Source organism: Callithrix jacchus, chromosome 7, assembly GCF_049354715.1.
Source record: "Callithrix jacchus isolate 240 chromosome 7, calJac240_pri, whole genome shotgun sequence".
Taxonomy (NCBI): Eukaryota; Metazoa; Chordata; class Mammalia; order Primates; family Cebidae; genus Callithrix; species Callithrix jacchus.
In genome coordinates, this window is record NC_133508.1 from 93,502,876 (window position 1) to 93,563,823 (window position 60,948).

Consider the following 60,948-nt stretch of genomic DNA (forward strand, 5'->3'; position numbering starts at 1 on the left):
CAATTCCTTTAAAACAACAATAATAAACCTGTTACATGTTAATCTAAACAATATATTTAATAAAAAATCAGTAAGAAGAATGCCATTGTTTCACATGTTTGCAATATCTTTAATGTCTGACTTATTAGCATACAAAGTAGATTCACATATCTTTTGCATTCAGCCTATTGTCATGTGTTATTTGATTGACGTATATGAAGAAACCTGCCTCGTACGGTCACGAAGTTGGAAAAGGGAGAAGTATTTTAATAATCTGTTCAGATAACTGTGGACATTCCTCTTTGATAGTACACCAAACCTTGACAAGCAGTGGGTTCTTAAAAGCTCCCTGCCATGTGGAATCTGAAACCAGCTCACAGTGAAGAATACAAGTTTTCCAAAATCTGTTTTTCATTTGCATGCTCAAGTTTTATCATTGCCAGTACATACTGTCATTTGTTTTCCTTGAAGTAACAGCCCTGACTTCATCCTTTAAATATGTATATTTAAGTGTGTGTGGGGGTGGGGGTGCTTGTGGGGGTGTGTGTGCAGGTGTGTGTGTCTGCCAACTACCCATGGCTGAATAACTGCCATGTGCCTGTCAATTGTTCTTTCCAGGAAAATGGTTTTCCAGAAGGAAAATGGTTTTCCATGGAGAAAATTGCTACTTCCACTCCCATCTCACTCACTCACTCCAGTGCTTTTCCTTGAGACCACCACTGTGCTTTTGTAGGCAAGAGAAAAGCTTTACCTACACTTCCTATCTCATCACACAATCATTTAAAATCAAACAAAAAAAAGACCAGGTACTCAAAGGTTGAAGTTTAATAAATCTGATCATTTTTATTGCTTCATCAAGGACATTGTGTGAAACTGACTTTTTTCTTCCTCCCATGCACATACGGTGAATAATACAATGAGAACTACTGCAGTTTGCTACCACTACCTGGATCCAAACTAAAGCACCAGCCATTTACCGCTGCTGCTTTTACACCATCCATTTAAACATCAGCCAGTGAAAAGGGAACATTACATCTTAGCAGCATTATAAAAATAGTTTTGATCTCATGAACCTCTGAAAGTACCTCAGGTTCCTCTAGGGTCCTCAGGCCACGCTGAGAACCATGACTCTATACTATATAATCTGGGATAAACCTGGGGCTCTATCAGCTTCTTCACTGATCAAAGTTGAGATTAAAGCCCAACCCTGAGCCCAGAGGCTTTAGGATGTGGACAAACTTTTTTTTTTTTTTTTTTTTTTTTTTTGAGTCTTGCTCTGTCACCCAGGCTGAAGGGCAGTGGAGCAATCTCAGCTCACTGCAACATTTACCTCCCAGGTTCAAGCGATATTCCTGCCTCAGCCTCCCAGGTAGCTGGGACTACAGGCCCATATACCCACACTCAACTAATTCTTGTATTTTTGGTAGAGATGGGGTTTCACCATGTTAGCCAGGATGGTCTTAAGCTCCCGATCTCGTGATCCTCCCGCCTTGGTCTTCCAAAGTGCTGGAATTACAGGCATGAGCTACCATGTCCAACCACCCCTTGTCCCTCATCTCTCAGAGCCAGGCCAAGTCTCTGGAACTCCAAGCTCTAGCTTAGATTCTCACTGAAGACCATCTATCCCTGAAGTCAGACCAACCATAGGCTGGACAAAACCTCAGTTCACGTCACCCTTAAGACAGGGATTAGACTTCTAGCCACTCACAAAAAGAGAAAAGGGAGTGGAACTCCCATCTGGAACCCTTATGGTATGCCAGGCATGACATTCTTTAATGCAACTCTCATCACCCCCACTCCGCTAGCAAAGAAACTGAGGCTTAGGGAAGCAGGGTGCCCACGCAGATCTGTCTGACATGAAAGCTAAGCCATTGTGCCGCCTTCTGGTCAATTCCCACAGTCTCATTCCTGGCCCCATCTGGACTTCCTCCCCTTCATATCTGCCAGCTGGTAAGGTTCCAGCATGCCTCACAACCAAAATTTCCTGAAATGAGAAAATTCCCAGCACCGGCGGTTTTAATCATCCAGTGTCTGAATTCCTAATAGTCGCAAATCACTCGGATCTTGGAAACTATGAAACACACCACTCCCAGGAATAGATCATTGATAAAGTCTGAGCTGGATTCACTTCTGCCTTTGTTAGAGACCAGGAGGTGCAGGCTCCCTTTGGGGAGTATTTCCACCCATGCCAATGGTTTGTCATCTCTGTCTGTGTCCTGCACACGGGAGTTGACCTCCTCTGGCCCCTGCCTCTTCCTCAGCACCAGGGGCTCCCTGGAAGAGCCAGGACCCATTCAAAAAAGTCACAAAACAACTCCCCAGGATATGACCAGGATAAGAATCACATCCTAAGATTCAGCTTCAGGAAAGTTTATCCCAAAATAAACGCAACACTGAAGTAAATAAAGCATTAGGAATATTTTGGGAGAGCAATTTCACAGAACTACAAAAAGGATAAAAAAGTTACTATTGTCAACTGCCTTTGTTCAGACATTCTGTATTTCTGGCACATCTTGTTAAGTGGCGGTGTTGTATCTGACATTCATGCAAGGGGGAAATGACCCATGTTTATGAAAATTATACCATTTCTTCCAAGGGTAAGAGTGTCCTTTAAGCACTGGTTTGAGATAGGGCAAAGAGTTTGATGAGGATTCAAGGTTGTGATGATTAAAGCCAGGGTAGGAGGAACATGTAATTTGTGCAAAAGAACCCGGACAACAACAGCTAAGGAAGAACTCTGTTGAATATGTACAGAGGGGAAGCTGCTTTGCAGTCTTACTTCCCTGGGAGGAAGAGGGACCACAAACAGAAAGTTTTTATGATTTCACAGAACAAGAGAAGCCTCAATACTTGGCATAAAAATGGGCAAAGTGTTTGGGATAATCACCACCAACTAAGCCTTATCTCCACTTGCACATTAGACCAAAACAAACAGATTCTATTAGTATCAACTTCACTAATGTGATGGCATTCACCCATTCATCCCATATTTAACAAATACTGTGTATTACACCCACTAAGCACTGGGAATGTCACAGTGATGAAAACATAGGCTGTGCCCTTGAGAAGCTTCTGAAACAGTGAGAAAAACAGATCTGTGAAGAGGCAATGGTGAGAAGTTAATGAGTGCTCTAAATTTTAATGGGGGCTGGGCGTGGTGGCTCACACCTGTAATCCTAGCACTTTGGGAGGCTGAGGCAGGTGGATCACCTGAGGTTAGTAGTTTGAGACCAGACTGGCTAACATAGCAAAACTGGGTCGTTACTAAAAATATTTAATAAAATAAAATTAAAAATTAGCCTGCGTGGTGGCACACACCTGTAGTCCCAGCTACTCAGGAGGCTGAGGCACAAGAATTGCTTGAACCTGGAAGGCAGAGGCTTTAGTGAGCTGAGATTGCACCATGCACTCCAGCCTGGGCGACAGAGGATGACTCTGTCTCAAAAATAAATAAATAAATAAAATAATAAAATAAATTTTAATGGGGAAATAGGAATCCAGGGAGGCTTCCTAGTGATGATGACAGATGACCTCTTAGAGAGAGGCTAGGCACAGTGGCTCACACCTGTAATCCCAGCACTTTGGGAGGCTGAGGCAGAAGAATCACCTGAACCTGGAAGGCAGAGGTTGTAGTGAGCAAAGATGGTACCATTGCACTCCAGCCTGGGTGACAGAGCGAGACTTCATCTCAAAAAAAAAAAAAAAAAAAAAAACATTCTAAAGAGGATGGTGCCTGGGGTTTTGATAGAAGGAGATGGATGTGATGGTAATTCCAAAGGTATCAATCAACAACTTTCTTCAGTCTTTTATCTACAGTGCACTTATCACTCCACTTAAATTTTCCAGAATTGGTAAAACTTCTATGGTTCTTAATCTAAATATGATAAGCAATAACTTGTTACATTTGACTTAGGAAAACTGCATGATCCAGTGGTGAATAACCACAGGTCTGACGACAGACCTGGGTTTGAATTCTGCCACTGCCATTTGCCAGCTGTGGACACGTCACACACACTGTCAAGTCCATGCCCAGCTCACAGGGATGTTACAAGAAATAAAATGAAGCAATTGAAACACCTGGTGTCTAATATTCTGTTCTTTCCCTAAGATGCTGTGGCTACATCCCAAACATCCCCCAGTTCCATGAGTGACTGTTTCGCATAAACCCACAGCCTTCCTTCATCCCGGTTGCCACCATCTCTCACCTACACTATATGACAGCCTCTGCACTTTTTTCCCCACTTCCTGCCTTGGTCCCCCTTGGGCTGTTTTTCACAGAGCAGCCAAAAATGCTTAAAAAGTCATGGTGCTCATGCCTTTCCTCCACTTCACACCCACTCATGGTTCTCCCTTGACCTCTGATAAAGTCAAAACTTTAGAACGGCTTTCAGGGCCTTCATTGTTCAGCCCCTGGTCCCCTTTCAGCCTGATCTGCCTCCCACTACCCCATTCCACATCATGCTCACGTTTGCTCCAGACTTCTGCCTGGAACACTGTCTTTGCTGCATACCTCTTCTCCTCCTGCATGCTAATGCCTCTCCCTTCTAATGCTATGCTTTGATGCTTCTTCCAGGGAGTAACCCATGATTTCTGACCACCACAGCCACCCCAAGCAACACTGGATTCCATGCTCCCTCTCCGTCTTCCCTATTTCCATTTCTTCCCCATTTAGACTATAGAAATTTAGACCGTTTCTTCCCCATTAGACTGTAATAGACTAGAAGTAGTCTATTACAATCTACTTCTCCATATCCATCACTAGATAGTCATTTCTTAGGAATAGGTTTTTATCCCTTAGCTGGCCTATCTGAATGAATGAACAATCTCACAACTAATGAATGGCAGGGAAGAGATTAAAACTCAGGTCAATCTCATCCCCAGACTTAAGGGTTCCCATCATCCCAGTTGAAACCTAACTAAAAACTGAAGTAGTGCCATCTGCCACCACTGTCCCGAGCCCCCAGTGGGTCTGCTCCCACAAGCACCCCACCCTGCCCCCCACCACACACACACCTAGTTTAGAGTTCCTCTATTTGGCATGGACTCACTGTCTGCCAGGAATGCATATCTCCCTTAGAGGCTGAGGCACTATATGAACTGTACTAAATTATTATTCCCAGGGAAAACAACCCACTGATTCTGGTAAAATCATTTTGGAGTGACAGGGAGAGGCAGGGGCTTTCCTGGGCCCAGGACTCAGGCTGGGGAGTGGCAAAAGCCACACTGCAACTCCGTTCAGGAGAAAATGCCTGGAAATTTGAACCAGCTGTTTTTTTCTTACTCACCAAAGTGCATTGAGCCAACCCTTGTTCTTTTGTCAATTATTTGCAGACTGAAAACATGACAAACTACCCCCTGTGTCGCTCAGAGTGTAGACATTGACGGATGGCACCAGGTACAAAATCCCCTGGGACAAAACAGACATTTCATAACTGGCTGTAGAATAATTGTTTTTGCCTTTTGGAAGCTTCTACCTTGTGATGGGAAGAGCACTGTCAACCAAACACAGATCTGCCGCCTGGAGTCACGTGGGTCCAGACGCGAAGGGACTTGAATGTCATGCTACGGAGTTTGGGTAATAACAATTGTAACATGTTACTTATTGAGGTAGACATGTTTAATGTATCTCCTTTAATCCTGAAGGCTAAGAATTTGTACTGCCATATTACAGATTTGGAAAACGATGTGAAGAGAAACTAAGAGGTTTGCCATTGCCACTCTGCTGCCAAGGGTCAGAGACAAGATTCAAGTCTATCCTTTTTGTTCCAGCACCCCTGCCTCCCCCTCGGCCCAGCCACCATTGCCTCTCCCTGGGAGAGCTCCAAATTGTTCTCCTCTTCCTTTTCTTCCGCAGTTCCCTTTCATCTGAATCATGCGGCTTTCCTATTGAAACTCATCTACATAGATGCTAAAAGTATTAGCCATCTCCTCTCTCCAATGTATCTCCAGCCAATGTGATCTTCAACAATATAAACCCAGTTATCTGATTCCTTCCACCATAATGGGCATTACTTCTACATCTCAGCATCCACCCTCCAGCCACGGTCCGACAATGTGGACAGGATTCATCCCCGCTTGGGAGGTGAGTCCACCAGCAGGGCTTTGCATCTCCTTGGCCACGGACATCGGGCGATGTGAAAAAAGGCCATCAGCTAGACACTGGAGATTGAATCTGAGCTAGCGGGGTGATGCTCTTGCTCTCATCCCTGTCTGCAGGTAGCCATCCTGTGACCCTGGAAGAAACCAGCCCAAGGAAGGTGCTGACCTACAGAAGAAGGACATGGTCAGGGTAATCACAGAGACCCTGTGATTTACAGTTAGAGTTAGAGCCCTGACTGCACCACACCTGAAGCCTCCCCACCTTTCGACCTCTTGGTGGTGGTGAAACTAATGAACGCTTTTTATTGTTCAAGCCAGTGTGAGTTAGGTTCTCTATAACTTGCTGCAGAAAGTCTCCTGAGTGATTCAAATGCCTGTTGGTGCTCCTGGAATTGCATCCAGATGCCCTACCTTGGTATTAATGTCTCACTTAACTCTAAGATCAATGAGTGGCAAGAGTGAGGGCTACATTTTCACTGACCCTGGTATTGCCAGCCCCTGCTAGACATCAATCTAGCACAGAGCAGACACTGTTCAGTTTTTTTCTTCCTTGAAGGAGTAAACCCAGGTCTCTCTCCAGTATCTTATCAGCCTCCCAAAGGCGGGGAGTCCCACTGGGCTCCCTGATCACCTACCAGAGCCGCCTCGCTGCAGTCGGCTGCATTTTGCTAGACATCAACCTTGTTGTCCACCTTCCCCATCAGCGTCCTCATGGAGACCACCATGAGGGAGAGGCCAGCAGGTCAGAACGTGAGGCAGTGTCCAGCAGTGTGTCTGAGCTCCAGGTAACCAGGAGGGGGCCATGGCCAAGTGATGCCCAGGGCACAGGATGGTGCAAGCAAGATGCAAACAAGATGGTATAAGGAGAGCCTCCAAAACAGGCTGGAATTCACACAAGTAAATGGGAGGGTCCTCAGAGCCATGAATGAGTGTGACCAGCAGGGTGATCAGTGGACCATGAGAAACATCCACGTGTGGGTCCAAAGAACATTGCATTCCTTTGTTTATCTAACCCACATCCTCCTTCCTGTCTTAGGGCCTTTGCACTGCCCTTTCCTCTGACTGATTACCCAGTTACTCTACCTCATGACCAACCACTGTCTTAAATCTCCACAGAGTGCTTATCAATGGTTTTGCATTTCTTTGCTTTTGTTTCTCTGTCTTGAGAGCAAGGACCTTGATTGTCTTGCTCTTCTTCACTACTTCTATCATATCAAAAATCCCTCCTTAGTCCTGGGTCAGCAGCTCACGCCTATAATCCCAACACTTTGGGAAGCTGGGAAGGGAAGATCCCTTGAGGCTAGGAGTTTGGGACCAGCAACATAGCAAGACCCCATTAAAATAAAAATAATAAAAAAATAGCTAGGCGAGGTGATGTGTGCCTGTAGTCCCAGCTACTGGCGGGGCTGGGGTGAGAAAACCGCTTGAGCCTGGGAGGTTGAGGCAGCAGTAAGCCCAGCTCACAATGCTACATTCCAGCCTGATGACAAAGCGAGACCCTATCTCAAAAAAGAAAAACAGAAAAACAAAAAACCCTCCCTCCATAAGCACACATTAAATAAAGGAACAATTTTCCCGCCCTCTCCTACTCATAGGCCCGCTCCCTTCAATGTCAAACTTGGTCCCATAAGTCAAGTACCATTCAGATGTGACCTTCACACAGGGGCCTCCACCTCCCTCATCCTAATGCCTCTTCCCCCACCTCACTTATTTCTTTCATACCCTTTATCACAATATAAAATTATCTCATGTATTTGTGTTTACTTGTTTGTTATCTGCTTTCTCCAGTGAATGTAAACTATCCCTTTCCCTGTTTTCAGGGAAGATCACTTCCGGACTTTAAGTAGGTGCTCAATAAACTTTTGTGGCCGGAATGAACAGCAAGGGAGGAAATGAATCTCCAGGGTTCTGGAACCAGGAGACATAAGAAGATAAGGAAGAAATCTAAGTTGATCTCAGAGTAATTCTGTGCAGTAAACATGGTGGTTTTTTCTACCATGGCTGTTTAGAGACGAGGAAAGCAAAGTTTACAATGTTGTGACCTCATCAAAATAGCTTGTCTGGTGAAGTCCATATTTGAACTTGGGTCCGACTCCTTTTCCAGTTCCCTTTCTTCTGAATCATGCAACTTTCCTCTTGAAACTCATCTACATAGATGCTAAAAGTATCAGCAATCTCTCTGCAGATCGCCCCAAATTCCCCCAAGGTGGAGCCCGGCTGTTTGAGAAGCCATCACTGAATCTCCTGATGTGTTTGTCTTCACAATGCTGCAGTTACCTCGCATTCAGGAGGCCCCAGCAATCAATAGCAGCCTGGCATTGTAAAAGTTTCTCTGAGCCTTCATCCCACAGCCAGGCCTCTGGCTTCCCTCTCTCAATTATTACCTTAACCATGCCCTGGAGACCTAAGAAGCAGGTTTATTTTGACTGGGAGATTGTTAAACTGCAGGAGGCAAACCAGAGATACTGGCAGGCTGTGATTTCCATTGCTCCACGTGGCTACGGGGTGCTGAGAATAGCCAAGGCCACTTCCTGCTGGAGGAGGAAATGGCAGTTTCCTCAACTCCCGGAAACCTTGCTTCCTCTCTGGTGCCTAGCTCCGTGTTAACCAATTAGACAGCCTCTTCCCACCCCAGACCTGAGACCTGGCCCAAGTCTGAAGAAGACATCCTGTTTCCCCTGAGGAAGCGGCCCAGATTGAAGGAGCCACTAGGGTATTTGACGGGAGTGGGGCAGGAAGGGCTGACAAGTAGTAATAACAGTGTCATCTAGTGTCGGCTACAAACTGCACCCCCACTGTCACCCCGACTCCTTTGTCCTGACCCTCAGAGATTTCAATACACTTGGCAAACTCTTACTGGCCTTTGTAGTCCAGTGTCTTCCCATGATCTTGTCTCATCCTCAGGCTGGCTCCTCCATCCACCGTCTTTCTTCCATATACCATCCCAGTCCAAAAAACAATGCCAGCCTTTTCTCGGTGTCTACAGAAAACAGGCTTACACCACACATTCCAGGAGTTTAGAAATGCTGCTGAGCACCGAGTGGGCACCAGACACCATCACATTGCCTGGCAAATAGCCTCATGGACACAGCTCTGGAGCCAAACTTCCTTCCTGAATTCAAATCCTGCTTCAAACCCTCTGTCCCAGCTAGCTATACCTCGTTGGGTGGGTCATTTAACTTCTCCAGGTCTCAGTTTTTCCTCTATTTCCCTCTATCTGTAGTAACGGGCCCTTCAGGATTAGAGGAAGATGCAATGAACCAAAGCATTGGGCTTGTAGCTCAGTACTCAGTGGCGTTCATTATTGTTTTACTCTGCTTCCTCCTCCATTTCAGAAGGAGGGGGAAAAATCCACAAAACCCTTTCCTTGTCTCTTGAAGAATAATAGCACCCCTTCCCTGAAACCGTGGCACTAGCCAGTATCCATAGTTTGGAATTTCAGTTTCTACAGGAACCATGAGTGCTCTACTTGTGTGTGGGATTTGATTGAATAAAAACTTCTCAATCTCATTATCATTTATTACCATTTAATATCAACCACTTACCAAATAATTTATTAACTTGTTTTTTTAAACAAACTTCATATTTTTGAATAGTTTTAGACTCCCAGGAAAAATTACAGAGGTAACAGAGAATTCCCAGATTCACTTCACATCCAGTTTCCCCAAATCTTAACATCGCATGTAAATGTGGTACATTTGTTACAATTAACGAACCGATATTAATATGCTATAATTAACTAAAGTCCGTGGTTCCTCCTTAGGTTTTACCTAGTGAACTTTTTCTTTCTTCTTTTTATTTGAGGAGGGATGGAGTCTCATTCTGTCACACACACTGGAATGAAGTGGTGATCTCGGCTCACTGCAACCTCTGCCTCCCAGGTTCACACAATTCTCCTGGCTCAGCCTCCCAAGTAGTTGGGATTGCAGGTGCCCACCACCATGCCTTGCTAATTTTGTGTATTTCTAGTAGAGATGGGGTTTCACCATGTTGATCAGGCTGGTGTCAAACTCCTGACCTCAGGTGATCCACCCTCCTTGGCCTCCCAAAGCGCTGAGATTACAGGGGTGCGCCACCAGGCCTGGCCCCTAGTGTCCTTTTTCTGTTCCTGGATCCCTTCCAAGACATCACATTACATTTATTGTCAAGTCTCTTCGGGATCCTCTGGCCTGTGACAGTTCCTTGTTTCTATGACCTTGACAGTTTTGTAGAGTATTGGCCAGAATACAGTATCATGAAGAGTGTCTCTCGATTAGTCTTTGTCTCATGTTTTTCTTTTGACTAGATAGACTGGGGGTCTGGGGCTGAGAGGAAGAACACCACAGAGGTGACATTTTGGTACATGCTAGACATGACTTATCATTGCTTATGTTGAACTGATCACCTTGCTTAGGTCATGTTTGCCAGGTTTCTCCACTAATGTTACTTTTTTTTTTCCCTCCATCTACAGTGTATTCTTTGGAAGGAGGTCACTATGCACAGCACACATTTAAGGAGTAGGGAGTTATATACCCCACCTCCCACAGGGTGGAATATCTATATAAATGATTTGAAATTCTGCTGCACAAAAAAATTGCATATTCTCCCTTGTCCATTTATTTATTTAATTATTTACGTCAGTATGGACTCATGGGTATTTATTTCATACTTTGTATTTTAATCCTATATTATTATTATTATTATTATTATTTTGAGACCAGGTCTCACTCTGCAGCCCAGGCTAGAGTGCAGTGGTGCGATCTCAGATCACTGCAATCTCTGCTTCCTGGACTCAAGTGATCCTCCATCTCAGCCCTGCCAAGTAGCTGGAGCTACAGGCATACATCACCATGCTCAGCTAATTTTTCAGTTTTTGTAGAGACAAGGTCTCCCTATATTGCCCAGGCTGGTCTCGATCTCCTGGGTTCAAGCAATCCTCCTGCCTTGGCCTCCTAAAGTGCTGGGATTACAAGCATGAGCCACCATGCTCAGGTCCCTTATTTATTTTGTTGTTCAAATGTTCCAGCTTTGGCTATTGAGAGCTCTTTCAATTGGTTCCTCCCTCATTTTGATACACCCATATCATTGGTTTAGTTTTGCTTTGTTTTAGAGAAATTTCTTACTTTCTGGTGCTAGGCGATACTCTAGTATCATCTTTTTTTTTTTTTTTTTTTTAGTGTTTTTGTTTTTATTTTTTTTTTATTGCATTTTAGGTTTTGGGGTACATGTAAAGACCATGCAAGATCGTTTCATAGGTACACACATGGCAGTGTGATTTGCTGCCTTCCTCCCCTTCATCTATATCTGGCATTTCTCCCCATGCTATCTCTCCCCAACTCCCCACCCCCCGCTGTCCCTCCCCTATTCCCCCCCAACAGACCTCAGTGTGTAGTACTCCCCTCCCTGTGTCCATGTGCTCTCATTGTTCAACACCTGGTATCATCTTATAAATGTCCTGCCCCAGTCATAGATTCAGCCATTTCTCCAAGGATTGCTGGTTCTTTGTTCTATACAATAATACTGAAAACCAAAATGTGGACTCTAGGTATGCTTGTAGCTACTGAGATGTCACTGCTTCTAGGCTCTCTCAGCTGACAGAGCAGAAAACATGCATGTGTGTACACTAACCTGTGTATATATCCATGTCTATACATTTCCTTTATATAAACATCTGTCTCTATATTAAGCTAAACATGGTTTACACTGATATCTCCAACTCAAATCCATTATCATGTAGATCATTCTAGCTTCCTCCTCTATCTTACCTATGCAGTCCCCTCCAATAGTAAAAAACTGGCTTCCCCCAATAGCCATCCTTTTATTTATTTGTTCAATCCCAGCATACTGTATAGCAGTATCATAATTGTTAACCCATATCTCACAGGAAACAACTTTTCAACTAAAGTGCAGTATTTATATATAGTCTCTTTTGCCTTTAATTTTATGGACTCCATTCATTTCCAAAGTTACTTAGGTCTACAACAATTTCCTCCACCCCATTGCTGTGGTTGTTTTATACATTTGTGATACAATTAGATTGTTTTACTACTTTATGCATCTGATCCTGGGTTCCCTTTACATCCTAAATGCTTTTTTTTTTTAATTCATTTAAGTACAAAGGTTCCCTGTGTGCTGTGAAGTTCTATCATAAATGCTTACTGTCATATGTCATCCACAATTGCAGTATTATGCGTAATGGTCTCACCACTCTAAAAATCCCCTGAAGCTCATCTGTTCAGTGCTCCCCAGAATCCCTAACAACCACTTATCTTCTGCCTTTTCTAGAATGGCACATACTTGGAATCCTACAGTACACAGACTTGTCAGTCCCTTTCTTCATCTAGCAATACACATCGAAGATTCATTCATAGCCTCCCACAGCTTGATAGCATTCTTATTTTTTAAATCATAAATAGTATTCTAGGGTGTATAAGTATCACAGTACGTCCACCAATTCACTTATTGAAGGAGACTGTGGGTTTTTTCTTTCAGTTTTTGGCAATTATGAAAATAAAGCTGCTATAAATAATAGTGTGTAGGTTTCTGTTTGAACATTCATTTTCAAATCAGTTGGATCAATACCTAGGAGTATATTGCTGGATCATAGAGTAAGATTAGATTTAGTTTTGTAAGAAACTGCCACACTCTTTTCTCCAGTGGCTATACCATTGCTCCACATCCTCATCGGCATTTAGCATTGTCAGTGTTTTGGATTTTGGCCATTCTAATAGGTGTGTAGTGGTATCTCGTGGTTGTTTTAACTTGCAATTCCCTAACGACAAATTATGTTGATCAACTTTTCACTTGATTATTTCTCTTCCGTATCTCTTACTTAGTGAGGTGTCTGATTGCACCTTTAGCTCACTTTTTAATTGGATTGTTTGTTTTCTTGTTGTTGGGTTGATGTGTCTTTTGTATATCAGTCCTCTGTCAGACATGTTTTGCAAACATTTTCCCCCATTCTGTGGCTTGCCTTTTGACTCTCTCAATAGTGTCTTTCACAAAGCAGAAGTTTTTAACGTTAACAAAGTCCAAGTGACCAGCTTTTTCTCCCATGCCCTGTAGCTTTGCTGTTGTAGCTAATAGCTTATCACCAAACCTTGAATGATTTCAAAGATGCTAGCTTGTGGAATTGTTATGCCACTGCTCTTAGGCAGGGGATGTCATTTCCATTTCATAGAAGAAACAGCTTTCTGTCCCACTGATCTCTGCAGGACCTTGAAACAGGAAAAAAGAGAGAATGAGTATGCACCAAGAGAGAACATATAGGCAAAGGGAGGCCAAGATAAACATTAAAAGGCTTCAAAGCTCCCTGTTCAGCCATAAAATTCACGAGCATTTGACTATCTCTTCCACTGAAAAGCTGTATTTGTTTTAATATGAATATTATATCATTATTGCCAGGGTACACACACACACAAACACACACACACACACACAAACACACCGTCACCACCACCACCACCAGCAATGTTTTGATAAAACTGGTGCTTCATTAGCAAACACCATGTGTAGGGATTGAGTGACTATATTCTCCAGCAGTGACACACTTCTCCTAGGAATACTTGTACCTCAGTTTAGGAAGCAAACTAGACTGAAGGAAAGGGCGAGGTTGAGCACCTTGTCAAATGTCACACAGCTAGCATGTGGTAGACCCAAGATTTGAGTCCTGAGCAGACCTCAAAGACAGTGCTCCCAAGGAGCTTTGGGGGTGCAGTATGTCTGCCAGCTTACAGTATATGTGTCCTTGACCAGACACAGCCTGACTCAGGAAGGCTGACATCATCCCCATTTCAAAGAGGCACGCTTCTCCCTTCACCATTGACCTGATCTTCCTCTGGCCTTCACAGCCCCTAGAGTCATACCCTATCATATAGGATTCCCTCTCCCTTCAAAGCATGTATTAGGAAAAGGGGGAAGCAACTCCAGGATGCGTCTGTCATTAATGTGGGAAAAAAACAGCCTTAGGGGGATAATAAAGAACTTGAAAAAAATTTTTTTTCTTTATAATAAAAAACTTTTTATACCCAAACAATTTTTTGCTGAAACAACAATGCACATAATAAAACCTGTTGAGGGAACATATAATTATGCCAAATTAAACTGTGTAGAAGTGTCTCTCTGGCCGTGAGAACCATTTATTTCTTGTGTTCAATGGCTGGGGCTGGAGTAGCCACTGTTCTAAAAGAAGGAGCTTCTTGAGCGAAAGGGGTCATTCTCTCAGAGGAATAGCCTTTGCCCTCCTAAGCTGGGATCTGACTGGTTCCTAGAAAAAGTGGGAGCTGCAGGAACATCTCTGTGAGAGCTGACCACACAGCTCAGCACTGGACCAAGCAGTCTCTTTGCTCCCACCCGTCTCATCTGGATTGTATGCATTCAGCAAACATGCCCTTGTATTAGGCATGCAACCCCCAACTCTCCCCTCTTCCTAAGGACTCAGTGGCCTTAGAAGCATTCCCTTTATCCCACATGCTGTCCTGGAGTCAGGTCTCTTCTGACTAATTCTGTGATCTTGCTTGACCTCTCTGTACCGCTTTCCTCCCATCTGTGAAAGGCGAGTGAGAGGCCTCCAGGTGGGCAGGGAGCAGGATGCTTTCACCCACGTCATCTGAAGGAGATTGCTATTCTAGCAGGAAAAAATGGCGAGGAAGTGACTATATCATCAAGACTGGCCTTTGAAGCTTACTGCAAAATCTTCGTGTCCTTTGGTGGCGAATGTTTCCTCTCAAATGTATGTAAAACACTTAGCACGGGGTGCTAACTCAGTCAGTGTGGATGCCCTTTCCTTCCCTTTTATTTGCAACTGCTTCAGAGAACCCCACCCACTTCTGTATGCCTCACTGCCTGGGACAAGGCAGCTTTGCCCTGGGCCCCACTTAGCCCTGAACCTCAATGCATCTTCAGGGAAAGCTTCAGAGTGACTGCTGCCATTCACTTTTCAAAGACCCCCAAAATGGGGCTCCAAGCCTCACTCCAAGCAGCATAACTAAGGAAGGAGCTGAAACAACAGAGAGTGTGGGAGGTTAACCAGGTCTCCCACTGAGAGGCCAGGCAACCTGTGTTACTAAATCCTTCTATTGGATTAATCCAGAGCCCACAGATCACTCACAGGCTTGAACACATGTGACACAACGGGACACTTTCCGGGCCTTGGTCCAATGAAGGAGCTAAAAGTAGATGGTGCATGGGCACATGGCACTTGTCATTCTCTCCCTCGTAGAGGCAGTGGGCTGTCTCAGAAAGAACAGGAGGCAAAAGACCTGGGTTGGCCCAGGTTGGCCATGTGCCAGCTGTGTGGCCTTGAGTCAATTCACTGCTCTGGGCCTCCATTCCTTCAACAAAAAAATGGAACTCATTATATGGATTGTGCAGGGTTGTGAAGGATTCTGAAATAATCAAACCAAATTTTATTTCTTAAAGGAGCCTCAAAATGAATACTAATGGGATCATTCCTGTAGGGATAAAGGCCTAGCTCAAAGGACGAATCACGTCTGTGGCCTCCCTGACTCCTCCTTCCTTGGTGCTCCTTGGTGCTTTGCACATGCTTCCCCTGTAACATTCTGCTTCAGGAGTTCCTCGCCTCTAACTCAGCTTCTTGGACACGGGGGTTCTGCAATATTTACCTCTGCTTTCCCACTCCTGGCCACACATGGGTTCCTAAATACGTATATATTTAAAAGCACTTTGTAAATGATGCAACCCTTTAATCATTATCTACAGTCTAGGAAGGGAAATGGAACATATCGCTAGATATTAACATGTCTATCGATATTAACATATCAATGAACATATCTACCAAAACGTATCATTTCCCCTCCTAGACTGTAGATATTTTGAGGGCAGGGATCAGACCTACTTCATCCACGTATCTACCATGGCGCCAAACTAGACACACGGTGAGTGTTCAGTGGTATATGTGGAAAGCTAGGAGAAAGATGGGAAGGAGAGAGAAAGAAATAGAAACTCCCCCTCCCCAGCAGCAGCAGCTAACCCAGCCAGTTCTCCTACCCACTCAGCCACTGGGCAGACCCACACTCTCACTCCTCTTCCTGAGTCCAGAATCGAGATCGCTTTTCAGTCTTCCTGGCCCAAAACTACAAAATGGGGACCAGGTATAATTTTTCTTTCCACCAAGATTTTCCTGTGTGATGTCTAAAGATTCAACCAGTCACTCAAAGGTTCTGATTGCAATGGATTGTCAGGGTTTCAGATCCCCTGCTGAATTTCTCCACCAAGATGGGTGAGAAAAAATCACCTTCCATTTGTTTTCCCTCGACACAATGCTGTTTTCAGTGCTGGTTTCTTTGTCCATGCTGTCCCCTTTTGTCTAAAAATGCCCTTTTCCAACCTCTGAACCATATCGTCACGTTCTGCAGTTCCTACCACAATCATGCTGACAACAGCCTCCGGCTGACTCATAGTTATCCTTCATGATGTAACTGAAGTAGAACCTCAAGCAAAGGAGGTGGTCTGCACAGAGGGCATACAGAATGGTTGCTAGGAGCCAGGACATAAGAGTCCAATCTCAACACTAGCACATGTAAGCTCTATGACCTTGGGAAAGTCACTGCCCATTTCTGAGTCTCAGTTTGCCCATCTATAAAACAGACAGGACAGCAAGCACCTTCTTCATAGGGTTGTTATGAGGAGTAAATTGGAAAAATGAATGTGAAGAGCTTGGCACAGTACCTGACACGTAGAAAGCTCTGAATAAATGCACCTGTAGGTGTGTATGAAATATTCCTTGTCCCCCAGATTGGATTAGGCACCCCTCCTCCCTACCTCCATGGCACCCTGTGCTTACTCCTGTAGTGGCCATTGATCTCACTGTTTTCATATCTGCTTATATTTGTGGCCCTACTAAGCTATGGAGAACTCACAGGCAGGAACCCTCTGTCTTGTTATCCCCGTGGTCCAGTACTAGGGTTGTTTGTTGCATGAGTGAATGAATTAGTGGAATGAATGCATGAATAAAGACAGTAGATGAATACATGTTTAGGCTACATGGAGAGCAGTGCTTACTCTAAGCTCCACCGGGGCCAGTGATGAGGCTGCCAGAGTGGCTCAGGTCCATGCCTAGGATGCCACAGTAAGCCCATGAGGCCATAGACCAGTGGGGACAGTGAGACTCAAAGGTAAATTGTTACTGCTGAGCCTGCCCCTGTCACCCTATCCCCAGGCCTGCTAGGTGGCTAACTATCAATGAGTATTTGTTTGGAATTCAGAGATTCATTCGTTCATCCAGCTAACATGTATTGAGCCAGACAGTATTCCAGGAAATAGGGCACACCTGTGGATAAGATGGGTGTAGTTCCAGGAGAGGTAAAAGTATGACTCCCTTTTGGATTATATGATGAGAAGTAACATAGGCCAATATCACCTATGGCCATGGAAGCTGGAAAAGAGGAGCAACAGACAGGGAGTTAGGACATCCAGATTCTTATTTTCGCTGTCAGCAAAGTCATCTCGACTAAGTCACTTGGCCACTCTCTGTCCCTGGGACACATGACTTATACAGGGATGAGCTACCTGCCCCACCCACCACAAGGTCAGATATTCATACTGGGGACGGTGGTAGAAAATGCTTTGGAGTCATGGAAAGAGGACAACTTGTTGGCTCGGTGAACTCAGATACATCATTCATGTCTCCAGAGCACTACTTATTCATCCATTAGATGAGGATAGCCATACTCACTTGGTCTACCTTGCAGCATCATTGGGGGTCTTAACCTAGACCTTAGAGAAAAGGCTTTGTAAGCAGTAAAGAGCACTGACAGTATAACTCGCTGGTGTAGACCTGCAGTTAATCTACTCACCCCTCAATTTTAAAGCCTAGCTTTTCCTTGGGGGTTCACTTAGCCTCTCCGATCCTCAGAGTCCTCATCTGAAAAATGGGGATAATGATCCTTGCCTGGCACACTCTGTAGTGTTGTGAGAATTGCATGAAATGATAGATCTGGAAACCTCTGTCAATGTTGCCATGCTAGATAAAGTAAATTTGAGGGGTGATGTGGTTTGGGTCTGTGTTTCCTCCCAAGGTTCATGTCGAAATGTAATCCCCAATGCTGGAGGTGGGGTCTCGTGGAAGGTCATTGGATCACGGCAGCAGATTCTCATGATTCAACCCATCTCCCCTCACCTCCCCCCACCCACCCGTGCTGTTGTTTTAAAGTGTGTGGCACTCCCCCAGTTCACCGTCTTCCTCACGCTCCAGCCATGTAAGATGCCGTCTCCCGCTTTGCCTTCCACCATGACTGGAAGCTTCCTGAGGCCTCCTCAGAAGCAGAAGCCACTACATTTCCTGTGCAGCCTGCAGAAACATGAGCCAATTACACTTCTTAACTTTTTTGTTATTTTTTTCAGATGGAGTTTTGCTCTGTCGCAAAACCCCATCTGAAAAAAATAATTAAAAAGAAAAAAAAACCCATCTTCGCCCAGGCTGAAGTGTAGCCTCCACCTCCCAGGTTCAAGCAATTCTCCCACCACAGTCTCCTGAGTAGGTGGGATTATAGACACCTACCACCATTCCCGGCTAATTTTTCATTTTTAGTAAAGACGGGGTTTTACCATGTTGGCCAGACTGGTCTCGAACTCCTGACCTCAGGTGATCCACCTGCTGTGGCCTCCCAAAGTGCTGAGATTACAGGTGTGAGCCACTGATCCTGGCATAAATCTCTTCTTCTTTTTTTTGAGACAGAGTCTTACTCTGTCACCAGGCGCCAGGCTGGAGTGCAATGGCACAATCTAGGCTCACTGCAATCTCCACCTCCTGGGTTCAAGCAATTCTCCTGCCTCAGCCTCCCAAGTAGCTGGGACTATAGGCATGCACCACCATGCCCAGCTAATTTTTGTATTTTTTAGTAGAGATGGGGTTTCACCATGTTGACCAGGATGGTCTCTATCTCTTGACCTTGTGATTCACCCACCTCGGTCTCCCAAAGACACTTCTTTTCTTTAGAAGTTACCCAGTCTTGGCCTGGCGTGGTGGCTCATGCCTGTAATCCAAGCACTTTGGAGGCCAAGGCGGGTGAATCACCTGAGGTCGGGAGTGCAAGACCAGCCTGATCAACATGATGAAATCTCGTCTTTATAAAAAAATTAAAAAAAGAAGTTACCCAGTCTCAGATATCTCTTTATAGCAAGTGAGAATGGATAGGAGTGATTATTGTTTGTGTCATCTTGAAGAATTATGCTCACCATAGCAGATTTGGACTGAAATTCATGTCTCTGACTCTCATCTAGAAAGAAAGGTGTTGTGGTCTGAGTGCTTCTGCGCCCCCAGATTTCAATGTTGAAACTTTCTCCCCATTACAGTGGTGTTGGCAAATGGGACATCTGAGAGGTAATTAGGTCATGAGGGAGGAGCCCCCATCAGTGGGATTAGTGGCCATAAAAAAGAGGCCTGAGAGAGCTTGTTTGCCCTTCTATCATGTGGGGATTCACGAAGAAGCCGCCATCTAAGAAAAACAGGCCTTCACCAGACACCAAATCTATGTGTGCTCTGGTGTTAGATTTCCCAGCTTCCAGACTGTAAGCAATAAACTTCCGTTGTTTATAAATTGCCAAGTCTAAGGTATTTTGTTATAGCAGCCTAAATGTAGTGAGGCAAAAGGAAAGAACAATTAACATGGTCTCCATTTATCCCAAATCCATGTGGAATCCCACTTTATTCTTGAGATGACCCATGTATTAAGCAGGAAACAAATTTCTTTCACCATGAGAGGAAGATAGGATAAAAGGATTCTAGGCTGACACTGTCATACCCACAGTGTGACCTTGGGCAATTTGCTTTTTCTCTCTGAACCTGCTTCTTCCCATATGTCAAATAAGGAGTTTAGATTCGAGGTGTGTTAGGCTGCTTATGGCTGCAAAAATAAATAAATAATAATCAATGATAATATCTATTATTTCACATAGCAAGTAGTCCAGATAGACGGGGCCCAGGTTGGGTATTATAGTGTCTACACCTACAAAGGTGTTAGGGTCACATACCACTCTCTGTGTGATTCTTTGAGGGTGTCAAGATGGCTCCTAGGGCTCCAGACTTCACACCCCCACAGTAATGCCCAAAGGCAAGAGGAGGGAAGTGTTGGTCTTGGACTTCTCCTTAAGAAAAGAATAAGGAAAACTTTCCCAGATGTGCCCCTGGTATTTCATGGTGGTGGGGGAGGGCCTGAGGCAAGAAAGACCACAAGCTTCTGTCTAAACAACTCAGAGAAAGAGAAAAGGAATTAACCACAAAGAGCAGCAGAATCAGTCTTCTGATAAGCAAGAATGTGGAGATAGCTTTTGAGTAGACAATTCTCAGTGTCTAACACAGACTCCATCTGGGTTCTCTAAAATCCACTCAAGCCTCGAAGTGCAACGAGCTAAGATCAGCCGAAAAAGTCATAGACCGTCATGAAAGGAACTGAAACACGAATCCCTTCCTCCCACACCCACAGTGTCCAAGTCCAACCCTGTTTCTATTGGATGGAGCAGGGTCTTAGGTGGTGCTGATGAATGATCCAGGAGCTCCACAGCTGTGAATCATTCTCTGACCTGCAGGACACCCACTCAGCCAGGCTCTGCTGCTGGCAGCTTTCTGGATTGTATTTCTAAAACTAGCTTCAGGCCAATAACACTTTGGGAGGCCAAGGTGGAGGATCGCTTGAGGCCAGAAATTCCAAACCAGCCTGGGCAACATAGCAGACCCCATCTCTAATTACACAATTCACTGGGTGTGGTGGTATGCCCCTATAGACTCAGCTCCTTAGGAGGTTAAGGAGGGAAAATCGCTCATAGCCCAGGAGTTGGAGGCTGTGGTAAGCTATGATCATGCCACTGCCCTCTAGTCTGAGTCACAGAATGAGAGTTGGTCTCTTTAAAAACAAAAACAAAAGTGTCTAGAAGTGAGCAGTTCAGGCCTCCATGGTCTTTAAGAAACCAAGTTCTGTCTTTCAGTTCCTCCATCCTCAGCACAGGTCCACCTTCAAAGGTGACCTCATGATCCAAGATTACTTCTGTGACTTTATCATCGTGCCGTGTTCTAAAAGGAGACAATCTTTCTATCTCTTTTTTTTTTTTTTTTGAGACCAAGTTTTGCTGTTGTTACCCAGACTGGAGTACAAAGGCACAATCTCAGCTCACCGCAACCTCTGCCTCCTGGGTTCAAGCAATTCTCCTGCTTCAGCCTCCTGAGTAGCTGGGACTACAGGCGTGCACCAACATGCCCAGCTAATTTTTGTATTTTTAGTAGAGATGGGGTTTCACCTTGTTGACCAGGATGGTCTCGATCTCTTGACCTCGTGATCCACCCACCTCGGCCTCCCAAAGTGCTGGGATTATAGGCGTGAGCCACCACGCCCAGCCTTCTTTCTTTCTTTCTTCTTTCTCTCTCTTTTTCTCTTTCTTTCTTCTCTCTCTCTCCTCCCTCCCTCCCTCTCTCACTCCCTTCCTTCCTTTCTTCCCTCCTTCCTTTTCTTTTCCCTCTTTTTTTTAAAATATGGCAGTCACCCAGGGTCCCGTGGGCAAAAGGCTACAGCAGGAGCTGGACCCTCATGATGTCTGGTGATAAAGGCATTTCTGCCTTCCCTGAATCAGACAACCTTTTCAAATGGATAAGGACCCTCCGTGGAGCAGCTGGAACAGTATATGAAGACCTGAGGTATAAGCTCTCACTAGAGTTCCCCAGTGGCCACCCTTACGATTCACCCACAGTGAAGTTCCTCACACCCTGCTACCACCCCAATGTGACACCCAGAGAATAACATATGCCTGGACATCCTGAAGGACAAGTGGTCTGCCCTATATGACACCAGGACCATTCTGCTCTCCATCCAGAACCTGCTAGAAGAACCTAACATTGATAGTCCCTTGAACTATCCATGCTGCCGAGCTCTGGTAAAACCCCACAGCTTTGAAGAAGTACCTGCAAGAAATCGACTCAAAGCAGACCAAGAGTCAGGAGTCCTGAGCCAGGCTGCCCAGCCTGTCCTTGTGTCATCTTTTTAATTTTTCCTTAGATGGTTTGTTCTTTTTCTGATTTCTGTATAGAACTCTATATCTCGAGCTATGGTATTAATTTTGCTTTGTTTTCGTCTTTTACATTAAGCCTTGGCTGAGCCCTTGTGATGTATATTAAATGCATGTATTTTGATCATTTTAAAAAGAAAAGAAAAAGAAAGGAAAGAAGGAAGGAGTAGTTGCTGTATCTGCCATCTCCCTCACACCCTCCTCCTCAAGGTGGTTTTACAAATATTCCACCCCAAAACTTCTTATATCTCATTGGCCAGAACTCAATCACAGTACCACACCTTGCTGCTAAGGAGGCTAGGAAATGTGCTTCTTAAGCTGAGCACACTGCAAGCCCCAATTCATTTACATTAGTAAGCAAGAAGAAGAGAATGAATATTGGCAGGCAGCTAACCAATCTCTGCTACAGTTCCAGGACTGATAGAGAACAACATGAGTCCGGGATGTAAGATCTGGGTATTTGAGCATTACAAAGTGTTGGGGGACAGCGGGCATTAGTTGCTGTTGTTGCTTATTCTGTTTCATTTTGGCAGGCTTTTTTCCGGCTCCTTTTGAGACTTTGCTCATGTCGCTTCACCTCTATGTATTTCATCAGGCTAATATGGAGGATGAGACTACTAGATCCACTGTGGTAAAAAGAATCCGAGGACAAGATACACTCTTTCACTTGTCCAGTCATTTATTCAACAAGAGTCTACTGAGGCACCTTCTGTATGCCAAGTACTGTCACAGGCAGAGAATTCAGAGATTCATACAAACCCTGCTTCTGGGAGTTTGTACTCCATGGAAGCAATCCTGGGAAAACGTCCATTATAAGAGGTGGTACTAAATTATACAGTTAAGGATTAGCACAAAGAAATTGAGGTTGGTAAAAGGTGAACAGGAGCTTGTGGGTAGAGGAGATTGGGAAATGCAAGGAGATCGGCGTGTGAATAGGGATGAACCCATGAAAGAGCCTATCATGTTCCGGAAATATTCTCCACCCAACACTGATCCTCAGGTAGAAGATCTGGTTTCTGAGGTTTTTCTACTAACTTGCATTGTTTATTCTGTTCTTGTAAAATCAAGCAGATGTGGGATTGGATCCACCACCTAACAATGTGAACTTAGGCAAAGGGCTTCATCCCTCTGAGCTTCAGTGACTTTGTCTATAAATACTCTCAGTCATTGGCGGTAATGACTAAATGGAACCTCATGTATCAACATGCCTAGCATGATCCTAACACACCAGGAGCTCTCAGTGCTCCCTCCCTCCCCCAGTGGCTGCCCAGAAAGCCTAATTCCTCTCAGGGAATCAGAGAGAGGAGACACGCAGGTAAAGGGCTTAAGGAGGGCAAGAGTGATTTCTGTGTTGGTGTTGTTTTTAAATGCTCACTAGAACAGAAAAAAAAAAAAAAAAAAAAATCAGGTGAGAGAGAAACCACAACGCCTGCCAACGAGTAGCCTGCATTGTTCACCCTGGAAAAGCTTCTGGCCCAGGGCTTTTAAAGCAGAGGAAAGGTCAACCCCTCGCAAAGAACAAACCACCAAACCGCATGGCCCTATGACCTCCCTCCTATAATTCCCATAACTTCCTGTGCTGGTTTCCTCCTCTGGAACATGGGAAGGTGATCCCTGCCCTGCCAGGGCTGCTTGGGCTGTGAGCTTGGACTTGCAGGGCTTTGTGCATTGGAAAGTGCAGGCAAGCGGATGAAGAGAGTTGTTTCTGTCTGCGTAGCTCTGCCAGCCTGGCCTCCTGACCTCCATGCTGTTTGCATAGCGCTGCCCTTGTGCTTTCCTTCGGGTCCTCCTCCACCTACAGCTCTCCCTTCTTGCTTTCACCTTCCAAATACTCCCATCCTTGATAGCTGCATTTCCAAGAAGCCCCTGCTGGTGATGTATGCCCTGAACATGTCTTCAGACTGGACCGAAGCAGGGGAACCAATCTCTTTCTTCTGTGTTTTGTGTTTCTTTTCCTGTTGTGTTTTTCTCACCTCTCTCAGCAAAGACCACCTGGTCTCCCACTTCCCCCACATTATCACTCTCAGAGGGCCTCCCCCATCTGCTCTTGCCCACCTGTTCCAAATCTAGCCACATTTTCACACCCATGTCATCTGTGTGTACCACCCTGACACTTTCAGTTCCCCAAATATGCCATGCTCTGGCTTTCCTTCCTCATCCTCCACCTTCAGGTCTGAGTTTAGATGTCACCGCCTTGATCTTTACCTCCAGTCCCACTCAGATGAGGTACCACTGCTATGAGTTCGCTTGACACCCTGAGTTTCCTTCATGACTACACTTATCCCTGCTGAAATTAACCAGTCTATGCTTCTCTGACTCTTTTTTTTTAATATAAAATATTTATTGAAAACAACAGTATTTAAAACATTTACTAAGAGTCCTATAGAGGATTCTCAAATATTTTAAACATAGGATGCAGAGTTGCTATTCACAGTGCATAAGGAAAAAGCCACTTCTAGAGTAACTATGTATCTGCAACATAATACAAAAGAAACATTTACTTCAATACTTGTACATTGAGGAAAACGTCATTCAATGTATTTTAATTTTAGTACACTCAAGAGTAGGAAAATAATAGCTTTCGCACAGGTCTCCAGAATTCCCGTTTTTCCTTTAGATAAATTTGACTTCAAAGTCAAGAGACTTACAGTAAAGAAAAGGTTTCAAAATACTTGTATTTTTGTTTTCAGTTAAATTTCCCCCAAATGTTAACTTCAACTATCTTTTATTCTACTTGATAACATTTTTCATGTTTAGCAATATTATACACTTCCCTCTTTAAACATTTAAAATAACTAAAACATTTTAGCATTATCTCAGGTTTTCAAGCTGATGCAGAAGTCAGTTTATACACCTTTGTATCTTACAAATAGTGAATAAAACAAAATACATTCTATATAATGTCTAATGTTAATGTAATGAGAAATATACTTACAGCAATAACTTAGCCCTCTTTACCATTTATTCCATGATATAGGAGGCAAACAAAACAATTCCAATACTTAAATATTGCTAAAGATGACACATGGCCCTTGGGGTATATGTATGCGTGTGAATGCATACACCCGACACACATTTACATAGGTGTATATGTATTTATGTATGCACTGCTATAACTAGAGAGACCGCATGCAACCATAAAAAAAATAATAAAAGTGACTCTTGTAAGAAATGGTATGTGAGCCAGGGCTTGTCTCTCCCATTCTTTAGAGAGAGATCCCCAGCACCAGCACAGGGGCACCCAGGGCAGCTGCATGAATGACCTACCGTGGATTATCCTACTCTCTACTGCTTCACCCTGCATTGAACTCATAACAGACATTGTCGTCTGTTCACAAGCATTTATCCAGTGCCTACTGTGTGTCAGGCCCTGGCTAGGTCCTGGGATAGAATGACAAATAAGACTAAAGTTCCTGCTCTCAAAACGATTCCAGGTTGGAAGAGGCAAGAAACAACTGCAGTATAGGGGATGAAGCCATGAGTAGAGATATAACCTTACTGTTGTAGAAGTACAGGGAAGGAAGCTAAAACTGCATTTAGGAGTATCAAGGAAGGCTTCTCAGAGGAAGTGGCAGTTGATGGGTTCTTTTAGAAAAGGAGTTTTTCAGATTTAGAAAAAGAGTACTGTGGTCGCCAAGGTAGAAGTAGCAGCATGTGCAAAGATAGAAAAGGAGGAAAAGAACCACTGCATTAGGGGAGGAATGACAAGCTCCCTTCTCATGGAAGAAGGCATGGGGCAAGGAGTTCAAGAGGAGAGTGGAGGCCATTAGGCTGGGGATGAAAGCAGAGACCAACTGGAAAGGCAGTGGGAAGCCATGGAGATAATTGAACATGCGAGTCACATCTCCAAGTTTGAGTTTTAGAATGTTGACTCTGAGCATGGTACACTCTCATTTCTTATCTTTCCTTCTCACAAGCTCTCATCCTCCAATCTATCCTTTTTCCTACAGACCAGTAGTTCCCAAAGTGTGTCTCTAAACCAACAGCATCACATCATATGAGAACTTGTTAAAAATGAAAATTCTGGGGCCAGGCGCGGTGGCTCACGCCTGTAATCCTAGCACTTTGGGAGGCCGAGGCGAGTGGATCATGAGGTCAAGAGATCGAGACCATCCTGGTCAACATGGTGGAACCCCGTCTCTACTAAAAATACAAAAAATTAGCTGGGCATGGTGGTGCGTGCCTGTAATCCCAGCTACTCAGGAGCCTGAGGCAGGAGAATTGCCTGAACCCAGGAGGCAGAGGTTGCAGTGAGCCGAGATCGCGCCATTGCACTCCAGCCTGGGTAACAAGAGCGAAACTCCATCTCAAAAAATAAAAATGCAAATTCTCCAGCCCCAGCCCTGGCCCCATGGAATCTGAAACACCAGGGTGGGGCCAGCAATCTATACTTTAACTAGCCCTCCAGGTGATGCCAATGTACCTGAAGTTCAAGAACCACTGCACTTGACCATCTATCTTCTAAGAAGGGAGAGGACAAGATAGCAATGTGCCGTCTTTAGCCCAAGTTCTCTAGAAACACACCCGCTGTGAAGGTCCCCCATGAGAGTATACTTATTCTACTTTCCAATAAACTTTAAAGAGCACGTACTGCGTAGAGACCAGAGGCAGAAATGTTCTTCCCCAATTCATTCTTTAATTTATCTACTGATATGTCTGTAGCCCATGCTAGGTATGTTTCATATTTGGCCTCAGACATACCTGATTTGAATCCCAGCTCCACCATTCCTTGCCAAGAATGGAAAAACGGTGGGACCAGGACTCCCATGGAGAAGTGAGAGGAGAGCAGAGGGGCTCAGAACCCAGTTCTGCCTGCAGGAGGCATGCAGGTCTGGTGGGCCCCTCCCTCGGTGTGTACGGCTCCATCCCCCTGCACAGGGCTCCTGCAGATGGGGCTCCCAGCTGTGCAGGGAAGGGCACCGGGTGGGGGCACTCCCACAAGCACAAATGACATATGTTTCATATTATATGCACATTCTTTGTGGAAGCCCCAGTGAAAAATATACATGGCTAGCCATCCCTTTCTCAGAAGGAGGGGCCCCAGGAAAGGGGATTTTGACTGCTGGCTTTATGGAGAGTCAGAAAGAGTGAACACTCTGAGTCTGTTAGTACAACAAACTGTGCTTGGGCTTTTAATTTTAAGGATCAGGAGAAGGTCTGGATGTCAGCAGATACCTTGAAGAGCCCACCTGGGTCTCAAGACACTGGTGGAAAGTGCAAGAGATTTGGCATCTACCCAGTTTCCTGACTTCCTTGCTGTGTGGCATTAAGAGACCCGCCAGTCAGCTGACCTTTCGTTTCCTCATCTCTAATCTGATGATAAAAACATTTCTCCTCACAGGGCATGCATCATGGCATTTGCAAGAGTGCTTTGTTAAACATATTACATAAAAGGGACTCTGATTATCATTATTACATTTTCAAAATTCAGAGGAAAATATCGACCAAAAAAATTTACCTATCAGCATGATATATCAGGAAGAATATAAATTTAAAGTCATACTTAACTAAATATAGATGTCACCTTCACCACTCACTAACTGTGTGGTCTGAAGCAAGTTACTTTGAACCTCAGCTTTCTCATCTGCATAACTGGGGTAGAAGTACCCCCCACCAAATAGAGTTGCTTCAAGGACTAACTCTGATACCCTCTGTAAATGTTCCTGGCTTGTACAAAGTACTGGATATAGGTGAGTAACTCAGCTCAGGGGTGCCCAGAGCAGCATGGCTCACCCATCTGGATCTGGGGACACTCTAAGAGCCAGCTCTGCTCTTCACATCCCCTTGCTTGAGGGAAGAGGCTGCCTCCTCCCCCGACACTCCTCTGAAAGCTATTCTTCAGGCTCACAGCTCTGGCAGCCTCCCCTCTGCCTCGATCAAGTTACAGACCCATTTGTTTTCCCCTCACAAAGCACTGCAGTCTGTGAAGCAACTCCCCCTCCTCCTCCAGCCTGGCAAGCTGGGCCAAGAGTTCAGCTCCGGGTAGTACAGCCCCAGCATTTCTCATTAAGGCACACAGAAAATGTCACAGCTGGCCCCGTGTTCATTCCCTTGTATGTGTCTTCATCAATTTCCAGGCCCCTGGAAGCAATTCCCAGCATCCACTTCTTTACAGCTATGTTCCCTACAGGGGAAGGGGAGCTTCTTAAGCCCACTCACACCCAGCAGGTGTTGGTAAGGGATCTGATCCAAGGCAGAGGGGGTGGGAACTAATTTTTTGGACCATCTCTCATGGACCAGGCTCTTTTTATCCATGTCTTTTAAATCTCAACATGAGCATCGCTTTTCTGGGGGCCCCTTCCCCCGACTGCCCCACACTCAGCCAAGACTCAGTGAAGTCCTGTGCTCCTATAGCAGGCTGCATTTATTCTTGCAATACTTACATATGCAAACATATGTTTAATGTCTTCCTTCCCTTGTAAGTTTCATGGGGTGGTGGGGGTGGGGCACGATGAAGTCTATTTCATTCTCCAATGCTTCTTTAGTTCCTGGCACCTAGTCTGTGCCCGGGCATTAAAGAAACACTGGAGAATGAACCAGACAGTGCCTGACACGGAGTAGGTGCTTAATAGATAATGAATGAACAGATGCATGCAGGCACCAACCTCATGGCAATGCTGTGCAGTAAATAGTATTATTTTTCTGAATTTTGCAGAGAGAGTAACTGTGACTCCAAAGGTGAAATGTCTTATCTGAGGTGACATAGCCAGTAAGGTTCAGGTAAGATCAAATCCAGGTTTTTACCAGGACTAACTGCATTTGATTTATACTATCATTGGGCTGGAAACGTTAACAAAAGCAATGCTTTTATATAAAGAGGCTGAAAGTGTTTGCCCACAATTCTCTCTCCACCCCCAACCCAGCATGATTTGTACTGGGCAAGAGGATTCTAAGGGCTTTGTGTAGCCCACGCAAGGCAGAGGAAAGGGTACAGGGGCTGCCCTTGTCCCCCAGCTGCCAGAGACTGGATCCTCACATGGAGCCCCTCCCAGCCTGTCCCCACCAGGGCAGGACTTGGATAAAAAGTCTCAGGAGAACAAAGACCACATTTTCCCCTGTGAAGCAGAGAGGCCACTGCTGTGGAACAATGGCCCTGCTGCGGATCAAAGGAGCTGGGCCTGTACTGGGGACAAAAGCTGAGTCCCAGCTTGATAAGAGGGACAACCTGCTCTTCTCCTCCTTTTACAAAGGTTTCCAGAGAGTCCACCCCACCTTCCCAGCCTCACCTCCCAACTCCTCTCCCCTCCCCCTCACAGCAGAGCTCCGGGAATACAGGCTGATTGCTCTTCCCCCAGTGAGCCATGTTCTTTAACATGCTAGGCCTTTGCTTAAGTGTTTCATCTGCCTACCATGTCTTTTCCCTCCTTCCCCCTTAAGTGTACACTTACTCAGACTTCAATATTTTTGCTCCAAAATCACCTCCCCTCTGCCCTCCCCGATCCTTTGACACCTACATGGATTGCATGCAGCTGTGCATTTTACACAGAACCCAGCTCCTGCCTACAGTTAGAGCACTGAATTATTACTACCACCTCCAATGGCAGCTTCTCTCTCCTGGTAGTGACCACATGGAGGCCAAGGTAATTTCTTAACAATTTTCTAAATGCATTGCCAGACACAAGAGAGGACTGATAGACTTAAAAAAAAAAAAAAAAAAACTGTGTTAATGAATGTTGTAGAGTGAGGTCTCCTAAGGCCTGGAAATTTACTTGGGTGACATGTCTTCTGGATGAATCAAAACCTCTCCATCTCCTTTCTTTAATTCTATTCGGTTAATATTTTTTAAGTGGCTACTATTTTGAGGGCAGTGCTAGGTGCTTAGAATGGAATGATGACCCCAAACAACATTCCTTTCATCATGGAGTTAGTCTAGTGGTTGGGTCAGGGAGACAGACATTAACCAACTGCATAATTTAAAAATTATAATGACTGTGAAATAAATAATAGGACAGGGCAATAAAAAAGGACATTAATTTATGCACCAAGATTTGTTAAGAGTTCACCATGTACTAGGTGGAATTCAAGGCTCTGGCAGGGATACATCCTTTCTGGAGCTAGCCTATCCTATAACAGGGGAAACTGGTCCAAGCTGGGAAGACTTCCCAGAGGAAGTGATCACTGAGCCATGATTTAAGGGATGAGTCACCATCAAGGAGGCAAAGGCAAAGAGTGGGAACAATGAACACATGTTATGATTGGTAATGAGATGGAGCTGTCTGTGGGAAAATAGAGTATGTCACTAAAATGCCCAGAGAACTTGATCTCAGAAGTTGACAGAACAATCTAGAATGTATGAAGGTGAGATTCAAAGGCCCAGAGACTCTGCGATTTGCCCAAGGTCACCCCCATGCCTCTGGTAGACGGAGAGAGACAGAGTCCTGGCTCCAAATCGTTGCCTCACAATGCCTTGCAACTCTTAGATTATTTGGGAAGAGTCTCTCTAACCTGAAGATAGGCCCCTGGGATTGAAGGGCAAAGCATCCTCAGGAAATGCCCTTCTGGAAGAAAGACCAGATTCAACCTGGAATTTCCTAGGAAGAGACTGCTACTTACCATAGTAGAAATAAGACGCAATGCCTTCTGATGTGTTCATTCAGTAACTACATTTTCACATAAATGATCCCATTGCTTCTAAGAGTAAGAGTCAAGCCCCAGGCTTTGCAGTCAATGAGATCGAGTTCTAGTCACAGTCTTCTTATTAACTGTGACTTTGGGCAAGTTATTTCACCACTCTGTGCCTGAGTTTCTTCCTTTGTCACTTGGGACCAGTGGTCTTTCTGGCAAGGCTATAGCTAAAATGGTGAATTACTTTGCTAGGGCTGTCACAGCAAATTATCACAGACCTGAATGGCTTAAACAATAAAAACTTATTATCTCACAGTTTCCAGGCTAGATGCTTGAGATCAAGGTGTTGGCTTCGTTGGCTTCTACTGAACCTTCTCTCCTTGGCTCATAGATGGTCATCTTCTCCTGGTGACCTACATGGTCTTCCCGCTGTATCCTAATCTCCTCTTCTTATGAGGGCACCAGTCATACTGGATTAGGGCCCTCCCTCATGACCTCATTTTAATTACCTTTTTAAAGACTCTTTCTCCAAATACAGGCACATTCTGGGGACTAGGAGTTAGGACTTCGACATACTTATTTGAGGGGGAACATAATGGAGCCCATAACAGATGGAGTCAGATTTATACAACGTTGCACATTGTCTGGTGCACAGCAGACACTGGATAGGTGGCAGGTGACATTGGCATTTCTGGGAGGGACTGTGGAACAGATGACCACTGGTTCTCCCTCTTGTGCTGTAAAGGACAACCGGGGCCAGGCACACTCGGTCCTAATCTTGCCTTGCTGCTTGGATGACCTTGGAAAGATCTTGGTGCCTTCTCTTTTGTAACAAACAAAGGAGATGCACCCCATAATATCTGTGCCCCTTCCCTTCTCACATAGCTCCATTGTAAGGCCCCAGCGCTTGTCACGATAAGAGCAGGACAGGAAGGAGGCAAAGGTCCTGCCGTTTTCAGTACCATTTACTCACAGAGGGTGCAGCTTGCTGCGGCTGTTTCTGAACACAACAGTGGAAGCAGAAAACATTCTCTTACCTTGCTTTCCCCTACTGCCCTTCCCAGAAGATAGGAGACAGCAGTTTTCCCAGAGGCAATCAGTTAAAATATTTTTGGGTATAGAACACATAACTGAGGGAGACATCCTGATAAGACCCATTGTCCCCAGATTACACAATGGCATTTTAGGCCAGATTCATTCATCTAGTGGCCTGCCCTGCCCTGGCATGCCCAGGGCAGCTGATGTTCCAGGAACAGGTGACAAGGCCAGAATATCACCTTGGAAGTAATTTTCTCATTGTGCTGCTTATTCACTGAGATGTTAAAGAGGTTGTTGGTGTTGTGGGTTTTTTTTAAAGACCATATCAGCACATCCTATTTGCAGCATGAACCCAGGCAGTTCCTAAAGACTGGCTTTAGTCTATTGTATTTGCTTCCGCTTTGAACCCAGTCAAATCAAGACAGTGAAGCCGAAAGAGATGAGTGAGCAGAGGAGAGACGCTGAAATGGCACTTTGACACTGAAAAAACAAATGAGTTTTGAAAAGGCACTAATTGATCGTTAGGCCAGTGAGGCCTTATTTGGGGGTGTTCTTTGTGCTCCACTCTGAGCCTCATCATTTGCATTGATTTTCAAAAAGACTCATGCTCATTGCAGAAAATATGGAAAATAGAAAAATGCAAAGAAGCATAATATATGTAATATATATACACACATGCAAACACACACAACCCATAAGTCTGTTGTCTTAAGGTAATTATTAAGATAATTGCTGTTAATGTTGGAATATGTTTTACTTAATATTCTTGTGAAGTTGAGATCATAGTAGAGATAAAGCTTTATATCTCTGTTGTTTAGCATTCCATCAAAGGCATTTCTTTTCAAGAAAACGCTAATGTCCTTATAATATTCCAGTACATTGATGTACGTGACTTCACCATTCTCTTGTGGACATTTAAGTTGGTTCTGTTTCTCTTTTAAGGGATAGTTTCCTCTGATTTGTTGGGCTTTTATAAACCATGCTCCCTTGGACATCTATCTATTTTTATCTACCTTTTTCTAAGAAAATATTGCACCACTAATTTCATATGCTGCATTCCTAAAACAACCTTGAGAATTAGTAGCATTTGCATGTATTAGATGAGGCTCACAGAAGCCACATGATGAAGGACAGCTGTTAAACTTAGAACTGAAAAGGAGCCTACTTTTTTAGATCTCAAGCCCCATGCTTCTTCTACCACTTTATGCTGCATGTTAAACAGTGGGAACAAGCGCCATCTGACAGTCTATCCCATTATAAAGAGATGGAGGAACTGGAAATTCTGCACCTGGAGGAGAAAAGACTTGGAAGTCAAAAATTGCTTCTGGCATCAGCCAGGCAGACACACTGATGAAAAAGTAAGCAGGCTTGTCCTGTGCTTTTAGACAGCAGAACTATGATATCGATGTAGAAATTAGAGATGATTTCCATTCACTATAAGAAGGAAGTGTGAGCCTATGGATAAATACAGGGAGTCTGACTTATAACAGACTTCAATGTGAATCCCTGCTCCTTTCCTTCCTGGTTGCGTGACACTGGGCAAGTCATTTAGGCTCTATAAGACTCATTTTCTATTTTTTTTTTTTTTTTTTTTGAGATAGAGTCTTGTTCTTGTTGCCCAAACTGGAGTACAGTGGCACAATCTCTGCTCACTGCAGCCTCTGTCTCCTGGGTTCAAGCGATTCTCCTGCCTCAGCCTCCTGAGTAGCTGGGACTACCACCACGCACCACCACGCCCAGCTAATTTTTGTATTTTTTGTAGAGACAGGGTTTCCTCATGTTGGCCAGGATGGTCTCAATCTCTTGACCTTGTGATCCATCCGCCTCGGTCTCCCAAAGTGCTGGGATTACAGGTGTGAGCCACCGCGCCCGGCTAAGACTCCTTTTCTATAAATTTAAACCACGTGAAATTGATCAGAGGATTAGAAGCAATATGCATTCAGTATATGGGTTAACCATTAGGAATTAAAAAAAAAAATGGTTACCATTACTTTTAACACTAAATAATGGCTGTCCAACCTTGGAATGGGCTACATTGAATATACACATAGATGGAATAGCCATCTGTCCAATATGTAGTGAAGGCAGACAGAAGTTGAACCAAGTGATTTCTAAGTCACATAATAGAAAAAATATGAAACAGAGTTAGGCATCCTGGGCAAAAGACCTTGCTCCATTGCTTAGTAGCTGAGGTATAAGGACAAACAACTTACTCTTTCCAGGACTTAGTGCCTAGTTTATAAAGTGGGAATAATAACAGTGCACTCCTCATGGGGCTATTAGAAGGGAGAAAGGAGATTGTAGATATGTACGCTCTCAATATAGCTGCAAAACTTTCTAACAATATCCATTAACTTTATGATTATCATTCTAAATAAATAATGAGATCACTCTCCTGGGGATGCACATAGAAAATAAATTGTGCTTCTGATAAAACTGCTACCATCCAGCCTCCAGGGCCCTTTACACCAGTCACTGTATTATACAGTGTTGTTTAAAGAGAGAGCTGGCTAAGATGGCCAGTGCATGCCTGGAGTTTGGAGGGGCATAGGATGCTGCCTATGGAACTGTCTTTCATCTCCCAAGAATGTCTGCAGTATTTACAGAGCAGGCAGGGCCTCAACTCTGCTACTGGGTCAGGGACTGTGAGGACCCTTCCCCAGCCCCCTCACCTCTGGGTGTCAGGCACTCACAGGTTTCAGACAGTTGACCTTCTGGGCTGGAATGCTGTGAGCTCAGCCTGACACATATTCCATCAATTTCCTTGGGAAAGAAAGATCCCAGGGAGGCAGCCTGCACTTATCCATCTGATCTCAGCCATCCTCGTGTCTTTAGGGTTTTATCTCTTTGTTGATTATAGTGAGTAACTGGTGCACTTCACTCAAATGCCCGTTGCATGAGGCCGGACATTCCTGGTCCTCACTCATAGACTTCTATCTATCACTTAAGAATGGACAGGAATTGCATTTAGAGGAAGTGGTGGCTCGTAGCAGTGTCACCCCATAAATTCTGATTAGGTGCTTCATTAGCCAACATGAGGTCTCTCCCATTGAAGCCTTGAGATTGTCATCTTTAAAGCAGAATTGGACCACTGAAAATCCCAAAGTCAGGTAGACCTGATAATGAATACCAGTTCTGACATTTATTATGTATCAAAAAGCTGTTATGTGAATTAAATGAGATAGGGTACATTAGGGTCTTAGCTCACTGCCCAAGACATAGTGAACGCTTTATTAAAGTTATCTGGTACTTAGCTGTTGTACTAGCTGCATGATTTTAGCCAAGTCACTTAGCTTTACTGAGTCTCCATTCCCTCATCTGGAAAAGGGGAGCATCTATAAAAGCTGGCTGAGAAGGAAGCAAGACGTTTCACACACTGAGCAGGCTGGGTTCATTTTCTACTTCTTTCACTTGGTGAACTGTGTTTCCTCGGCGCATTGCTTATCAGTTTAACATCTCAGAGCTTTGAGTTCCTTATTTGTAAACTGCAGAGAATAATGCTCATTTTTCCAAGTTGCTCTGAGAACTAGAGACCGGGTCTGGAAAGGACCTAGCACCAAAAACAACTGTGACATGATTTGTAGTGGGTGACTGGCAGAGTGATTACCCCCTTGATTTTGAGTGACAGTAATTTAAATCTGGTGTCTGAAGCCACTGCCTCCTTAAAGGGCAAAACAAGATGATCGCCCGCACACACGGCAGCAAGCAGGCACTAAGGTAGGCACTGAGGATGCAGCTGATGAGCTGCGTCCGTGAAATCAGAACCAGGTTCAAATGACCCAGGCAGCCGCTAAGTGCTTCTGAGGGGGAAATGAACATTCCCCCATCTGTCCCTCCCAGCTGCTCCCTGCCCTGCTTCAGGGGTTGAGGACTCCTCGGGAACTGAATTCACGGGATATTCAAAATCAAAAGGACTCTTGGCCTCTAGCTTTGATCCCTTCCTTAACCCCCACATTTGCCTGGTCATGCATCACCTAAAAGTGGCTATGTCATATGATGCCTTGCTCAAAGAGTACAGTGGATCCCTAATATCTCCCAAATAAAGTTCAGACATAAAGCATAAAGTTAAGGTTTTCTGGAACATTCCACGGCTTACCCTGAGGAGAGCTCAGGGCTTCGTAGAGGCGGAGAGCTCTGGACCAGGAGTCCGACACACCTGCTCAAGCCTGGCCCATGCTACACAGTGTCTAATTTGTGCAGAGCAAACTTCCTGTAAGAAATGGGTTAATATTCTTCAGGCACTACAAGATAAGACACAGAGTTAGGCACTTCTTCAAGTTATTTCAATTAATTCTCACAATAACCCCTCTGAGGCAAAGAGTCTATTGTCTCTGTTTTGCAAGTGCAGGGACAGAGCTGAAGACCAATCAACACAGGTAGCACCTGTGAGGTCTATGGGTACCCCAAGACCACCTACCCACAGGAAGTATGAGGACTCCCTCCAAGCCGTGTGAGGTATGAGGATTTTGCCAATATCAACTTGGCTTGAGTATCGATACGCTTTCTGGCTTCATCCTCCTTTTTTCCACATCTATAGCTAAGCTATAAAGACCAGCATGGTGCCTGAGATTAGTATGGATTCAATTAAACTTTGCAAAAATATTTTGGAGCCTGGACTTATCACCAGGCACCCATCACAGAGCAAAGAACAGGCAACCTCTACATAGCCTCGACTAGAGCAGGTCTCTCCATTATACACAACTTCTACTGCATTTATCTTAGGGCACTTATAATTACACCTGTTATACAGATGCAGCCTGTAGAATTCATGAGGGTAAGAATGATGCCTGATTTGCTCATCACTGCATCCTCAACGTACCTGATTTATAATTATTGAATGAATAGAAGAATAAATAGGACTGTTTTACCTGGCAGGTATATGTACAGTATGAATTGCAACAGGAAGGAGCACTTGAAAGAAGTCAGGTAGGTACTTGGTACCAGGGCTGCTTAAGTCTGTACAGCGATGAGACTAAGGTAAGGTTAGTTACAAGCTCCCAGGAGAGCAAAGTTCCACCTGAGTTCCACCTCCACCTCTGCTCAACTTACATTGCATAATCTTGGGAGGTGCCATCGCCTTCCTGGATTGTGCCTTCCTCACCTGAGATGTGCGGAGCTGGGATCAGGCTTGCAACACACTTCCAGATCTGATATGTACATTTCTCTATTGGCTGATACCTCTTGGCTAATAACTCTTGCTCCAACTTTTAAGGATGTTTTGAAATAGCTGAAACTGTTTTAAATATTAGAATACTGAAGACAGCTACTGAAGGTATAACACATAATGACCAACCCCTACCTCAGAATGATGCAAAGACTGAGGTAATTCAAAAGAGAAGTTCCAAATATTAGAGTTAGGTGGCTTAAATGCCACCAGAAGGATTTCCAAATACCCTCTCCTGAGTGCATGCCTGAACTCTGTGTTTGCGGGTGTGATACACACACACATACACACCCCAAGCTAATCTTGCTATACCCATCTGGACCAAAAAAAGAAAACAAACAGTGACAGACAGCAAGCTGGGAGAGAGATTTGCAATTTACTATTCTATCATTCCCTTCTTTTTAGGTTTTTCTTCATTCAAAGCCTTGATCAACTGAGCACCAAGATCGCCTCATCAAAATCACCTGGAGTAGAATTGGAGGCTGCAATGAGCTATGACTACACTACTGCGCTCCAGCCTGGGTGACAAATCGAGACCCTGTCCCAAAAAAAAAAAAAAAAATCACCTGGAGGTGTAATACTAAATTTGTTAAAATGCAGATTTCTAGGCTTCCCCACAGACCTTCTAAATCAGATTTTTTACACATTCCTCACTGCCCCCTCACTCCTTAAGTCTACTAAGTTTTCAGACTACGTAAAATGCTTAGCACAGTTAAGAAACTGTTCACATACACCAGGCACCTTATCTAGTAGCTGGAAGCATACGACCTTCAAATATGGCACTTTTGACTTTGACCTTCAAATATGGCACTTTAATATGGCTCAACCAAATGCATTGGCTTATTTGATTTCGATCTCATCCCAACCTTCCAAGCAGATGTAGTTATTCCTAGTTTACAGTAAACACCATGAGACTTCAAGGGGTTAAACATCTTGCTGAAGGGCACAGCTCTAGTAAAAGGCACAGGGGGGAATCCAGTGCAAATCTGTCTGCCTGCAGCCTCTGTTCCTCCCTCTGCTCCCAAACAATCCACCACTGCTCCTCAGGACAACTGCAAACACGGGACGGATGTGCATCATCTTGGCCACAATATCCTAGATTGAACACCACCTCTGGCTCCAAACAGAGCCATGAGTTTGTCCCTTGAGGCTCAGGCTATGGGCACAAGTTTTCAGAACACCTTGTTTCTTGTCAAAAACTAAACTGATGTTTTTCCTGGAATGGCTTTTGGAAGGGAGCACGATTGCTGATTAAATATGAAGTGGTTTGAAACCTAAGTGTCTCTCTGAGTAATGTAATGTTTACTCCCCACAAGGAAGGCATGCCAAGGGGCTGTCTCATAGGGGTTATTTATGTGTCCAAGTCTCCAGCAACCCCTCTGGAAACTGTTGCAGTGATCTTCTTTGGGTTTGACACCCCCTACGGGATCTGTGTCCTAAAGTGGCCTGAAGGTTGGAAAGGAATGTCCCTGTCCCCAGCACCACCAGCTCTGCTGATGAGCCCTGAACTGGGCACACGGTACCTGCCCAGAGGAGGCTCGAGACTTGCAGACACATTTCCCTGCTGCCTTAGCTCGGAGTGGAGGGTCCTAGCCTGTGAGACTGCAGAAGGAGGAGAGTAGAAGGAAGAAGAGCAATGTTGTTGCGAGGAGGCCTCCTATGTGACATCCGTTGTCTCTGATTCCTCAAAGACCCTCAATGTGGTTGTTCTTGTTGCCATTTTAAAAATGAGAAAACCAAGACCCATAAAAGTTAATTCTTTTCTCAAGTCCACACAGGATTTGAACCCATGACAGTCTGATTCCAAAGACCGTCTTCATTTCAAGAAGGAAGGAGAGGCAGGAGGAAAGGGGGACTTATTTTATACCAAGTACTCTGCTAGGGGCTTCTCCCTCCATGATCTTTTCTATGCTTTCTGCTGCTCCTGGGAGAAAGGTATCATTATGCACATTTCACAGGTAAGAAAACTGAGGTCCAGGGTATTGGAGTTTTTGCCCAAGGTCACTCAGGTAATAAATAGCAGAACCAGGCTACAGCCTAGGTTAGTTCACATTTCCCACTCCCTCACACTGACTCTTTAGTGATGAGTCCCACAGTCTGGGTCTCTTCAGTTTCCCCTTCTGTATCATGGAAAGGCCACAAGCATCTCCCAGGTTTTTAAACCTGATATAGCACAGGCCTATCAGAACAGTTTCTCCATGTTGGAGAGACAATCTGGCTCCTAATTGGATCATAACATATTGCTCAAGTTGCTAGCCCTTGAATTGTCTTTGCAGAGAGAACATATCACAAAAGATATCCAAGTCTCCAGTAGCCCCTCTGAAATATATCAAAAGAATTAGTCTCATTCCCCAAGGAGAGATTGAGAGAGGGACTGGCAAGAAGCTTCCAGAAATCCTTGGAAAGTCCCTGAAATAGCTCATGTGGCCACCTCGCAGATCAGGAAAAGTGTGGCAATTTGGGGCTGTCCTGAAATGACTCTCGGCTTCCTTAGAAGCTGAGCAATATTTTCTGCCCACCTGCCTGTAGCAAGCGTACTCCCAGGCCATCACCCCCAATTTCTTCATCCATTTCCATGCTCTCGTATCAGCAAGAGTCAGGCTTCATGAACCCCTTGAAAACATTCAGCTCTGAGGCCATGAGTCATAGTAGAGGCTACACTAGACTAACCCCCAGAAAGAAAAGGACTAGTAAAATGAAACTCTCGAAAAGAAAGGACAGTCACTAATTGGTCATTGTTCTACTATATGCCAGGTGCATATTTAATCATCAAAATAACCCATAGTGCAGTACATTCTTTTAATTAATAAGAAAAAATGACAATGAAAAGGAGAATAAAGGCAATAAAAATAGTGATCACAGTAACTGATATTTGCAGAGCTCTTTCTTTGTGCCAGTGTGCCAGTCTCTTTGCATGCATTAGGTTGATCTTTACAATAACCAGATAAAATATTTACTATTACTGTGCCAATTTCACCAATAACCCCCTTGAAGCTCAGAGATGTTGAGTAACTTACATCACGCAGCAGGTAGCTGGCAGACTGAGAATATGATCCTATGTCTGTTTGACCTGAAAACTTTGGTTCCTCGTCATTAAACCATGAGGACTCCTGGAGAAACTGGATTCACGAGTGTTACCTTCGTTGGCGCATTTATCCTCTCTGAACCTCAGTTTCCTTCTCTGTAAAATGGAGATGTGTGGGGAACAAGGAAGAAGCTAGATCCAGTCATGTCAGTCATTCCACAACCACCGGGACTCCTTTGGGGTATCAGGCACTGAGCCTGGGTTCTGGGGTTCAGGGGTTAAATGAGAATCTCCACTGACAAGTGTAAAAGGCACAGATGTGACTGATGAGAGTGCAGCACGCTGAGTGCCATCAGAGCATGTGTGCACTCCCGGAAGCATCAGATCAATGTGCGTAGTTGTGACGGAGCTTAAATACGTTATTATCATTGCTATTCACTGAAACGTTAAAGGCGTATTCCCTTCTGAAACTCACTTTCTGGGGCTCTCCTGTTAGCTCCTGCATTTCCCAGATGGATGCCTGGGTCAACTTGCAACACATTGGACTTTTTTTTTTTTTTTAAACCCTTCAGGACCTTATGGACTGGAAAATCCCAAAGGTGACTCAGAAACTTTCAGGGAAAGTGCTCAAAGCTGAGGCCTCTAAGGGAACTACATTTTACACTCTGCAGCTTTTCCCTATCCCAGAGCAGGAGGATGGGCTGGGGCTGAATCCTACAAGACTCCTCGAACCCTGGGGTAGCTGAAGGAGAGGCTGCCCAGCCTGCAAGAGAGGGCAACCAGCTAGGGGGTCGCACTTCCCAGGTTCCATGTGCCCCTCAGCTCTGTGTTAACTGTAGGTCTCTGGGCAAGCCCCTCCAAGCCTTAGGGTCCTCGTCTGTAAAGTGGGGATAGAATTTCTGCCTTTTGTCCCCAACAAGGCTGCTATAAAAACTAAATGAGAAAGAGTATTGCACTGTGATATACCTATTAGATAGAATTCATTCATTCTCTATTTATTGAGCACACACTTTGGTCACAAACTGACTACAAGAGCTAACATTTTCCATGTACTAATTTCATACATAAAACTGTTTTATGTATATGAGCTAATTTAATCATCACAATACTGCAGATAGATATTATCTATATCCCCATTTTACAAATGAGGTAGAGGTTGAGGATCTTGCTTAGGGCTACACAAACACAGCTGATGAGTGGCAAAGCTCCGAGAACTCACTCCAGAGTCTCTGCTTTTCACCTCTCCCCTCTCTGAGGGTGAGACATGGTTCCTGTCCTGCCTGCAGTGGGGTTACAGTCTGGTAGGAAAGACAGAGTAAGCACACAATCACAGTATACACAGTGCATGTTGTGATGGAGAGTGCAGGGGACCAGAGCCACAGAAGGGGCTTACACCCAGCCCAGGGGTAAAGGAAGGCTTCTTGGAGGAAGTGAGTACAGAGAAATGAAGTTGTCTTGGGCAAAGCACCAGTTGCGAGAGAGCTCTGGGCTGCAAAAGAGGCTGGTGCCTGTGAATAGTGGAGAGAAGCTGGAACACGGGGTGCAAGGGCAGAGACAGGCAGGGGCAGATCCTGCGGGCCTTGTAAGCTGTTGTCGGCCAGGGACCCAGCAACAAAGAGATGGCATGCTCACCTGAGTGGTTTAAGAAAAGTTTAGCAAAGGAACTTTGCACAAACTGTGGGCAGGGAAGATAAGAAGTAATAATGGATGCTGCATTACTTCTGAGCTAGTAGCCATTACCACCCTGAAGCCTGGAGGGCCAAGAGGAGGGAGGGGCATAGGGAACACTGTGGCAGGAGCTGTGGCCTCGAGACAGAGGGAAGACAAGGCGAGAGGAAGGTGAGAGGTAAACACTCTGACTGCTCTCCTCCTGCCCTGCTGTCTTTTGCTGGGCTTCATTGGCAGAACCCAGCTGGAAATGCAAATGTGAGTGGGCCCAGGTATGCACTCCATATAGGTTAGAGTCTTGGGGCACACAGCAGGGCACATGGTGGACCTCTGCCAGCAGTCAGAAGACACCCTTATTCAGAGGCTTATTTGTTTTCCCAATGAGGGGAGAGTGATGCTATCAAATCTCTACCGTTTATTGGTTTGTTTGTTTTTGAAACAGAGTCTTCCTCTGTTGTCCAGGCTGGAGTGCAGTAGGCACAATCTCTGCTCACTGCAACTTCTGCCTCCCAGGTTCAAGTGATTCTCCTGCCTCAGCCTCTGAAATAGCTGGGACTATAGGCGCATGCCACCATACCCAACTAATTTTTGTATTTTTAGTAGAGACAGGGTTTCACCATGTTGATCAGGCTGGTCTTGAACCTCTTGACCTCAAGTGATCTGCCTGCCTCGGCCTCCCAAAGTGCTGGAATTATAGGTGTTAGCCACTGTACCCAGCCTTCACTTTAGAAGGATGACTCTGATCACAGCAAGAGTGAAGGCAGGGGACCAGGAAAGAGGCTGGTACAAGTGTCCAGGTGGGAGAGGCTGTGGGCCTGACCCATGGCAGGGAAATTTAAGCTAAAGAGACTTGGACATGTCATTGGGTAAGGCCTTCCCAAACTTCAAGAAACTGCAAACCATTCCTCTTTCTCCCTCCCCATTGACACTGTAACACACCCTTATACACACACACACACACACACTATTACCACCACCAACAACAACCCCCTGCTCTTTGGCCTGCCCTGGTGCTGTCACAGGCCACAGCCTCCTGTCTCCTGATTCTGATTCCACTCACATTTCAGCATCCTCACTGTAGCCGACGCTGTGCCAGGTGTCCCTTGCCATTATTCCATTCACACTGTCTGCCGATCACAGATCTGGGTTCTGTGTTCTCATCTGACAGATGAGTGACATGAAGGTCAGATAAATCCAGAGACTCATCCAAGGCTCCCACAACAAGTGAGTGTGACATAGACAGAATGTGAACCCATGAACCCATGAACGCATGTCTCACTCAAACCACATCCTACTCCGATTGTATGTAAAGGAAACCACCTCCTCTTTCCCTCCTTTCTTTTACTTACCCCTCTTCCCTGCCATGAGATGATGCGTCTTAGACTTTCACCCTAGAGAGTTTTCCTTAGCAAGATGCCTCCTGCACTGTAGAGTTGTTGGTTGGATACAAAGTCCTCTTCCCCCGCCACAGAGAGGCTGGTGCATGGCTGGAGCCTTGCAGACTGGCCAACCCCACAGCCGAAGCGCTGCTCCTTGCATCCTCCTGCACGGAGGGCATTGCCTGCTATGGAATGGCTGAGCCTTCATAGCAGTTTAATCACATGGTGGCTTGTACTTAGAGAATGTTATTTTAAGTGCTTTACAGTTAATTGTTACAAAACCACATGCGGTAAGTACTATGCCCATTCTACAGATGAGAAAACTAAAGTGCGGAGAGTTTAAATAAATCACCCAAAGACACAAAGACAGTGAGCAGCAGGGCTGGATCGAACTCAGGCAGGGTGGCTCCAGCATCTGTTGGTTTAACCTCCTCATATGTTTTTGTCTGAACTGGAAAGCCCCAAAGCACATTCAATATTACCCCTCATTTTGAAAATAAAGACAATGAGGCCCCGGGAGAAGTGAGTGACTTGCCCAGGTTAGTGACAGAGCCTGGACTAGGGCCCCTGACTCCCGAGCCAGTGTTCACCTCATCTCCTGACACTGCACCTCCTCAAGACTCCCTCCCCAAACTCTCCATGTCCTTGGCTGCAAACGGGCTGCGTTTCTCGCTAACAGCTCAATTATACTTGAGTGAGCACTCCCCTCCAGGAAGCCAGTTTACGGGACATTAAAATCTCTTACTAATGACCTATATTCCTCACATCTAAACTGGAGCTTGGCCATGTACTCCAAGCAACTCCTTGCAGGAGTCGCGAAGCTTTTGGCTGGGGAATAACCAAAGCCAAATATTTCTAGAGGCAGGAAAACCCCTAGGGTCCCATTCCTGGGCTCCTCCTCAGCCCTCAAGGAGGTTGTTCTGATGTCAGTGGAAGATACTAAGATACTTTCTTTTCTTTCTGTAACCTTCAGAAATGATAACCTGGTAAGCCTGGGGCCACCATCACCTCCTCATCACCCCATCCCATATTCATTCTGCAGATGAAAAACTGTAGGATGGGAAATATCTCTATTCAAACCTCTTGTTAAACCAATGGGGAAACTGAGGTCAGCAAGAAGACTGGCTCATGATCCAAAGCACACAGTAAGGCCAGCAGTGGCCAATGGCGAGGCTGGGACCTCGATCTGTCCACTCTGAATTCTAGCTCTTTCCACCACCCCTCACAGGGTCCTCAAAGCACCTTGTTTGTCTAGAGAACACAGTTCTTTTTAAAGTGTTTTGTATAATTCTTAAAATTCCAAAGAGTTATAAACAGCCTGTGTAGAAATGCAGAAAAACAGTTCAGGGGATAATTTGTCTCTTTCTTCCCTTACTTAACTTGTTGATCTCAGGATGACAAGGCCAGTGACCAATCGGTCTTCTTCCTTCCCCCTGCGGGCTCCAAGGAGGTAAATATAGAACATATCCATGAGTTCAGTGAACTGATGTTTGTGAAGTCCTTCAGCTGTCACAGTGTTTTCATGTGACATTTTCGACATCCCTGTGAGGTAAGCATATGCCTATTGCAAGGGAGGCCATGTGGCCACTAGACATTGGAGTGAGGTCAATCTGGGGCTGGATCCAGCCTCAACATACACAAGCTGTGTGAGCTCAAGGTTACTTATCTTCTCTACTTTGTTCATTTATAAAATGGTCATTATATACACACCGTGCAAAGACATTAGGCATATCGAATAAGGTGAGGTGTCCGGGACTTTGCAGCACTCAGTAAATGTTAGTAGACTTTATCTCTGTACTGTCATCTACCAGGGAGCACATTACCAAAAAAAAAATAGTTAACCCCTGGGGTTTGTTATCCCAATACAGGCAGAAAGTATAAATTAGCATCAGAAGGGCTTTGATAGACTCCAGATGACAAAGCCGTAGTGGGAGCTAGTAAGCTGAGGACTGGCTCGGTACTCTGGTTAATTGAATCAGAGTGAAGCCAAGTCTTGTGTGGGAGCTAAAGGGAAGACGCACTATTTTTCTCTCTAGATATGAACCTGGAGAATGCAGGCCTGAGCTATGTGGAAACTGAGACCGTGGCCAACGTGGAAGAAAGGAGGCCTGAGAGAGGGAGAGAGATCATGTGAGACTCTTCCAGTGAGTCCCAGCCCAGGATCTTGAAACTGTATGAACTGATACATTATTTTGCAGAGCAGGGGTGTGGGTTGTCTATCACTTGCTAGTGAAAGAGTCCCACTCACGTCAAGGGTTGTTGAAGGAGCCAAAGAGATGCTCGCCTGCTCTGGATGAAGAGGGTTGGTGAGCAGTGGGAATGACATGCACAAGACCTTTCATAAGGGCTGTGGAAATGTTGTATTTCTTCAACTGAATTGTAGGTATACCATGTTGCTTATGCTATTCTTCATGCTTTAAATGTATAACATATATATATATATAATTCTACCTAAGAAATATAGCTTGGAACAACTTTTCTAGAGACAATTTAGCAATACCTATCCATTTAAAATGCACAAATCTTTCAGCCCTAAAATTCCTCTTCTTATCCTAAGAGAATATTAAAATGCACACAAAGATTTTTAATCCATGGTGTTTATAGTTTCCAAAGAAATTTTGGGTTTTGTCAATAAAGAATTGAGTAAATTTTGATAAATCCTTGCAATGGGCAATTATGAATATTATGCCATTAAAAAGTATATTGTAGATTTTTTATGCATTGATTGGAAAATATCTATAATACAAAATTAATAAGAGGGCAGGAGGACTGTGTATCATTTAGAGATTGCATCCAAGTACAAGCCATAGAAGACCTGATGTCAGTGACTTAAAATCACAGACGATTATTCTCCAGTGATAAGGAAGGCCTGAGGAAGGGCCATCGGGGCTGGCATGGCTATTCCATTAAGTTATCAAAGTCGTTGGTAACGTAATGGTTCCCTCCTCAGGGTCACTTCATGGCTTAAGATGATTGCTTCACATCTGTTCTGTTGTCCAGAAGAAAGAGGGCAGAAAAAAGCATAAAAAGACACGCCTCTCATCCAAGTCAATGCCTCGTAAGCTACCTCCATGGTGCTGCACAATGTGTCTTCTGTCCTGCCAATGGCCAGAAGTTAACCACATGGACACATCTAGCTGAAGTGGAGGCTAGGACATGCTGTCTTTATTCTAGGTGGCAACGTATTCAGCTAGAAGTCAAGACTGCACTAAGGGGGTGTGTGTGTGTGTGTGTGTGTGTGTGTAGGATGCAATTCAACATATATGCTTATATGAGTAGAGAATAAAATCTAAAAGCATATACACATAAAAGATGGTTATATCTAGGAAGTCAAATTAGAGGGTATTCTTTCACTTTCTATTTCATAGCACAGTGAGTTAATAAAATTATTTTTGGCCGGGTGTGGTGGCTCATGCCTGTAATCCAAGCACCTTGAGAGGCTGAGGCAGGGGGATCACTTGAGGTTAGGAATTCAAGACCAGCCTGGCCAACATGGTAAAACCCCATCTCTACTAAAAACACAAAAATTAGCTGGACGTGGTGGTGCAAGCCAATAATCCCAGCTACTCAGGAGGCTAAGGCAGGAGAATCGCTTGAACCTGGGAGGCAGAGGTTTCAGTGAGCTGGAATTGTGCTACTGCACTCCAGCCTGGACTACAGAGCATGACTCTGTTTCAAAAATATACACATATGTTTTCAACCAATTTTTATTTTATTTTATTTTTAGAACCAGAAAAAAAAAGCTATCTCAATTTTGAAGAAAAAAGAGATCATGGTGATAAAAAAAAGTTCTATAATGTAAACCAAAGTATATTATGTAATTAGCAGCAATATTTTATGCCAGGGTTTAAGTATATATGCATATATATATATATAAAATCATTCAATTATTAAACATTCTTAAAGTCTTCAGAGTGTGGTAGACATTAAGTAAGGAAAAGACCAAACCTCTTTTCTAATCTAAAGAAATTAGAGTCCATTGGCAATACTTTTATCACGATTCTCTGAAGACTTTTTTTAAAACAAACATGTGATCTCTCTATGAAGATTAATTCAATGAACATTAATTGAGTCTCCATCTGGGCCAGGCAACTTATTAGGCCCTTTCTATCTTTTCTTATTTAACTCCGGGAAAAAAACAAAAAAACGCTATTGGGCAGATACTATTGCCCTGTATTATAGATGAGGAAACCAAGGCTCAGAGAGGTGAAACTAGTCACTTGGCCAAGTTCAGCTTGACCCTAGATCTGTCTGACCTCAAAGCCCATGGGGAACACATTTCAGCTGAATCAGCCCAACCCATTCTCTGGAAGCCAAGGCTGATAAATGATAAATAATCTTCGCTCGAGTTTCCATGTCCCATACCTTAGGAGCCTCAGAGTCTGAGTCTTTCTAAAATTAGGCCAATCGCTTCCTTCCTTACCTCGAGCCAGTTTAAATACAGGCTCTCCTATCCATCTTCTTGCTCTGTGGTGTTTCCTCTGCACTCCATGGTCCATCAGATCCCAGCAGTATTTTTCCTATTGCCTTTTCAACTTCCTTTGGGAGTCTGATTTGTTACTCATTTTGGACCCACTGTACCGGGAACTTGGTTGTGGTTCTCCGTCCCTGTCAGCTCTGATGCAAGTCAGGAAAAGCCTCCCAGGTTTTAGTCATCCCTGCTCTGGGATGTCATGCAGCCCCTAGAAGGTGACCTCCAGTTAATATCCTGGAGGCAGCAGGTATGACGGAGAAAGCCTGGGCTTTGGACCCAAACAGATTTGGATTTGAATCTTAGCTGTGCCGTAATTCTGAGTCTTAGTTTCCTTGTTTCTAAAATGCAGGTGAGAATGCATCTTTTCCAGGCCAAACGTGAGCTTTATTGAGATAATGTAAGTATTTTTATAACCTGGAACCTGGGAATTGTTTAATAACTTTTAATCACTTTTCTTATTTAGCTTCTTTCCAGTTTTCTTAACTGAAAAGCCCCAAATATTTATTTTGCAGCTAGTGAACATTAACATCAATTATAATTATGACTACAACTACCTAGCATAATAGTTAAACGCACAAGCTCTGAGCATAGACTCCCTGAGTTCAAATCTCAGCTCCACCACTTAGTAACCATGTGACTTCAGGCATTTGCTTAAACCCTCCAAATTGTTTCATCAACTGCAAAACTAGTGTCACGATGTGCCGACCAGATGGGTGAGCAGTCAGAATTATAATCTAATTTGTGTCTTTCCCATTATAATCACTCCCTTTGTGTGAGCTATGATCATGACTGCTACCATGCAATGAGCTCTTTTAAATGGCAGGCCCTCTGCTAAGTTCTCAGGCATTCTCCCATTTTCACAGCCGGTTATACTATTTCCACCTTTGAGCAGGGGAAACGGGTTCATAGTGGGAAGCAGACTTGCCTCAAATCCCACAGCTAATTGGAGGAAGAGGCTGGATTCATGTCAGCCATGTCAACACCAGAGTCCCTTTTTCACTCCACCATTAGATTATCTCTCCCAACTTCCAGCTCATTCTCCAGTGAGCCCCTTGGCTCCTTTGCAACTTCCTATCCCGATATCCAGGGACATTTCCACATTAATCTTGGTTTCCTTTGCTATTTATGTTGTTACCTTGCCCATGCTTTTTCACAAGGGTTGATTAGTCAGAAATTGTGTATCAGTGGTAATGACCCTAAAGGAAACATTCCGGAACTCCCACCAACCCTTCCCTGATCTCAGCTCATGAATAATAGACTATTTATCTGTGGACAGAATACAGCCTATTGTTGGAGTAGAAAGGAACTGCGACCAGGTTAGAAGGCCTCCGTACAAGATGTGAGCCTCAAGGACCTGCTGAGTTAGCTAGTGAATGCGTGGCCTTTGGAAAACAGGATAGTGCCAGCCCAAATTGCTGACAGGTCAGCCCAGCTTGCTGTGAATGGAGTCTTCTAGGAGCAGGGATGCATTGCAGTCACGTAGAGCAAGAACTCCTGATCCTCTGCTTTCTCCAGTCATGGTGGTGCGTCCTCAAGTAACTGACCCCTAGGACCATATCTTAGATGCTCAGGGCCAAGAGGACCTTCAACTTCATCTAGTCCAACCTCCATAGACAGGAAGAAGTGTCTCAGGATTTCACCAGCTCCAAAGAAATACCGGAATTGCTATTCTGCCCCCAAACACCAGAAAACACCTGCCCTTTAAAACAAAATAAAGAGGCAAAAAGAGAAAGAAAAGGAAACCAAAATCTAGACATTGCCCTAAAATCTACTTTTCTCCGAGAACTGCACTTTATTTCTCAAAGCCCCTTTTCCTTTAAGACCATAAGCTCTTCTGGAGGACTGAGTTGGAGGAGGACAGAGTGATGATAAATCTACCAACAACCGCAGCCCCTTCTATCAGCCCTTTAATGAGAAACACGTGGAAGTGGAGGGGAATGAAGACACGGATGGGCAGAGTTCAAGAGGTTCCTCCCACTTCTGGTGCAGAGGGGGATTTGCTGTGTATCCCAAACATCCCAGCATTCCTAGCGGAAATAGCAGAGAGCAGAAGTCCCAGCACAGCCGGTCTGAAAAGGTACCAAAGGCCTCTCTCAGTCTGGCAGTGTCTATGACTTCAGTTATGGCTGTCCTTGTTGCTTAACAGTCTATGGTCTGCCCTGGGCCTTTGTGCCCACTTCAAGGGTACGGATTCAATCCCCAGAGGTCAAGGTCAGATCCAGGAGCTACAAAGCATTTTGGGGTATAATATCTCAAAACTGGTTTAAAATTAAAGGCACTCATCATGCTGAGCCTGTTTCCACTCCTGTGTTCTCAGTAAACCACACTGATTTTCACTTGTCATTCAGCTAGAAAAAACTCAGTATCTTTAGTCTACCTCTGTGTCATTCCCATATTCAAATGATGAGCAAAGGCACTGACTCTACTTGAGAAATGTCTTCCCACTATCACTCCCTAATATCACTCCTGTAATCTCCCTGGAGCAACTGCCCTAGTTCAGGCCTCTTCTCTCTCTGGGCCTTTTCATTGCAGCCAGCCCTGCTCCCCTTGCCAACCTTCCTTACCTGTTACCATGATCTTCCTGCAACAATTAACCTGGTCAAATAAGTCTCTGCTCAAATTGTTGGATCACTATTTCCCATGGGATATGTCCAAACTCTTTATCAGCGAACACGAGGCCCTGCATCATTCAATGTCCTCTCCTCATCCCCAGCCACTTTTGCCTTTCATTTTTCTCTCCCGCAGCTCTGACTGGCTTGTAGTTAAAAGCAAGCAGAGTAGAGATGAGATAGAGTTCAGGATAGAGCTTGTAGGTAAAAGCAAGTTCGAGCTGTGGGAGAGAAACCATTTATCACCCCCATTCATTGCCTCATGTTATTTCCTTTCCCTGGAAAGGCCTCCTTTTTCTCACCATCTCACACCCTGTTGCCCTGCCCAACTCCTGTTTATCCTTTGAGGCTCAGCACAGGCATCACTTCCTCGAGGAAGCTTTGCTTGACCTCTGTCGTCCCACCCCACCCCACCTGGTTGGTGTAGGTGTCTTTTCCCACTGTCCTCTATTGCTGCACTGTGCACCAAGAGCAACAGCCACCTGTTCAGGTGCATTTGTTCCCATTTGACTCTGAGCTCCTCAAGGCCCAGGACTCTGTTTCACTCATCGCTATATCACCTGCTGCTATCCAAAGTCCTGGTAAAAGGAAGAATTAAATAAATATTGAATAAGCACGTGAATGAATGGTTGATAGACCTGGTATAACTTATGAGGGAAAGTGAAGAGTCTAGGATAACTTGAGGTTTGAGGATGCAGTGAGTAGTTGGATATGAATGCTTTTCTTTCTTTTGTTTTTTTTGAGATGGAGTCCAGCTTTGTTGCCCAGGTTGGAGTGCAATGGTGTGATCTAGGCTCTCTGCAACTTCTGCCTCCCAGGTTCCAGCAATTCTCATGCTTCAGCCTCCTGAGTAGCTGAGATTACAGGCTCTCGCCACGTGTCCAGCTAATTTTTTTTTTTTTGTATTTTTAGCAGAGATGGGATATCACAATGTTGGCCAAGCTGGTCTCGAACTCGTGACCTCAGGTGATCCATCCACCTTGGCCTCCCAAAGTGATGGGATTATAGGTGTAAGCCACCATGCCCGGCCATGAATGCTTATCATAAGCATGGGAAGTAGCAAATGCATAAAAGTTTAGGAAGCAGATGGCCACCCCTATAAGGTAGAGATGTCCACTAGTTGGATCTATAACTCTAGATGTGTATCTGGAGTTCAGGATAGAGCTCACTGGCATGAGAGATATCATTTGAGGTATTGCTGCAGTGGAAAAATTCCTAGAGAGGGGTCTACAGTGAGAAAAATCATGGAAGGAAACCTGAGGAACACTGGCATTAAAGAGTGGGCAGAGAAAGACAGTCTCATGCAAACAACAGAGGGGGAGCATCCAGAGAGGTCGGAGCTGCTCCATCCAGTGAAGTGCACTCCAAACCAAGGGAGAAGTGTATTCCAAAAAGTGACCAGTGTTTCCAAATGCAGCAGTCATGGCCACCCTTCTTCAGTGATGGGCAAGACCTCATCCCCTCACACTGTGGGTTCCAGCCTGTCTGCATGGCTTAGGGTTCCTTGAACAGGCCACACCATTCAGCCTCCCAGACTTCTGCTTAGTCATTCCCTCTGCCTGTAAGGTCCACACCCACACACCCTCAAATTGTCATCATCCATAAACACCATTTGAGCTTTTCCTCCTGCAGATCCTTCCTAACCTGCCCCAACCCAGTGGTGAGTTGACCACCCCCTCTGCTAGACCTCCACTTTTCTATGAACTTGGCTCTTAGGCATCACCTGTAATAATATAGGTTTGTTTTCATGCCGATCTTCTCCACAAATTTGAGTGCTCTGGGGGCACAGTTTGCCTTATTTGTCTCTGCAATGCCAAGACCAGACACAGGGTCTGCCATAAAGTCAGAAGCCTATATATTTTGCTGAGAGAGAAAGAAATATTAAAAGACTTTGCACACCAAAGTCACTCAGAGAACAAATTAATAGAAGTGCATAACCCAAAATCTGATTAATCGACAGTTCTTTTCTGTTGGTTTTTGGTTAACTGAGGTTCCTTGGAAATCCCTGGGTTAATATCACACAAGATGCATTAAGTGGCTTTTGCCCTGGCCTCTATGAGTTCTTGAATGTAGTTGCAAATGAACTAATGTGGGTGGGAGGGAACACCTTCGGGGGTTATATAGAAACATCCGCTTGTATTGAGGCTGCCAAACTGCTTTTCCCTTGCCCCCACTGCACCAAGGCTGTCTCATAAATGTTAAATAATCATAATGACCGTGCTCAAGGGGATGTCAGTGGTCATAAAAGCCAGTTTTTATGGACGCTTCCCTGTGTCTCCTGGTGGGTGGTTAGAAATTGAGCAGGACTGATGGCCAGAGGTCTCCATACAGGTTGCATATGAGAGACCTATAAGTTTGGGTGGCAAGAAAGAGCTCCAATCACAGGCTAGGACACTCAACTATTGATTGATAGAGGAAGGCCACCCACACCGAGCCTTCTGGAATCCATTGGTGAGTCACAGGCCAAGGGATTATGTGTTCAATATGGGCCATTGGGCCTGATACCAAGGCATTTCCTGCTTACAGCTTAAGGGAGCTGTCCTTAATGAGGGTGATGACCTGTAGGTCCAAGAATAACTAGATGAGAGGGAAACCCTGGTCTTACTTACACCTCATGGGATGTGGCTTCTTAGGCCTTTTCTGTTTGGTTCTATATTTTCCAGGACCTCACTTTATATTCATTCCACCACTTATCTGTTGTGTTCATTAATTCCGAGGCCATTAATTAAGTACCTGGGCAGGATGTCAGAAGTAAAAAGATAAATAAGACATGGCTAACATCTTTATTGGGTCAACTTTGGAGAGATAGAAAACCAATACCTTTGTGACATGTTAAGTATATACAGCCATAGAGGCAGGTACCAAAGGAAGAAAGGGTTATCATGGAGGTAACATTTGTACTGAGTTTTGAAGGATCAATTGAATTTAAGCAGGAAGGTACAAATGAAGAAGGAGGTTGCCAGGTACCCAGTGGGTGGAGGAGATACTTTACACAATTAGACATGTGGAGTGAGAGGAGTGCTAAAATAAGGGTCCAGAGCAGGGCCTCCACCTTACGCAACTCCAGGAGAGCACGAGTCATATGGGCGTTGTATGGCGTCATGCAGGGCATAACCTGGTGGCCATGTACCCCTAGTGGCCCTAGTCAGGAGACCTGGGTTTGATTCCTGGCTCTGATATGAACTAGCTGTATGACCTTGGATAATGCTTTTCACATTTCTCACTCTCTTTAAGTGTAGAATAATGAGGCTGGACTGGATGGTTTCCAAATATCCTCTCCTCTCTAGTGTCTTCTATGAGTCGTGAGTCCAGACTGAGATAAAACGGGATTTGGAGTTAAAGCTTGTCATTTCAGCAATGAATTAGGCATTGTCTTTGGAAATGAGACCTTAATCTTCCCCTGACATGTAATCTCTGCACATTTTTTATAAAAGTTAGTTAAACATTGACATGGAATATTAGCACTAAAAGGGAAATTAAAGATCATTTAACCCAAGTGGTTCATTTTTGAGAAGAGACTGAGGCCAGAGAGAGTATATGATTCACTCAAAGGCATACAGCAAGTTGGGTCAAGATTAGGGTCAAAGAACTTGATTCTTTGCCTCAAGCCAAGTAGTTCCCAAGTTTGACCTCATCTCTCTCCAACACATTGTAAACTCCTTCACCCAAGTTTTGGGTTTATTGAATGAAAAAAAAAAAAAAATAGGAGGCAAACCAGCATCCTATTAAATATAATGTTGCTAGGAAAGCCTGCCAGCAGATCTCCCATAGCTCCTGGCCTTCCTGTTTCTATTTTGCTGGCTCCCAAACAGCAGAGCATGCAGTTGACCAAATCTGGGACAATAGCACACCTCCACCTGATAGTTCTTTGAAATATGAGAAATCCAAGCTCTTGTTCTCAAAAGTAAATGAAATCCACGAATACATTTAAATCATTTTAGACATAGGTCAAAATATTCCAAGCACTATCCACCCCAGGCATCCAAACAGGCAACCCATGGGCCGTTCTCGCTCTTCCCCTTCTCTTTCCTTTGCTCTCATTCCAGTTCCAAAACATATCCCTATCTCTATCCCTACTGACCCACTTCAGGGCCACAGGCTTTCTCACCTGAGCTATGACGTTAGTCATATAATTAATCTCCTTCCTCTCATTCAGACCCCTTCTGCCACCATAAGGATTCTGACTCTCCCTCTGCTCAAAGGCAAATCAGATATGCCCCACACCTATCAGATAAAACCCAAACTCTTCAGCCTGGCATGCCATGTCTTTTGTGACTTTTCCCTGCCTGCTTGTCACCACTCATCTTCCAGCTGTTCCTGCTCTGCCTTCACCCTCCACAAAAATACACTATTATGATTTATAGTTCCACAAATATATTATGTCCTCTCAAGTCTCCCTACCTTTGCTGAGGCTCTTTTTCCTAGCAGAAATGCTTCCCCCATCCTCAAATCCACCTGCTTTGTATCACTCTGCTTGGGCTGCCATAACAAAATACCACAAACTGGGTGGTTTAAACAGCAGAAATGTATTCTTCCTTCACAGTCCTGGAGGCTAAAAGTTCATGATTATGGTGCCAGCAAATTCGGTTCCTGGTAAGGACTCTCTTCCTGGCTTGCAGACAGTCACCTCCTCCCTATGTTCTCACGGGGACTTCCTTTTTGTATGTCTTGAGTGTCTCTTCCTTTTTAAGAACACTATTAAATTAGGGTTATAATTAAGGTTAAATGTGACCTCACTTAACCCTAACTATCTCCCTAACAGCCTTATCTCCAAATGCAGTCACATTAAGTGTAAGGGTGTCAACATATGAACTGGGGCAGGGGAATAATTAAGCCTGTGACATCTCTATCATAGCTTTTATTTTTATGTATTAAGATTATTTGTTTTCAGCCTGGGGCGGTGGCTCACCTCTGTAATCCCAGCACTTTGGGAGGCTGAGGCGGACGGATCACTTGAGGTTAGCATTTGGAGACCAGCCTGGCCAACATGGCAAAACCCCGTCTCTACTAAAAATACAAAAATTAGCTGGGCACAGTGGTGGGTACCTGTAATCCCAGCTACTCAGGAGGCTGAGGGTGGGTACCTGTAATCCCAGCTACTCAGGAGGCTGAGGCACTAGAATCGCTTGACAGGAGGTAGAGGTGAAGGCTGCAGTGAGCCGAGATCACGCCACTGCACTCCAGCCTGGGCAACAAAGCAAGACTCCATCTCAAAAAAAAAAAAGAGATTGTTTTCATATTTGTCTCTTCCACTTGCTTCTGAGGGAACCTGGAATGTTTTTGAATCTGTAGCTCAGTGAGGACCCATCTAGATTTTGTGAGACCCACCCTCCCAGCCCCACAAAATGTGGTAGGTCCCCATTAGGAAGAATATTAAAAATTAGGTATAAAGTGAATTTACAAAAAGCCTAAGCAAGTGAAGCGTCCTGGAGTTTAAGCCTTAGTGCTTCATAATTCATCTGCCTCTGGGCTCAGTAAGATATATCACAATAAAAAGCCTCAACAGCCCCAATATGTACTAGAAAGACTGGATTTAAATCCAATTTCTCATCTCCCTTTGGGCAGATAAGTTCACTACATGCACCTTGGTATTTCTGCATGTATAAAAATGAACTTATAATACCTGCAGTGTTAAGGGAGTCTTGCATTGAAGATATATTTAGGTAACCTGAAAACATACTAAATATTTGTTTACTTGCTTATCGTCAGTGCTTCCCACCACAGTCTAAACCCCATGAAGAAAGAGAATTTGCCTTGGACATTGCTGAATGCCTGTTGTCCAGAATAATATCTAGAAATAGTTGGGTGTTCAATGAATGTTTATTGATTGAAAGAATATAATACTTCCTAATATCCGAAAGAATGGTACCTGGTATCAATAAAAACCACTTGTACACTCTGGAGAGCAAAGTAATTCAAAATCTCATATGATCCTAAATGTTTCTAAACCCAGAATTTTTAAAAAAGTTAATAAAAAAGAAAGAAAGAAAAACAGACCAAGGAACAATACACACATACTCAAACAAGGAACACTGAAAACCCTTCAGGCAGTAGGCTGAGCAAAAGCGAGGAAAGCCCCAGAAATTTGACATCGCTTCACTGGTGACCAAGACAGCATATTTATTCATTGTTCAGCAGCTCCCTTCTTATTCTCCAGGGAGTGGAAACTGCTGCTGGGTTCTGGTCGAAAGCCTCTCCCGTCAGCTGTTTAAGAGCATGGCTGTCATCAGACAACCTCAAATCATGTCAGGCCCCAGCCTCTGCCAGCACTGAGCTGAGAAGCCAATCCTCCAACTTAGCGCTGAACTCTTCACCCCAATCAATTAAGAGAGATCCCATCAAAAACCCCAAATAAGTTTGCTTGGCCTGACCTTGATGATTCTAGTTAAAGAGACATCACTCCTCCTGGAAGAATCTATCATTTTTAAATGGCTCACACGATGGCTGAGGAATTCAGGGAGAGTTAGACTGAATCCCAGCACTTGAGAGCTGAGAGGGACCTTGGCACTCAGAGTCCATTTTTCACTACAGAAGAGGAAACTGAGGCTCAGAGACAGCAACTACCTTTCTTGAGGTCATATAACTTTGTGACTATTGTTGTTTATTCTTACACCAGTCAGAATGGCTATGATTACAAAGCCAAAAACAACAGATGTTGGTGTGGATGTGGAGAAAAGGGAATGCCTATACACTATTGGTGGGGAAGAAATTAGTAAACTAGTGCCACATCTAGGAAAAAGAGTAGAGAGATTTTTTGAAGAACTAAAAACAAAACTACCATTTGACCCAGCAACCCTACTACTGGGTATTTACCCAAAGGGAAAAAAATAGTTGTATTTAAAAAGACGCCTGTACATGTATGTTCATTGCAGCAGTATTCACAAAAGCAAAGTCATAGAATCAACCTAAGTGTCCGTCAGCAGCTGAGTTGATTAAAAAAAAATGACCGGGCGCGGTGGCTCACATCTGTAATCCTAGCACTTTGAGAGGTCGACGTGGGTGGATCACTTGAGGCCAGGAGTTCAAGACCAGCCTGGCCAACGTGGCAAAATCCTGTCTCTAATAAAAATGCAAAAATTAACCAGGCTTGGTAGTGCACACCTGTAATCCTAGCTACTCGGGAGGCTGAGGCAGGAGAATCACTTGAACTTGGAAGGTGGAGGTTGCAGTGAGCTGAGATCAATGCCACTGGACTCTACCCTGGGTGACAGAGCAAGACTCTGTCTCAAAAAATATGTATACATATGCTTCTTATACACCATGGAATACTACACCACCATAAAAAAGAATGAAATCATGTCTTGTAGCAACAGGGTTGGAGCTAGAGGCAATTATCCTAAGAGAAATAACTCAGAAACAGAAAACCAAATACTGCATGTTCTCACTTACAAGTGAGAGCTAAACAATCGGTACACATGAACATATAGAGAAGAATAACAGACACCAAGGGATCCAAAACGGGGAAGGGTCAGAGGAAGTGAGGGTTGAAAAATTACCCCCTGGGCAGTGTTCACTATTTGGGTGATACTGCACAATATATCCATACAACAAACCTGCATATGTACCCCTGAATCTATAAAAATAAAACTAAAAACTTTGTTTAAAAAGGAACATTTACCTTTCTATTCAGTGTATATAATCCTCACACTTGGTCCTGCCAGTGACTAACTCATGATTCAAAAAGAGCTTGCCTCCGCTTCCAGAACTTGTTCCAGTTTCTCACTCTGCTTTGTGTGCATCGCGTGAACTCGGACAGGTGACTTCACTTCCAGAGCCTCAATTTCATCCTTCAAAAGATGCAATATTATCTCACTGTGTGTTATCAAGAGGAAATGAAATGGCATTTAATTAAAACTGTTACTTTTAGTACTTAATAATTGTTAGTTTCTCACATTTTCCTTTCTTCCTTCCTCCTTCTTTCTATTATTTCTTTTCTTTTCCCTTGCTTCCACGCATTCTTTCTTTCTCTGTCCTTAACAGGTACTGTGATGAATATAAAGAAGTTTAACAGAAGATCCTCGCTCAAAGAAGTTCATCTCCAGGTGGCTTCAGTTTCCTCATCTATGAAATGTGAAGGTGGGAATGGATAACTTCTCCAGATACATCCTCCCCTGACCAAGTTCTCTGCAGTATCATGTGCATATATGCAGTCAGCACACATTACTGAGCACCTCTTCTCACTCAGATCCTGAGCTAAGCTACACGGACAGGCAGATGTACATTCCCTGTCCTCCACAAGCTCACAGAAAAACTGCAGCTGAAGACAAGGGGAGAAAACCCACAGTATGCATGCAGTTTAAATAAATATTTTAAAGAGTTCAGAAGTCAAGTAGAGAAAAGGGGAAAATAGCCACTTCAGAATCTGGTGATGAGACAGTCAGGAGGGGAAACCCACAAACTACTGGAGCTCTTGTCTGATTAAAAAATAAGAAAAAGTATTAAAAGAAAGTAGAAGTTTACCAGTCAGGGCAAACTATTTATGGGCACCAAATATTATGAAGAAACTCTAAGGCATACCAACTGCTAAATGTATGAAGTCTTCTAGGTCCTGCGGTAGAAAAAAAAAAATACAAAACCACACGATACTGAAAAGAAAGAAAGAGATGAAAGAAAAGGAGGAGGAAGAAAGGAAGGAGAGTAACTTTGGTTTACACTTCTATGTACTCAGTTCCATGCCAGGCCCCTTCACAGATATTCCACGAATGAAAGAAAAGGAGAGAGGAAAGGGGAGGAGAGGTGTCCGGGAGAGGCAGGGAGGATGGAGAGCAGGGAAATAGGAGGGCCAGGAGGGGTGAAGGGAGGGAAGAAGGGAAAGGAAGAGAAGGTAGAAAAAGAAACGGAAAGAAGAAACCTACAAGATGGATAGTACCTTCGTTTTAAATGGGAGAAAACTGAAGCCAACAGAAGAAATGCCTTGCACAGCCCACACGGATAATAAGGCAGAACCAGGATTCAAAGCCAGCTATGTCTGATTTCAAAGCTTGTGCTCCTTTCAGAATATCCTAATCGCCAGGGTAGAGTCCAGTTTGTTCCCTAAATGATGGCATAATTGTAAAGTATAGTCCAAAAAGCAGTAGCCAGGACCTCATGAGAATGGGAATAAAAGAAACAAAGATAAGCGCCCTTCCAGCTACCCAAAGAATTCCACCACTCCTGTGATTATCCACATAAGATTCACCTCTCTCTTTGCTATTTATTTATTTATTTTGAGACAGCGTTTTGCTCTTGTTGCCCAGACTGGAGAGCAATGGTGAGATCTTAGCTCACTGCAACCTCCACCTCCTGGGTTCAAGCGATTCTCCTGCCTAAGCCCCCCGAGTAGCTGGGATTACAGGCATGCACCACCCTGCCCAGCTAATTTTTATATATTTAGTAGGGACAGAGTTTCTCTATGTTGGTCAGGCTGGTCTCAAACTCCTGACCTCAGGTGATCCACCCCGCTTGGCCACCCCCCAGGTGTAAGCCACCACGCCCAGGCTCTCTTTGCTATTTATTGACTGAGTTAATCCTACGCAAGTCACTGTACCTCTCTGGAGCCCCAGTTTTCTGCAGAATGGGTCTGTAACATCCTCACCACTTGGTGAAGGAGACTGCATTAGCCAACCTCTTGAGATTCCTTTCAGCTTTAAGCCCTTGATTCTACTCACAGTACAGAATTTCACACCTGGAAAAGATGAGGATTAAGTGTTTCTCAAGCTTGAGAAGTAGATAGACCTTGGGGGAGAGATTCCGATTTGCCCCTTTTATCTGTTCTCTTCTTTTACATACTGATAGAATTTTTAGTTGGTTGCAAGACTTTTCAGCTAAAGAGATTTCTTGCAGCTAGATGTAGCCATGTGACCAAATTATAGGATGTGAAAAGAAGTGATTTGTGCAACTTCTGTCCCTGAAAGGAAACAGTAGGCTCTCTCTCGTTCCTCCATCCTGCTGGATGGAATGCAGACTTGATGGCAGGAGGTGGAGCTGCAGTCCTGGGTCACAAGATGGAAGCCAAGTGTTGGGCACGACAGAGCAACATGAGGCAAGGAGCAGGGTTCTTGATGATTGTGGAGTCATCGTTCTGGCCCTGGACCACCTACCTCGACTTTATATTTGAGAGACAAATAAATTCCTATCTTATTTATGCCACTGTCTCCTAAAAAATTCATTCCTTTTAAATAAAAAAAAAAAAAAATTCCCTAATTCCCCAATTTGGGAAACCCACCACATGGAAAGTTAAATGCTAACACTCCAGATGTTTTCATGGTGCTGCTAGAGCCGTAAATACAAACAGGACTGCTGAAACCTCATGTCTATACATGGAAATCAAGGGGGAGAGTCCTCTAAATAATTCAGATTGTTTTATATTGAACGAGAAGGGGTTTAGATAATCATTTCAATGTAAACACAAAATTGTAAATATTACTGCAGATCGTTTAAATTCCCCTCACTCCTACCCTGAGCCTGGAGGCCCAAGGAACTGGGTTAGAGAAAAAAAAAATGATCTAATCCAATTATTTTAAAACAAATTCCTCAGTGACTCCAGGGCAATAGCTAGTGGAGGCAGAAGTCCTGGGAGCAGGAGGCAGGACAAGGTGGAAGTGGAAGAAGTAGAACCCTGGGCCCCCATCCTCGCCTCAACCACAGCACCACTGTTTAATCTGGTTTATATACTAGGGTTTTACAGGAGAGTTCAAAGGGCTCTGTTCAAGTTCAAAGATGTCCAACCTCCTGGTTAATATAGGAAGGAGCTAGACTCTAGAAAGGGGAAGTGGTTTGCCCAAAGAAACCAGCCTTTCACCTGAATCAGACCTACCGAACAAACCAGACCCAGCGCCTAACCTAGAAACAACCCAACAAGGTTTCTTGGAGTCCCTCAACTCACTTTTACCCCATAGAGAAAGCTTTTCCTTTTCTTTTTCTTTTTATAAGACAGAGTCTCACTCTGTCGCCTAGGCTGGAGTACAACGGTGCAG

The 60,948-nt window shown here is 44.4% G+C and overlaps 1 long non-coding RNA gene and 1 pseudogene across 1 annotated transcript; one reads left to right on the forward strand and one right to left on the reverse strand.

The window, feature by feature from the left end:
- Window positions 1-9,594: 9,594 nt before the first annotated feature.
- On the reverse strand, window positions 9,595-60,183 carry LOC128928176 (uncharacterized). Its single transcript, XR_008472946.2, has 5 exons — window positions 57,886-60,183; window positions 57,612-57,780; window positions 18,253-18,367; window positions 17,348-17,452; window positions 9,595-13,274 (listed from the first exon to the last, which is right to left on the reverse strand). It is a non-coding gene; the product is annotated as an uncharacterized LOC128928176 (long non-coding RNA).
- Window positions 21,542-22,012, forward strand: LOC118143137 (ubiquitin-conjugating enzyme E2 C pseudogene; annotated as a pseudogene).
- Window positions 60,184-60,948: the final 765 nt, after the last annotated feature.